A 72,089-nucleotide genomic window follows, 5' to 3' on the forward strand; every position below is an offset into this window, starting at 1 on the left:
CTGTTACTATGATGCTTTGGAGTAATTCCAACCAGCACGAGAATGGCTCGAGACAAATTATTAGCAACAGCTCTGATATAAAATCCCGAAAAATTTTCCATTTTAGTGAAGAGATCAAGCAATATTATCATGTCTGACCTCTAATTAAGCATTATAATAGCTCTGATACTATAATGTTTTGTTTTCGGTGGAAACTGATACTATAATGTTTAGCTCTGATATTTTATTATAATGTTTAGACCTAATTAAGGAATATTATACTTCCATTTTAGCTCTGATATAATGTTTGGACATATTATAATGTTTGTGGTAAAAAAAATTAAGCATCACCGTGTGGATTAAGTGATGGGCATTGTGTATGTAATTCATGAGTAACGTGATCCCTATTATATCCAACCAAACGGACCATAAAAGTAACACTAAGCTGATATCTACTAATTAGGCCTCTGCCTTCTCGGTTTGCCTGGTAACTGCTAACCGGACCTCGCCATTATTGTTTCCGTCTCCGCCAGTGGCACTTGTAATCTCATTGTTCTTGAGTTTCTTGGCCACGGATCTCCACCGGTGGTAGCTTCCGAAGAGGACCTCCATCTCCTCGAGGGTCCGGCCCCACGTCTCGGGCAGCAAAGTGTAGAAGAAGACCCAGGAGATGGCTGCGATCGACGCGAAGAGGAAGAAGGACCCGCTAATGGTTATGGCCTTATAGAGGGAGAGGAAGGTCATGGAGCAGAGGCCGCTCATGGCCCGGTTTACAGCCACACAAATGCCCGATCCCTGGGCTCGCAGCCTCAGCGGGAAGATCTCCGAGCTGTAGACCCATGCAATCGGGCCCAGACCCATCGAGAACGAACCCACAAACGTCAGCACCATGGCAATGCAGGATGATGGCCCACATTAGCTTCTCATCCGGGTGGCTATTGACCACTGCCAGCGCCGACGCCAGAGTCACCAGTGATGCAATCATGCCCGCCACGCTGGCGAGGAGAATCGGCCGCCTCCCGAGCCGGTCGAGATAGAAGGTTGACACCAGGATACAGATAGTCTTGGAGAACCCGACCGCCACAGTGGCGAGCAGTTTCTTATCGGATGATGTGATCCCGGCCTTCTCGAAGATCCGTGGACTGTACAGGACCACCGTGTCGATCCCGGACGCCTGCTGGAAGAAGTGGATGCCTACGGCAGCTATCAGCACGTGGCGAACAGCCGGCATGGGGTGGAGTAGCAGCTCCCTCCACACGCCGGATCCGCTGCTCTTCTTCTTGGGGACCTGCACAGTGTCCTCATCGCAGTCCAAGGGTATGCCGGCGGCTTCCTTGATGTCGGCAAGCCTCTGCTCGGCCTCCTCCTTGGTATCTGCAGTCTTGTGGAGGACCCGCTTGGCATCACCTAAGCGGCCCTGCAGTACGAGCCAGCGAGGAGACTCCGGCATGGTAAGGACCCCAACAGCAAGAACAGCCGATGGGATGACTCCGACCCCGAGCATAAATCGCCATCCCAGGTGCAATGGGAGCTTCGAAAAGCCGTAGTTCGATACGTACCCGAGCAACACACCGCTGTTGATGAATACCTTAAATACAAATATCTCCGTTGAAAATCTATGACTATAACAAAAAAGTGGCATATTACACTGGTGCACATCATGGTCTATTGATCTAGAGGTCTCATGTTTAATATTAATAAGACACTTATATCCATTTATTAGTTATTTATAATTTCTTTTTTATTATACTAGACTTTGAATTTCTTTTGTAACAAAAAAGAAAATCTATGATTATGTACTGATAATTTGCCAATTTTAAAAAATCAAATGTGAAAATAATTTTAACAAAAGTTTCAAAGTAATTTATTCATTTATTAGTAAAGTCAATAAATGCGCCATAGTCACTCGAATATTAGTAGCCAGTTGAAAGGACAAATGCTTCAAAAACGAATTTGCAACCACGAGATTTTAGGTAGAACTGACAAATTGCGCATTAATGTTAGTGGAATGATTTTACTTTGACACAAAGATCAGAAACCTATTTGAAATAACAAGATAAGCTAAAAGCTAAATAGGGACTAATCTTAGTCAATTAATAGATTAAGAATATCTGATCCTATAAAAATTATTATCACATAATATCATTTATTTGGAAAACATACCATAGACTTTTTTCTTAGTTCCTCTTTAGTCCTGATGATTTTAAAACTCCATAAAAACACACAAAGGTCTTTTTCTTTCTCTTTTTTTTTTTAATTCTTTTTGGTAGTAGATGTAGAACACACGAGGTGTCTGACTCTAATATTTACTCCTTTTTGAGGAAAATCTCACAATTAATGACTTCATAGCACATGCATAGTCAAATTGGTAAAAATGAAGACGTAATTAAATTAAGAGATCAAGAGAACATTTACGGACCTCGGGGAAGGAGGTGAGGAAGCCCCGTGCGGAGGCAGGAGCAACCTCGGCCGTGTAGACAGGCGCGATCATGAGGGCGTACCCCATACCAATCCCCGCCACAAAGCGTCCAAACATGATGAACGCATAGTTCATGGCGAAGCCCATGAAGAGGGCCCCGGCAAAGAAGACCCCCCCAGCTATGACTATTGTGTAGCGGCGACCGACCCAGTCGGAAGTCCGACCTGCGAGGGCGGATCCGATGAGGGAGTAGAAGTTGATGATGCCCGCGAGAATCTCAATCTGCACGTCGCTGACTTGCAAATCTTTCTTGATGTAGTCATTTGCTCCACTCATCACCCCGACATCTATTTAGTTCCAATAAATAATAATAATTAAAAATTAGAAATAAAGGAACATTTGAAGGAATTATTAAAATTCATTATATCTTACAAATTATTGCTTGATAACTTAATGGCATCTTATAATTTCCCGAATTATGTAATTTGTACTGTAACTTCATTTGCAGCATGTTACGATTATTTGTCTCTGAATTATTATCCAATATATTAAGATTATTTGTCTCTGAATTATCTAACCATTCAAGTGCTCTCAACCATCATTTCTTGACGCAATTGTTTAAAAACTAATTATTATCCTCGTTACACCAATGGCAATTTCATTTGATAGGTTAAGAATATCTTGTGTTCTCGTCTAAAATAAAAATTGATTATTGACAACGACAAAGCAACATTTCTCCAATAGTTTTTAGATGGCGACAAAAGAAAATTCGAACAATCGAGGTCAAAGAAAATCTTTATCCAAAGCTCACCAGAGCAGTCAAGAAGTTACATGTGCATGAACGAAATGAATGAGAAATTCAGCTGGTAAGACATTATCACTCAACCAAGTCCATTGACACGAATTTAATCAAACTGTATGTGTAAAATATGCAGCAGGAATTGGGATGTTAACGAGGATATTGTGGAGGTGGTTGTATAAACTAATACAAAGTTTTACCATAACCAAGTAAAATTGAATTCATCGAAGCAAGGATGCCACAAGCGAAGGCGAACTTGTTCTTCCGAGCCGATTTCTTCAGAGAGCCATCGACATCTCCGACCGCTGCAGTCCGGTTATCCTCAACCACAATCTTCTGCTCAGCCATCTTTGTCCCTCAAGGCTGAGAATGTGAGAGTGAGAGAGTGAGAGAGGGATGGAAGAAATGTGTGCTATGAGTAAAGCTGATGGTGGAGGTTTGAAAAAGTTTTCTGTGGAGGGATGTTGGAAGAAGGTTTGAGACGATACCAGCCAACATATATATAGTCGCATAAATTAGGGAGTCATGATCAAGAGAAAGTATAGCACAATGGCGCGCCTTTCGTCTGGTAACAAAGAGGTCCCATATTCGATAGTTAGTGAGACTATCCATGCCCCTTTATTAGATATTTAAGATTTTTATTTCAATGTATTAGTTCCATGGATCTCTCTTGTAATTGAGAATTAGGGAGTCATGCCGGATATATGTACATAAGTCATAGTCTGTGAACTTAATTGCTAGTATACATATAACTTGATGAACTTACTAGCATATATAAATTGATTAACGTATACTAATCTGTCTTTACAAAATTTGAGTACATTATAAATTGAGTCATGGCGGATAGATATAAATTGTTGAGAGAAGGTTTGTTGGCGAACTTACTAGTATATATAAACTGATTAACGTACTAATCTATCTTCACGACGAATTATACCTGTCCATCTTTCGTGTTGAATTTACTTGTCTATTCGTGCCAAGGTCCGCTTTTCCTCTGTCAATCATGATCGGGTTATATATGTAAAATTTTCACTTGAAACTACACGGACTTGAGCCCATCTACAACCCAAAAACTTAAGGTGATAGGTTACTGAACCCAAACCTCAAATAAGCTTACAGTTTCTCTCTCAATTTTCTGTGTGAGACAATATATCTCAACACCCGCCCTCATGTGATAGCGTACAGTCCAGCACGTGTCGCGTGCCCTTAAACACCTGTCCTCAACAACTGAACTAGACCGGACCACTGTCGGGCCTGATTAATATGTGGTGCACTCTTAACTGCCTCGAAATCGAATCTGGCATGGTGTGAGCCCACACATGCGCGTAAAAACGTAATCCGCTCTGATATCATGTAAAAGTCACACTTGAGCCTATACGGACTTGATCCCATCTGCAATCCAAAAGTTTAAACTAATAGATTGCTGGACTCAAACCTTATATAAATTTATGGTTTCTTTCTCAATTTTTTTTGCGGAGATAATGTATCTCAACAATATATCTCCCATATTTGGAAGGTTGTTGTCGAGCCTAGAACATTCAGTTGATATACATAGTTTGAAAATAAGAATATAGCATATTGACTTTGACGAAGGAAACTCCAAATAATTGCTCCGATGAAGATGACCAATGCGCTAGTAGGGAAAAATCTGGAAATTAGAATTTTGGGCCACGCTTAATTGGTTGGCCGGTTAGGGATAAGAATAGGGACGTGGATAGTCCATGTTTTGATCTAGTGCTTGAGGTATTCAAAATTTGATATTGGAATATTATAGGTAAAATGATCAAGATATCCTTATTGCAATTATTTAAATATAACTTAAATACTTTTGAATTTCTCAATGCAAAAAATAACATTTGAAAAAAAAAGACAAAACAGTCTAGAACGTAGTTGGGCAGTGATTATTCTCCCTCTCCCCTCTTTGTAGAGAGAAGTTGGAGCACGATTTTAGGGGCGGTCGAGGCCTGATGGTGGCCACCACTGCCCAATCCATATCACCGACTACAGCTGTGGTCGCCCGAGACCTCGGTGGGGCAGTGGTCGATCACCCGCGTTAGGCGACCACTGCCCTTTCTCCATTCTTCTTCCTTCATTGTAGATTTGATAAATTTGAAACAAAATGAGCGCAACAATATCATTTTGCACAAATTATCATAATCCACCCTTAACGTATCCACTAGTTGGAATTAGTTGCTTAATAAATATTTTTTCCTTATCCGAATGGCCATCTTACCGTCACCAAACATGAATTTAGAATTTTGAAGCTTTCATCCTAATCCTTTTCTAGATCAACAAACACAGTGTTAGGGTTTGTTTAAAATTGATGATACATCTAAACTGCATGAACAAGATAATTTATCTCTAGTTCGGATACCTGAAAGTAGGTGTGTAAACGTTTTGGGCCGGTTGGGTTTCGGGTCTTATTTTTGGATCTCAAATTTTTAGGTCGGGTTTGGAGAAAGGTTTTGGAGGGAAGGTTTCTCAAGAGAGAGTGGAAATTGGCCTTACCTTGGGGCGCTTGGTTCGGCATAAAGTGAGGACTTTACATTGTAAAGTTTGGACTTTATATCGTATTTTACAACATTTGATTTTAAAAGTAATAAAAGTTAACCATTGAAACTATTTTCTAGACTTAAAATTTTAGAACTGTGGTCAGTAAAGACTTTGCATCCGAAACATGTGGAATTGTTAGACTAAAATAGAGATTACGGTCGTGAGACTCACAATTATCTCTGTAAAATTAAATCATACATTATATTATCATCCACGTTTCCCAAAACTCAATATAATTTACCAAACACAACAATCACACATTTCGATTTACAATCCATTAAAAAAAAAGTTCCATAATTAAACTTTCCTCAAATCTTCATATTCCTTATAATGTAACAATTCTCGAACCAAACGTCCCCTAAGAAGAAAGCTTCCTTTTATAAAGGATTGGTGTGATTTGTCCCCAGTATTATAAGGTTTATTTGGACCAAGTCTGCCCATTGGGCCTGTGTTTTGGACCTATAGCCTTAATCCTGGGCTCAGTCTACATGAAAGAACAAACGAGGAGATCTGTATTTTTTTTCTCTACTCTAGAGAAAACGATCCATGATTTACGGAGCAATTGGTAAAGATGTTATATATGATTTTACATAATATAATCTCCACCAACGTTTCTTAATACAATTTAAATAATCTTATATTTGTATCTCTATTATGGTACTTAAGAATTAAATGACATGGAATGCATTAAAAATTATCAATCAAAATAGCAGAAACTTAAAGAGAATACGAAAATATAAAACATTTATATTAAAATAGATCTTGCTTACATAAAACTAGATTTCATCAAAATATCATCTAGATTCTTTTGGCATGTCGATGGAGTTATAAATAACTTTTTTGAAAATAAATAACATTCCGTGAAAAGTTCGATTAAAGACTTATAAGAAGAAGAAAAATAATATGGGAATTTGAGAGGGAAAAAAAAGATCTCCTTTATCGATAAACTAATGAGACATATCATGTAAAGGAAAATTCTCCCATACAACTCTCCTTTAGCTTAATTTCTTACTAGTAATTAATAGTGATGCAGATTTAAAATTTGAATTTTGTAGTCTTTTTAAATATTGCGATGTCGAGATGCATATAAATAGACCTAATATATGTAGCCAGTATTTTTGTGTGCATTGTGATGTGATATTCAAAAGCCTATAGGCCCCTGACTAATCAAATTCAAACTAGGTAATGGGTAAAACTCTTCCAATATAGATTTTCTCTATTAACAAGAATTGAATATAAGACTTTGTTTAAGGAGAATAAACGCCAAACTACTTGAGTTAATCTATGTTGGTTATGTAGTTTGTTTAATTGTCGGAACTTATGTAAGACTTAAAAAGTACAAAAAAAAAACGAATAATATCATGATAAATGGGACTTGAGGATGCAATTGAATTTGAAAAATGTGAAATAAAATATATCGGGATTTTTAACTATATAGATAAATTAATATATAATAAAATAGAAATAAAGTTTTTATTAGACTTTTCTTAATAAAAGATAGATGCTTTTTGTGAAAACTTAAATAAGCAGGGAACATAAAAAAATATAAATAAAATGGTAAAAAGGAGTTAAGAAGATTCTATGGAGTTTTGTAAGATGGAGGATGGAAAAGCTTTGTAAAATAAAACAATAACAAAAATAATTAAGAAAAAATTAATTGGGGAATATTAATTAATAGTCAATCTATATATATATATATATATAAAGTTTCATCCCTCATAATAAATAGGGTTAGAAATGTAATTTTATATATAATATAAGGTTATAAAAGTAAATGTGTAAATATAAATTAATAAATGCATATAAATCATTAAATAATTAATAGTTTTATTATACAAGCACATTCTTTGTTTTAACATATGTAATCTCAAAATTTATTTAGGAAAAAATACAATTACCTAAAATAACATATATCTATAAAAAAACTTTTCGACATAATTAGTAATTAACATAAAAATCTACTGATATACAATAAACATATTTAAATATTAGACATTTTTCAAATAATAAAAGATAAATCTATTTAAAATATTTAAAAGTAAGAATTTGCAAAAAGAAGTTATGATGATAGATGATTTGCATTTCTTTTTTTTATTATTTAAATAAATAAAAGTCATCTATTATAATTTTTTAGATTTGATATTTAAGAAAATGGAATATTTTTTCTAAGTATAATATCATTTCTTAATCCATATTTGGTATTATAATTCATTTTCAAGGGATAATAACCTGATATAACCTAACGTTTGACACAATTCTTAGTTATAACCCAAACTTGATTTTTTACCTGAGATAGCCTAGCGTTGACGTTTTGGTATAGCATCTAGCCCAACGCTAATTTTCCGTCCAAAAGTGACGGAATGACACACGTGGCACGTTAAATTCGTAACGTTGCTTACATGTGCCGGTATGTGGGCCCCCCATTTGCCACGTTTGTCTCTTCCCGCCCCATCACCTACCTTCCCACCCATTCCCGCGTTTGCCTTCTTTCTTCTGCCTTTCACTTTGCCCCTTATGTAAATTACTCTCAAATCCTTCTCTGTTTCTTTTCCACCGAAAATTAGAGAGGGCTTTTGCAATTAGGGTGTGGTTGCATTGATCGGTTCTAGATTGTGTTTGCTTGGTGTGCTGTGGAGGACGAATTTAGGAGTCGTTTTGAGGTGAGGGTTTTCCGATTTAAGTATAAGTTGCTGAGTTGGAGGTCTACTGGGAGCTCGTGGCTTTCCAGAGAGGAAGCTGACTCGGTGCTCCTCATCTGTAGCAACACAGAGCTGGTGGTCCCAAAGTGCATCAAACTGAAGGTTGGTGATTATGTTTGTCGGATTCTTCACTGTTAGGTGGACCAGAGTTTTGCCTTTTGCTTTATTACGTTGAGAGCTGCTTATTGTCTCTTTCTTTATTGCTTTGGAAGATGATAAAGTGCTTAAAAAATTGCCACTTGCACGTAGGTGCTTGTCTTGACTTTGGGCCCTTCATTCCTGTATTGAAACTGACAATGTAAGTTAGAAACTTGCTATTTATGTGCTTTACTTCATGAAGTAAACAATTTAATGAACTTTAACTGCATCATGTCACTAATTGAAACCATTGCTTGATGCATGAGCAGGGGAACCCAGTTTGGCTTAATTCTTCACCATGGAGGGTTAATGCATTTTAAACCTCATGTGAGGTATTTAGGAGGTGTAACAACCGTAATAGCTAAAGAGAAGGATAACATGTCATGGTTTCATTTGAAAGGAATGTTGGATGAGTTTGGTTACAAAGAGCCGAGAAGGATGTGGTATTTACTCCTTGATAGATGTTTGGAGACTGGTTTGCGAGAAATGAATACAGATATAGAGGTGTGGGAGATGACTGAGCCTGGGATAAAGTATGAGATGATAGCGGTGTATGTAGAAGCTGATAAGAAAGATTATGATGATGATGCTACTGATGCTATTGATGGTGTTGTTCCTAATAGTGCAGTGGCTGTAAATAGTGGTGTGGCTATGGATGGTGGTGTGCCTGGAGAGGGGGGTATTGTCGTGGATAATGAGGATAAGGATGGGGATGAGGATGATACTGAGTATTATCCACCTGAGGAAGAGGAAAGTGATGCGTACTCAAGTGCTGATGATGAATATAATAGTGACAATGACAATGAGGAGTTTCTTGAAGGTCATATATTGAGGATTACCCAGGGGAATAGACAGAGTGAGATGCAAGTAGATGAAGAGAGGGCCATATCACATCAGGGTGAGGAGAGTGATGAGCAGGCTGCATCTGATGATAATGAAGTCACCCATCATAATAGTGCTGATGAGGGTGAATGCAGTAGAAGTTCAAAAATGTTGAATGTCTTTAACCCCAAGTGTGATATGGCAAGTATAAAATTTCAAGTAGGATTGTGTTTTATAGGTCCTAAGGAGTTCATACGTGCTCTGAAGGATTATGCCATTTACCATGGCTTTTCTCTACGTTTCTTGAGGTCCGGAGAAAAGAAGGTGGAGGTTGTATGCAAGACAAATTATCCATGGAGGATATACGCTGCTTGGACACAGAAGAAGGAGGCTTTTCAAGTCAAAACATTGACTGATGTGCACTCATGTAGTAGAGATCCAAGGAACAATCAATGCACATACGATTGGATAGGGGAACATTTCTTAGAAAAGTTTCGACTGAATATGGATTACAGTGCTATAGATTTGATGAAGGAGATCAACACTAAGTTTGGGATTATGGTTTCAAAGAGCACTTGTTATAAGGCTAGGGCACATGCGAGGGAACTAATTCGAGGGAGTATAGAGGAGCACTATCACTTGCTGCCCCGTGTATGTGGATGAGTTGAATAGAGTATACAAAAACAACACATTTGATCTTGTGCTTGAGAGAGGGGCAGCTGATCAGCTTGTGAGATTCAAGAGAATGTATGTATGCTTTGATTCCTTGAAGAGGGGGTTCCTTGAGGGGAGTACACCAGTTATTTGGTGTAGATGGGTGTTTTTTGAAATCTAAAATTGGGGGGGGGGGGGGGGGGGGGGGCTTTTAAGTGCTGTAGGTAAAGATGGGAACAATCAAATGTTCCCAATTGCATGGGCAGTCGTTGAAGGAGAAAATGAGGGGTCTTGGCGATGGTTTATACAACATTTAAAGGAAGACTTGGGTATCATTGATGGACTTGGGTGGACTTTCATCTCTGATCAACAAAAGATAATCTCTTCTTTTCTCGGATTATTATGAATCTTTTTCTTATTATGAGGTTTCTTTGTTACTAACTGTGAATGTATTGTGATACTGTTGGGCCTAGAGAATGCAGTAAGATCTCTGTTACTTAATGTAGAGCACATAAATTATGCTAGACACTTGTATGCTAATTAGAAGAAAAGGTATGGAGGTCTTGCAATGAAGTCAACCTTTTGGAGAGCAGTCAAGAGCACCACTATCACAGGGTATGAGAACACAGTGGCTGAGATGAGAGCTCTAGACTCGGAGGCAGCTGATCAATTTGAGGGGATTGGAGTGATGAAGTTCTGCCGTGCTTTTATCAATGAATGGCCCAAGTGTGATGTCATTGACAACAACATATGTGAGTGTTTTAATAACTTCATCCTGCTTGCTAGGTCTAAGCTTATCATAGATATGTTGGAAGATATTAGAATTGCAATGATGTCAATGATAGTAGAGAAGAGGGATAAGTGTCTGGCATCAACTGATGAAATATGCCATAGAGTAAGAAATGTGCTTGAAGAGAATAAGCTCAGCTCTAGGTTATGTGATCCCACTCACGGTGGAGACTCAAATTTCGAGGTTGGCCACTTTGAAAATAGATTTGTAGTAGACTTAAATACCAAGACTTGCACATGTAGGAAATGGAACCTCACAGGAATCCCATGCCCCCATGCTATTAGTTGTATCCACATATTAAGGGAAAACCCTGAACAATATGTTAACGAGATGCTCAAGAAGGAAATGTACCTTCAAGCCTATGCACACACACTGAGGCCTTTGAATGGTCAAAATTTATGGGGCAAACCAAAAGGAGATCCTGTGTTCCCTTCCAAAGTGAAGAAACAACCAGGGAGGCCAAAGAAAAATAGAAACAAAGATGCAAGTGAACGATACCCCGATGCTCAAAGACTTTCTAGGAAAGGAATGGAGATGAGTTGCAACATTTGTCACTAATATGGTCACACCAAGAAGTCACGCAAAAAGAAGAACAAACAATCGACTGAAGCAGCTCTTGCAGTAAGTTTTTTTTTAAAAAAAAATTACTTATGTTTTCAACTAAACTTGAGTCAATTTTACAACTGATGCATTAACAGGCTAGAGAAAGAGACCATGCTGATAATGCGAGTCAAGTGGACCAGAGCATGAGCAGTCAAGTTACCATAGATCATACCATGGTTCAACAGACAGACCAGACCAGGGGCAACCTAGCTACCACATAACATGGTCAGTCTTCTGGATATGGAGGCAAGACTAGCACGGAGCAAGGGAAGGTTACAAAAGGCAGACAAAAACTTCAGGTTTGTGGTTTTCATTTTTTCTTGATAATCTCCATTTTCATACAAACATGCCAATATATATATGCAGATTCGAAGGAATCAACCACTTCAGCCAAATCCACAGATGGTATCCAATATGGTTTCTCTTATTCATAGAGAAATGACCCAAGCTAACAAAGGTTTCGGTGTCCTACATGGAGAAACTGGAATGACTTATATTCATGTAAGTATAATCAATTGCTCTATATATACAGTAAAACTGATTGGAGGATACTTACATGCTCGTATCTGTTATGTTAGTTGCCTAGTGAGCAGATGAGGATGTCATACATGGGCAGGCTTAGGGGGCAGTTCAGCAGTCCATCACATGTGCAAGCAGGATAGACAAGCAGTTCATCAGTTCACCAGGAACCCAAGCACCAGCAGAGAAACGACCATGAAAAGGAGCAGTCCAGGCCGAGAACAAGGTTACAAGCTCGAAAGATTATGGCTGATATTGAACCACGAAAGAGAAAGAAGTAGTTGGTTGTCATAAATTGCTCATTTTGTTAGATTGTCTCATTTTGGTTGAATTGTAGTTGGTTGTCTTGGTGGACTGGTAGTTAGGGAGTCTGGTAGATTGACAGGATGAAATTTGGTCATTTTGATGATGCTTCTTGTAAATATATCAGCCATCTTTGTACATTGTGGTGTCCAGCAGTTGTCTGTTCATAGAAGGAACAAAGTACTGTTTATACATTTTGGTAGAGTGATTGAATCAATGACAATTTGCCTTGTAAAATTCTTTCAATACTGAGTTTTGTCGAAAATCCTATTCTGAATTATTTGATGAAAAGCAATCATCATCTTTAATTTCACCATATAAATGTAAGACATACAAATTGAGTAATCAAGCAGCCCAATATGGTTTCTGCTATTACATACATTTGATGAGTAATAAGGTGGAACAATCTACTAAAGAAGCATCAGCTTGAACAACAAATTTTACTACAATTCCATCATACACTTTGTGCTTCCAGTGATCATTCTTCCAATGCAGCTACGGCACAATCACAGACCCCAATTCATAAGAATAAAGTAAATCTTCTCCTTTCTGATCACACTATCTTCGTACCAATGAAAGGATGAGCAATTGGTTGAGCAAACAAAAGGTAATCCACACAAAGACTGAAGCTTGAGTAGACGTAAGGCCTGTGAGTCCACGGTCGACGTCGAGGACAGGCCCAGCTGCAGCGATGGGAGCATCGATGGTGTCTGTGCGCGCATGTGGGTTGACCTCTGTCTCTTTCTTTCTCTCTCTCTCCGAGCTCCTCTGTCTTTGTCCGTGCCCCTCTGTCTTTGTTTGAGGTCTTGTGCCTTTGTCCGAGCTCCTCTCTCTTTCTCTCTCTAATCTATAGATACAATGCATGGAAAGCAGGGGAGAGAGCTTCCTCTGGAAAGCCACGAACTCCCAGTGGACCTTCACTCAGCAATCGGAAAACCCTCACCTCAAAACGACTCCCAAATTCGTCCTCCACAGCACACCAAGCAAACACAATCCAGAACCGATCAATGCAACCACACCCTAATTGCAAAAGCCCTCTCCAATTTTCGGTGGAAAAGAAATAAAGAAGGATTTGAGAGTCATTTATAGAAGGGGCAAAGTGAAAGGCAGAAGAAAGAAGGCAAACGCGGGAATGGACGGGAAGAAACAAACGTGGCAAATGAGGGGCCCACATACCGGCACATGTAAGCAACGTTACGAATTAAACGTGCCATGTGTGCCATTCCGTCACTTTTGGACGGAAAATTAGCGTCGGGCTAGATGTTATACCAAAACGTCAAAGTTAGGCTATCTTAGGTAAAAAATCAAGTTTGGGCTATAACTAAGAATTATGTCAAACGTTAGGCTATATCAGGTTATTATCCCCATTTTCAATTATCCTTAATTTGTTATAGTATGCACTAATATCTGTGTTGAGAATTATATTTCCATATGGAAAATATGAAAGAGCAACCATTAGTTTATATAAGATTTTGGTATCAACACTTAAAAACTCAAGCTGATAAGTGTTAGTACTAAGCCATACATTAAGCTGATGTAACACTAATATATGTTTTAGATATTAACCCTTGGGAATTATATATGTTTTATTATGGAGAATCAAACCAGTACTATTTAGGAGATTGTATTTGTGGGATCTTATATATTTAGTAGAAGCATCTTTCTCGACATGATGTATTTCAGTCTATAAATAAGAGCGCCTTCAGCACTATTTTGTGTGTTAGCTAATTCTATCAATTCTGTCTATTTTAGAAATTCTTCATGGTATTAGAGTAGAAGATCTTGATATATTCGAGACCTTCCATTGCGTATAGCATCGATGCGTTCGGCCTTGATCGGGCACGCTCGACAACCCAATTCCATTCCAGTTCTTGATTCTCCAAATCCCTTGATTATCTCCAATAATTTGAATGGTTTTAATTTAAGAATATATATATATATATATATAATAACTACTATAACCAATAATTTGTGCATTCCACATGCAAAAAAGCTAAATATTTAATATTTTAAACATATATTAAGAAGAACTATAGTGAAAATAAATGGGTGGTGATGGGATTGCACATGCGGGAGGTAGTCCTCAGGATGGTGTTGGGATATAAGAGAATGGTTTTGTCCACAATGTTGGTGTTTCCTTTGCGGTAGTGGCTAAATTATGAAAAGCTCTCATCGGTTTGAAACTTGCCTATTAGGATTTTGGACATAGGAGGATTATATTGGGAGAAGATTCCAAAATTTTATGTCGACTTAGCTAAAAGATATACCTACCTCGCAACTCTCTCATCTAGCTGTCAAGATGCTTAATCCTAAAATAGAATTAATCTGTTGAGGTTTCACTCACTTATGGGGAAGAGAACGCTTGTGCAAATTGGATGGTAAGGATGATAATTTAATTGTCACTTGGCTCGTATTTCTACTCTAGTCCTCCTAGCCGGTATCACCACGCTATTTTTTTGGGATACAATTGGTCTTCCTGACCTTGCCTTTGCTACTTCTCGTTTCCTCTGCCATATCTTTGTCCCTTTCCTTATTCTTGACTTTTTCTGTCCTTTCATTTTCATGAAGTGTTGGGTTTTTATGGGTCCTCCGCTTGCCTTTGTTTTTTTTTTTGGTTTATGACGGTCTATTATTTTTTTTATTATTTATAGAGGGATTCATTTTGCGTGAAAAAAAAAAGGACAGACTAAGAGGTGAACGTTAATCCACATGCATCATGATCTGATACATACATGAAAAATTATTAGTTTTCTCTGGACTATGCTTAAATTTATTGTTAACGTGTAAAAACATGAAAATACTTATCAGGATGGACCCTGGTACTACATCTTGGAGTAATTTGAACCAGCACGACAATGACTCGAGATAAACTGATGGGACCTAGAATGAGGCGCCTATTATAATATTATTGGGCCTCGAGAGCTCGACCCATAGAGGCCTATGATTATCTCTTCTTCAACACATATATAAATATATGGGAACATACTCTCATCCCTCTAAGTGAATAAGACATACACTATACAAGATAGTTAACATGACTGTCGGAAAGGGAAATCGGATCATGGACAGGATCTTGAAGGTTACGGACATCATCCCCAACACAAACTATTAGCAACAGCCCCGTTGCAAAATTCCAAAACACTCCATCTTAGGTAAGAGATCAAGCAATACTATAATGTCGATCTCTAATTAAGCATCACAGTGTTGTGTGGGACTAAGTAATGAACGGAAGGAACCATTATTTTCCCTGCCCGCCCCCATAGCAAGCACTACACTAAATGACACTTTACTAATTTAATTAGCCCTCTGCATTCTCGGTTTTCCCGGTAACCGCTAACCGGACCTCGCCATTATTTTTTCCATCTCCGCCAGTGGCACTTCTAATCTCATTGTTCTTGAGTTTCTTGGCCACGGATCTCCACCGGTGGTAGCTTCCGAAGAGGACTTCCATGTCCTCCAGGGTCCGACCCCGCGTCTCGGGCAGCAAAGTGAAGAAGAAGACCCAGGAGGCAGCTGCTATTGATGCGAAGAGGAAGAAGGCCCCACTGATGGATATGGCCTTATAGAGGGAGAGGAAGGTCATAGAGTTGATTCCACTCATTAAACGGTTCACAGCCACGCAAATGCCCGATCCCTGGGCTCGCAGCCTCAGCGGGAATATCTCTGAGCTGTAGACCCATGCGATCGGGCCCAGCCCCATTGAGAATGAACCCACGAAAGTCAGAACCATGGCGATGCACAGGACGATGGCCCACATCAGTTTCTCGTCCGGGTGGCTGTTGATCACTGCGAGCACGGACGCGAGGGTCACCAATGACAAGACCATGCCCCCAACGCTGGCAAGGAGAATGGGCCGCCTCCCAAGCCGGTCGAGATAGAAAGTCGAAATCAAGATGCAGACGGTCTTGGAGACTCCAACCGCCACAGTGGCGAGCAGCTTCTTGTCGGTTGACGTGATCCCGGCCTTCTCGAAGATCCGTGGGCTGTACAGGACCACTGTGTCGATCCCCGATGCCTGCTGGAAGAAGTGGATGCCTATGCCAGCAATCAGCACGTGGCGAACAGCCGGTGTTGGGTGGAGTAGCAGCTCCCTCCACACGCCGGATCCACTGCTCTTCATCTTGGGGACCTGCACAGTTTCCTCATCGCACTCCAGGGGTATGCCGGCGGCTTCCTTGATGTCGGCGAGCCTCAGCTCGGCCTCCTCCTTGGTATCCGCAGTCTTGTAGAGGACCCGCTTGGCATCACCTAAGCGGCCCTGCAGGACAAGCCAGCGAGGAGACTCCGGCATGGCAAGGACACCCACAGCTAGCAGTATCGATGGGATGGCTCCGACCCCGAGCATGAATCGCCATCCCAGGTGCAATGGAAGCTTCGAGAAGCCGTAGTTTGATACGTACCCTAGCAACACACCGGTGTTGATGAATACCTGGAAATACAAATATCACCGTTGAAAATCAATGATTATGTACAAATATTTTGTCAATTTAATCAAATCAAATGTAATAACTTAGCAAATCTATAAAGTAATTTATTCATTTAATATTAAATAAGTGCATCATCCATGGTCGGTCGAATATTAGCAGCATGTTGAAAGGACAAAAGCTTCAAAACTGATCTGATGGTGAATTAAATAATTGCAACCGCGAGATGATTAATTACGTAAAGCTAGCACATTCCGTGCCGTTAGAGGAATGATTTTTGTTTTCGGTGAATATTAGTAGAATGATATTACTTGTCATGTAAGAATTTGATTTTTTTTATCAGCATAAAAAAATTAAGAATAATAAGGTTAACTGCTATCCTAAAATCAATCTCAATCGTTCAATAAATTAAGATATACAAATTGTTCTTACCGAAGAAAGATATACATATTGTGATTTCACAACATAATTGACTGATAATATCATCTATTTGAAAAACGTGCCATAGACTTTTTCTTATTTTGTCTATTTTCCCGATACGATCTTGAACTTCTACAAGAAGATAACTCTACCAAAAAAAAAAAAACAAAAATCTTTGACACTGATGTTTAGTCCTTCCTAGAGGAAAAAACCTAATATAATGACTTCACAGCACAGGCATCATCAAATAGGTAACAGAGGAGATTGAATCAAAAAAACATTTCCGAACCTCGGGGAAGGAGGTGAGGAAGCCTCGCGATGAAGCGGGGGCAACCTCGGCCGTGTAGACGGGTGCGATCATGAGGGCGTAGCCGACGCCAATCCCCGCCACGAAGCGTCCAAACATGAGGAAAGCATAGTTCGTGGCGAAGCCCATGAATAGGGCCCCAGCAAAGAAGATCGCCCCAGCGATAACTATCGTGTAGCGGCGGCCCACCCAGTCGGAAGTCCTACCAGCCATGGCAGATCCAATGAGGGAGTACATGTTGATGATGCCCGCGAGGATCTCAATCTGCGAGTCGCTGACATGCAAGTCTTTCTCGATGTATTCATTTGCTCCACTCATCACCCCGACATCTATTTTCGTTCAAATAAAAAATATAAATAGTTACAAAAGATAGAAATAGATAACATTTAAAGGAATTATTGAAGTTCATTAGATCGTACAAATTATTAATTAGTACCTCAATGATTGCATAGAAATTTCCGATTTATGTAACATGTACGATAACTTCAGTAGTCCAATATCTTACAATTATTTTGTCTCCCAGTTTAGTTACTAACATTCAAGCTAGGGCGATCAACCTCATCATTTCTTGAGGCACTTGTTTAAAAACTAATTATTCTCGTATAATTGAAATTTCACCATCGACAATTTCATTTAATTAACTGAGAATATTCCGAGTTCCCGTCTAAAAAGAAAAATTGTTTTTGGCAAAGACAAAGCTGGGTTCTTTCCAATAACTTTTAGAAGGTGACAAAAGAACAATTCAATAATGAAGGGCAAAGAAAATCTTTCTCCAAAGCTCAGCGGAGCAGTCAAGAAACCTACATCTACATGAACGAAATGCCAGACAAGTTCAGCCCGCAGAGCAATTTTCATTTGTGCGAAGTCATCGAGATGAACGTAATTCGAGTGGCATGTGCAAAGTAAGTCGAGATATTAACAACAGTAGTGTTGAGGGTTGTATGAACTAAAAGTTTTACCATAACCAAGTAAGACTGAAGTCATGGAAGCCAGGATACCACAGGCCATGGCGTATTTGTTCCTCCGAGGTGGTTTCTTCGAAGAGCCATCAAAATCTCCGACCGCAGGAGTCTGGTGATTCTCAACCACAACCTTCTGCTCAGCCATCTTTCTCCCACAGGGCTGAGAATATGAATGTGTGTGTGTGATAGAGAGAGATGTCTTACGAGTAAACTAATGGAGATTTGCCAAGCTTTGTAGGGAAGAAGGATGGAGGAAGTATGAGACGTTTATACTGGCAACTATTATAGCCACATCATTTATATGGTGACAAGAATTAGGGAGTCGCGCCGGATTTTTATATGTCGTCGTCGGCGGACTCCTTGGTGTGCAAACTAAATTAAACGTACTAATTTATCTTTGCATCGAATTGAATCCCGCCATTTTTCCTGTTAACTTGACTTTTCTATCGTACGTACTTGCTGAGGTCTGCTTTTTCTCTATTAATCTTTGTTGGGTTATATACCCCAATGTATCGAAAGTTGTAGCCAAGCCTAGACATTCAATTGATATACTTTGAAAATAGAACAATGCTGATTGTGACCGACTTGATTAAGCTAATTACGTTTCCAGGTGTCCGATTACAATAAGTTATCTTGTTCAGATAGTTTAGATGTATGATCGTTTTTTTCATGATTTTGATTTTTCTCTACTAACGCATTGATCATCACTTCTATTATTTGGACTGTCCTCAGTCAAAGTCAATGCGCTTTTAGTTTATTCTTATGGATAGACCATCGGCCACCACTCATAGATGTACACTTCATCCATGTACTTTTTCATATATCTTCTACCCCTCATCGCAACACGTTATTCATGCACGTAAAAAATCCCCGGAGTCGTGCATTCTTGTCGCACGTTGATCTCGAAATTTATCCGATGAAACAAAATTTAGAGATAAAAATACGGGTTTATTTCTTGTTAGAAAGGATACATAAAACGATTCTGCGACGGGTAAGCACTTTCTTGTCGTGAAAGAACGGTGCCACCGTCATCCTTTGGACTCCCAAGGTCTCCCGTTGAAACTTATACATAAGATACGTATATGACTTCTGCTTTTCCCCTTAGTCGTTGCTGGCTGGTAAAATCCATGTGGAGGAGAATAGTCTTCAAATCAGTTGAAGAAATATATCTTCTTCTACCAATCTGGATTATATTCGGCACTTCTTTACTTAAATAAAATCTCGAATTAGGATCTTATAAATAAAGAATATTCATGATTGGAGAGATTTACTACTTAGTAGACCGATATAATTCTAATTGAATTAATAAGATCATACTGAATTTTCAGATATCATAATACACTGAAAAAATAAAATTCTTTTTATCTTTTTCCTAATTTCTGTCCTTTCTGATATTTTGAAATTATACACTGAATCTGTACTTATATATATATATGCTTAGAGAATGATTTGCTTCCTCGAAGAAAAAGACAAAAAAAAGGATCGAATTATTTCATAATTCTTCGCTTTAGTATTGGGGGATCTTACACGTGTTATTTTTTTTATAAGTAATCATCATATATTTTGGGGTTAATTACACCAAGCATATAAAATGATTTAGAAATGTATCTATGGGGATAAGATACGTGGAAGAGAATAAAGGTCGTGCGGTGCGATCATGTGACTATACTACGGTGTCATCATGCCCCGTGAGGGCAAAGATGAAAGCACGGCAAAAAAACTATGCACGAGTGGGGAAAGCAAATTGTTGCCCGCATGAACAGTTTTCAAAGGTAGTCCCTTTGTTCATGATTTCTCCAATGGATAATTTCCGCCGGAAAATTTTGAAAATTGTTTTGGTAAATGATTTGCTGGACTGCTCGAGTAACACTTGTCATTCCTCTGTTCATTTGTCAATTTACAAATAGGAATGGCCCTCTTTTAAAATTTTTAACGCTCATTCATATTATTTTTCGATTTCTGATAATATTATATATATTTCTCTTTAATTCCGGAAATTTTATACTTCTATTTTTCCTCCAAATGATCCCGCTCCTTAACTCATATTCTGCAGCTGATCCTTTTTGCGAGGACACCATCTTGGTGATGAGATCTCACTGCCACCAAGATGGCATGCGGAGATGCGAGGATGGCTTATTTGTCTCTTTTTCTATTTTCAGCGCGAAAGAATTGTGAACTGTGATAAGAGTACGAAATCTCGTTTGTATGAAGCTTGTATCGACTAAAGGACATGTTCTTGAACCATCAAGCGTGGCCGTCTTGGTTGACCGATACCAAAGCCTGGCTAGTATATATTTGACTTTTACCTTCAGAAAGGTCTGGTGGTCGAGAACGAAACATGGCCTTTCTTGGTTGGTGAACCAAATCAAGTTGTTCAAAGAATCTAAATTAAATGGGGGGCCAGCTCTCCAATTTGATCCGAGCTTTAACGGGCCCAATCTTACTATCCAATTCGAGATTCGGCATGTATAGTCCTACTGGTTAAGATACATGCTTCGTGCAACGTCTTAATTCGTTAATGAAGGAAAAGAAGCTATAGCGATAAACTAGTAATATAAATATGGATAACTCAAAAAGATCATCGTGACAGCTCATACAGGTTATTGTGATGAGGCCGCTCATTAACCAGTTCACCTCGACCGTGATGACTTGCACAATGGGCTCGAAGTCTTAGCGGGTATATCTCCGGGCTGTAGGCCCACGCAATAGGGCCCAGCCCCATCGACAACCAACCCCATTTTCAACCTTTTCAAACTTTGTGTCTTAAAATAATTTTTTAAACCCCATATTAAATTGTTTCTTTTTTTTATATATATATTGTACTTTACGTTTTTGAAAGGTTATATATATATATATATATATATATATATATATTCATACTATAAAATAAGGGAAATCATGAGTCTAGTAAAATGAAATAAAATTTTAATTGCGTGACTGCACTACATTTTTTTTTATTCCTTGGGTATAATTTACTCCGTAAAGCAAATCAACATAATTCACCCCAGAAAAGAAAAAAATCATTATAATGCCACGACTCACATTTAAGTATGAATGGAGAACATTTTGATTAAAAAGGACAAAAAAAAAAAAAAAGCTACTCAGTGTGTAAAAGCAAGTCTTTGGATTCAAGAAAATCATTTGTTTCGTTTGGAGAAGGGAGATGGATCAGCACACCACTGGCTTTGATTCCTCGACAAAGGGGAATGTAATGTAATATTTAGCACTGTATAATCAGCTGCGATCATTAGAGGAAATAATCAATCATCTCATCCGATCGACAAACCATAATTGACCCAGACAACAAATTGCGTAGCTTCCCCCATGTCGTGCAATCCAACCGAACATATATACAGCTCCAAAGTTCCAATACCAGCAATGCACGGATACATGCACAGAAGCTGGTGAACACACCGGACCGCTTCACAGAAACACACGAACATTTATAATAACAACATATTCTACTATCCACAATACATTTACTAATCTCGGCCTATTCCACGTGTAGTTTCCTTAATAAGCAAATAAGAAAATATTATAAATCTCGAACTCGTGTTTTTCTTCTTATAGAGGGTTAAAATTACTTACCACACGACCAATACTTATATTTTCCCTACCCCCGAATCCACCTTCCACTCTTCCTCTCAACTTCGTCCCTCCATATCTTTTCTGTGTTTTCCAGGTTTCAAACCAGACCACCTACACCCCCCTCCTCCACTCCTTCAGTCCGCCAATCTTCTTAACTATCGGGCTATCGATACTTCACTTGTCTATTCCTTGTACTTAAATATATTTATACTACTCATAAGTTTATATTTTTATTAATATTACTTATTCTAATTTTGTAATATACCGAAATATTTTGCTATTACACTTTAATGCAAACCAAGTCTACTCATCGATTTATTCAAATCAAATACACCAAAATCCAAGAACCAACATACCATTATATATATATATATATATACACATATAAACCAAACTATAACATGCGAAGCAAACTAGCCAAAACCCATAACATACAAACCGAGACAACAATCGTTCAACATATCAAACAAGGATGATAAGTCCATTAGTCCACGGGAGTATGCATAAACAAAATAATCCATAACATGTCGTAATTAATTAATGAGTCCATGTAATGTCAAAGGGCTAAGTACATATCAAACAAGGATAATAAGTCGACATAGGTCGGACCCGACTTACTCATCATCATCACCATCATCATCCTCCTTGTGCCCCTTGCCTTGGCTATGGTTAGTGCAATGCTGCTTCCCCCGAGTGAGGTCTGGCGGAATGGGTACTCCCGTCAACTTATGTAGGGCCTCTCCGATATATTGCATCCACGAGTCGTGATTATCCAATTGGGAGTGCATGATGCCTAGCAGCTCCCTGACGCGATCATTGCATGGATCGGCCGTCACCGCCGTGCCGGATGGTCCACATTCGAAAGAATTGGATGAAGAGCTGTTGGTGCTCAAGAAATTCATCCCATGTACACGGTCCTTCTTACTTCTACAATCACATCCGCCCAAATCTTGGCCTGGACCTCCAGCTAAAGGTCGTCGGAGCCATGAGACCGGGAAGCCTAAATGTACTTCTCTTGTTAAAGAGTGGAAACAAACAAAAAACAGAAAAAGATTTACGTAAGTCGATAACATTCGAAATAAAAAATATGGAGTAATCAAGTATTAATAAAAAATAAACAAGTCCTTTCAATTAATCTTAATTACAACTTGCCATGTTTTCTTGTGTATACGGGCTAACCCAAGCTCCATCTGCTTTTTTTTTTAATGGTTTTGCTCGTACATTTTCACTCGATCGACGGGTCGGCCTGTTATTTTCTCTTGCAAATTAAAGAAAAAACGACCAATGGGGTATTAACATAATAAACACATTTGACTGATATAAGACACACGTCATGACTTACCTGTCAATATGCTTTTGTAGCAAAAGATTGCGATCCTCAACAGTGGACGGATGCTCTAGCGTTGAAATCTCAATTCGCTTTAGTTGCTTTTGAATTATGAGAGTTTTCTTGCCAATGTTGCTCTAGCGCCGCCATATGAGCCTCCCCAATCCAATCAATTCGTTGCGATCCCGTCCGATGCTTGTGGAATATAACCGATAACCGCTTACTCGCCATTTTGTTGAAGTCGGTCCACATATGTTTCTCGTAAATCGGATTCCAATAACATAATTTCTGCATTTTTAATGGTTGCAAATTAATGAAGATATTTCTCAATAAAATACATAGGATATATGTATTAAAAGTCATCGCTATCACCGTCCACTCTTGAAAAATCAGCTCCTTTACTTGGTGAGGAACAAGATGCCATATATGAAGGACCACATTGGGATTGACCCAAGCATTGTTAAGTTTTTTTTTAATAACAGTCACAACTTTGGTCGTTCCCTTGTGACTAGGGATAAACCTGCTACAAATGAAATCAAATATTAGTTAATCTCCCTTGTAATAGCCAGCATATATAATAAGCTCGTAAATTTAATAAACACATAAATATAATAAGAAACGTGAACTCATGATCGTCATGGGGTAAGGGATAATATCTCTCATTATAAAACCCAGGCTCATCAAACTACTGATGGGCCGTTGACTCTGCACTATCTGACTCACAGTACCACTACTTTCCCTCCCGCTCGGTATGCGTACGTCTATGCGGTGAATATTGCTGCATGGGTGCCTCCGGGTTTTGAGTAAATTGGCTCGGTGAGGAAAACGTGTAACTATGTAGCGGGTCATCATGCGACGTTTGAGAATGGAGACCTCCCTAATGTGGGATGGAATCAGGGGGCACCGCGTGGCGGGTGTACAATCCGGATAATCACGGGTCCGCCTCGGTGTGTTGAATCAGGTTGCTTGGTGGTGTATCTACGTGTCTATAACGTTCCGACTATCACTGCAAGTCCCGTTGGATGCCGGACATGTCAGGCCTATAAAACAAATGATCCCGCTCCGACACTTGCATCGGGGTTTCCTTCCGACGGGACCCCGACGCATTACCTCTAGTTGTGCTGTTCTTCTTTAGCCCTCCTGATTGTTGAGACATCTGCATTGTAACAAATTGACAGAATAAATTAATCACAAATGGTAACAACCCGCATACAATATTATATTGCATAAAAATAAAAAACGACAAACTAACTTTAAATTACTAAATAAATATGAGTAAAAGGTAAACCAATAACGATATTTCTCTTTGTCCGAAAATGCGTTCATTGGTCATCAAGGCCACCGCCAACATCATCATCATCGCAACCCTCATCATCATCATCGTGCCCGCGCATGCCATCTTCATCCTCATGGTCAGTCCAAAGATACTTAGCATGATTATTTCTATCTATCAATGCAGGTTCACGATCATCTTCAGTTATTGAACTAACGTGGGGATGGTCTTCATTTTGATAAGCGACCTCCAATGCCTCGAGAACTTCTAGTTTGTCACTCGGTTTCGTTTCAATAACAACCCGCCATTGGGATCTATTTCTATCTCGAGTCGGGTATGGCACATAATAAACTTGTCTTACTTGCTTGGCGATAACGAATGGATCGTCATCCCTTATCCTGGCACCACGCATTACCTCGACAATGCCAGTGTTGTCAACTTTACGAGATGATGTCGGGTTGAACCATTGGCCTCGGAAAAGGACAATCGTCTTCCTTGGTAGTCTAACATAGTCTAATTCTACGATCTCTTTTAGGATGTCAAAACAATCAATCTTAACATCATCACTACAATCCTTTGTAACCCATATACCACTGTTGCATGTCGCGTTTCCCCAACAGTAATAAACTACCTGGAACTTGTATCCATTCACAAAGTATGTCGTATATTTTCTTACGCTCATAGCGGGGCCCCAAGCGAGATCTAGTAATGTTTGATCCTTAGTCCCATTAATGGGATTATGTACCTACGAGTACAAGCTTATTATAAGTCGCAATGTCCATAAGCAGGCATATAATAATGGGATTATAGTAAGTTGTACTTACGAATATCTTGAATTACCTGAGGAAGACATTTTGATTCGGAGCAACATTCGTACTATTAACGAAGTAACTGCATTTCCAATACCAACATACAAGTGATTAGCCAAGATTATCAGATGTTAAACTCACTCAATGTGGCACGAATAATTCTTTAGATGTTCGTACTCAATCAAGGGCTTGACTTCAAGGCAATTTATTAGCATGGTATAATATGCGGCCTTCTAGTTCGCATCATTCAAATATTCCTCATCGAGACACCCGGAAGCTCGACATGTTGGTTGAAGACATTATACAATAGCGGCGCACTAGTTGAAGGACCTCGATCATCGTTGCGAGGCCCCCATGTTGCACACGTTTAAACATGATTTTCAAAGTAATAGGAGCAGAAATTGATTGTCTCTTGGATTAAATAAGCCCGCATATTGAACCTTCAACTTGAGATTTGTGCTTTACGGTTCGTTTTAGTTTCCCAAGATACTTGTAAACAAATCATTACCCTCTGAAGATCTAGCAACTCAAAATCATCAACGAAAGTTGAAAAATGCTCTTAGATAGGGTTATCTTTCTAAAGGGTACATCCACATGTATTGTACGAGTCCCCTAGACGGTGCATCCTCTATCAGATACATTGGTAAGTGTTCCATACAGTTGAACGGGGGGGGAAAGGAATTCTCTTTAGTTCTCATAGGATAACGGGGATGTTATTTACATTCTAAGATATATAAATTAGAAAAACATATATGATATATCAGAACATATAGCATGAAATGAGATAATGACCATTCCTTTTTTTTTGAGAGAATGCTCATTCCATCAAAATGAATGAAAAATATGATAATGAGCATTACATTATTCCAATTCATTTCATTCCCATGTACCAAATGGGATCTAAGTTCCTTTGAACTCATCCTGTGGTTCCTAGACACTGTTTTGTCTCCTGGCTTGCTATACTCTTTTTTTTTTTTAAAGAATGGTTCTTGTTATTTACATTCTAAGATATATAAATTAGAAAAACATATATGATATATCAGAACATATAGCATGAAATGAGGTAATGACCATTCCTTTTTTTTTTTGAGAGAATGCTCATTCCATCAAAATGAAGGAAAAATATGATAATGAGCATTGCATTATACCAATTCATTTCATTCCCATGTACCAAATGGGATCTAAGTTCCTTTGAACTCATCCTGTGGTTCCTAGACACTGTTTTGTCTCCTGGCTTGCTATACTCTTTTTTTTTTTTTTAAAGAATGGTTCTTCGCTCTTGATAGGATCTTAAGATAGAGAAGGAGCATGGAAACTTCTTGTATTGTTCATGGAGAAGCTGAAGAAATTAGAGACCACATCTTGGAAAGAGACAAAAAACGCAGGGGCCTATGCTACAGATCTTGAATGAGCTATTTGAAAATTGAAAGAAATATTTGTCCAGTCTGTGGCGGCTAGGCAAGCTTGACATGCTCATATATATTTCATTTGGAGAGCCAGAAAATGACAGAGTTATTGCTCATTTGCACAATCAGTAGAGAATTTTAAGGCAAGTATTAACTTGTCTATCAAATACAGGTCAATGGGATGAAGAACTTGCAAAATACACTACGGCCATAGCACAAGAAGCTTTCTTGAAAACCGGGGGAATGCCCTTATAATGATGCTGTTGTTTTTTGCTGGTTGATTAACTCGTTATTATGTGCAATCCATTGTATCCAGTTATTTGAACGTTTCTTCTTACTTTATGTGTATATTTTACGAGCGATTCTAGTAATCATGGACGACTATAATTCATCATCCAATCAACTGTCAGGGTTTTTATTTTAATTATTTCACCCCAGTTGTTGTTCAGTCGCTCGGTAGTTTAATGTTTTTATCTGATCCTGTCAGTGTCCTTGGCTAATCGATTTGAGGCTATCCTGTTTGTGGATTATAATAAATATCTAATCTATTATATAAAGTCGAAAGTCGCCTTTTGGTGTCACTTTTATTTTCCGATTTTACCCCGAATCAAATCTCAAACAAAATTCAAAAGTCAATCAGCTGAGGATATTTAGGTAATTTTTGGAAGTCTAATTAGATCTTGACTAATCCAGTTGAATCTAGCATGAATTTTTTGCATTGACAATGATTTGAACTCGAAATTTTACTTAAACAGAACAAGCGTTAAATTACTTAAACTAATTCACATCAAAATTATTTTTTACACGCTTATCTCTATTTTCTTTTCTCGCTTTCTACTGTCATCAAAGGACAGTTGCCGCTTTGGCTTGTTCTTCTCCTCTTCTCAACCAGGTGTATTATTACAATTCGTCCTCTTCTTCTAGCTCCTTCAATCTGCCTTTCCGTCCCCCTTTCTTTTTCCCTCTTGAACATCTAGGTGCATTTGAAAAATGAAAAATGTTCAACTCTGCTCTGTTCAACTTGTTATAAGATAAAATTGATCGCAATATTTAAAGAGCAGTGGGTCCCACATGGGTGTGTTTGACTAGTCGTGACTAGTTCCGCATGGGTGTGTTTGTTGAAATAAGCTTCAACCGGATTTGACCATGCCCATGTGCTGCAGCTGGGTCCCACAGAAAGGGAAAATTCTCCCCTTCGATTGTCGGGTAGTAAACAGAGTTGAACAACTTTTATTTTCCAAACATGCCCAATAGATTATCTTCTTCACAAAATATAATTCTTCTCCCTGCATTCTATTTAAACGCGGGTGATTTTTATCATCTCCATATGTATTTGTGTTTGTCTTCTTTGCATAACCAATTTCTACTACTTTCACTTGCGCTGAAATTCGATGTCATTAATTCGAGTGTTTGTTCATGTGTGAATTGCCTTTCCATTCTGAACTATTTAGAGTATTCAAATTCTTTTCCTTCTTTTTTTTTTTTTGGCTGAAATATGAGGCCGGTTCTTTTCTTTTTTCCTTTTAAATGATATAAATTTTGAAATCATACTCGATTGCCGTCTGTGAACTCATAAGATGGAAAATATTCCCATGTTTCTAGATCAGGATCCAACTTCATTTTCAATGGTTTCAATAATCTATTTTCTTAATCTGAAAAACAGAAAAGAAATGCATTCGGTTGATCGATAGACTAGGAAGCTTTGTGAAAAGGAAAAACTTTTTTCATGTTTCGTAACATGAACCAACGGTATTTTACGATTTAAAAAATATATGCTTCAATTTCTTTGAAATTAGGCAACGAGTTCTGTTTGATTTTGGAATTGAAATTTTACTCCACTCCTTTCCAGGATAATGAGGACAAATGTAGATATTATACGTATATAATATATGAAAATTTTATTATTACAAAAATAATTATAATAATGATTAGAAAAAGTAGATGTAAGAATTTATTATTAAATGAGAAAAAAGATAAAAAAATATATTTATATATATATATGTAAAAGTATATAAGAAATTTATTATTAAAAATTGATTGTAATAATAGTTAGAAAAAGTATGTGTGAGAATTTATTATTAAATGAAAAATAATATAAATAAAATAATAATTATATTGTTGAATTGAGGGAATGATAAAGTGAAGTAGATGGAGTAGGATTACATTTCAAAACCAAACGGCACCTCCTATTTATCTTGGGAGCAACAACACCCCAAGACCGATATCGGAAATAAATTTGAGAAAACTGTCAATTTGGTATACGAGGTTCGCCCGAACTTTCGAGTCAGTACATGAAATTTTTTTACCTTTGATACATGAAGTTTCGTTCCATCTATCAAAATGACCCATCATTTGACTTCCGTGATCACGCAACTTAACGATGTTAAATAGAATCAAAACGACACCGCTTTTACACAAAAAAATCATTTCTTTTTCCAAAAAAGCTCTACCGGAGCTGCCCCCAGCTGAAGACGTCCACCCATGACGACGTTGTTGGAGGGCTCGTAGCGGGTAGAGGTCGCCGCAGCAAGGGAGCCTTACCAAAGCTCCCCTAGCTTCGTCTCTCTATTCGATAAAGCGACGGAGCTGTGGGGGAGCTCTAGTAGGGCTCCCCTCGGTGACATTTCCTTGGGGCTAGGTCACCGGAAAGATCGGACCCCTCCAGCGACCTCGTCTGAGGAGAGGTCACCGGTGGGGAAGGAGTTCCCCTTTTTTTAAAAAAAAAATAAAATCAAAGCGATATTGTTTTTTGGTTGATGACCAAAACGACGTCATTTTAATATGTTGTTGGCCTTTCACATCATTCAAAATGAGAAAGATCAAAACGACATCGTTTGATAATTTATTAAAAAAAAGGGAGCCCTATCGGAGTTCCCCTCTACTCCTTCTCTATTGCGATAGAGAAAGAGTAGAGGGGAGCTACGGTGGAGCTCCCCTACCGATGACCTCCCCTCGAGCGAGGTCACCGGAGGGGTTTGACCTCTCTAGTGGCCTAGCTTTAGGGAAATGTCACCGGAGGGGAGCCCCATCGGAGCTCCCATACAGCTCTGTCCCGCTGTCGAACAAAGAGACAGAGCTGGGGGGAGCTTTGGTGAAGCTCCCCCACCGCGACAACCTACACTTGTGATGAGGTCGCTGGAAGGGTCAGATCCCTCCGGCAACAATGTCACTAATAGAGGTTGTCGGTTGGGGGTAGCTCCGGTGAAGCGTTTTTTTGAAAAAGATTGATTTTTTTTTTGTATAAAAGCGATGCTGTTTTGATTTGATTTAACGTCATTAAGGCACGTGGCCACGGAAGTCTAACGGCATGTCATTTTGATAGACATAACAGAACTTTATGTATCAAATCGAAGGTAAAATTTTTTCATGTATCAAATCGGAGGTTCAAGCAAATCTCGTGTACCAAATTGACAGTTTTTCTCAATAAATTTCGTCTTAAGTGTATCCAATTTTTCTCAATAAATTTCGTCTTAAGTGTATCCAGTACGTGATAATACCATTAAATTTACACTTACAAATATTATCTTTGCTTAATATCTTTTCATTTCAGAAATGGCAGTGCAACACCATCGTGAAGCTCCAAAAAGCAACTTTTCCATCGGTGTAGAAAGGACAATTTATTGAGAAATATTTATTATAAATAATTTTTTGCATATATATAGTAAGGTTACTATCATTGTTATCAGAACCGAATCGGATCGGCCGGTTCGATCGGTCGGATCGGAAACTTGCACCATGTCCGGTCCTATTCACTTGAAAATTCAAATTGCAGATTTGAACCACCAGACCCATTAACCGACCGATTTTGAGCAAAATTTCATTGAATCAACCGTTTTTATGGGTTTTATATTTAGTGTAAAAATTACTTGGTTGTGTAAGGATTTGAGCTCATGACCCCTTACTTCTCATACTAGCATACTAGTAATCAAGCCACTACTACTTTCTTGTTCGTTAAACTCTACTTTTATGTACTTATTAAAATTCAATATTTATTTTGGAGTAAGAAATATTAAATATAGATCTTTTATTACACTATTGTTATATTTATTTGAAATCATCATACTTCTATCTTAATTATCATAATTTTTTTAATAATATGAATATTTATTTTATTTTAATTAAACGTGCGGTCCGACCCATCAAACTTCCAGTTGGACCCATAAACTCATGAACCCATATTTCTTCTGGTTCATCTTTCGGTCTGGTTCTGATAACACTGATTACTATTATTATTTTAGTTTAAAGTTCTTTTTCGGTGGATTATTTTACTTTAAAGTTTTTACATTGAAGAAACCTCTTCTCAGATGTACAAGTACTAATGATACAGTGAATAACTTTAAGAAATATATGCACGAGTTTGTCATTGTTGTAAATTACTTAAAATTTATTAAAGCAATATCCTCGATAATTTTAATGGTTATATTATCTAGATGTATATATTCAATACTTCAAATCCCCCTATTGCGTAATTAATTAAGTTTTATACTATTTTAAACGATTTCATATGTTATAATTATTATTATGATATAATGTTTGCATTTTCTCAAATGATTTTCGTTTTATGTTAGCGTCTGCGCTAGTATATGTTATTCAAGATCTTTTATTGTTCTCAAAACAACTCTACATTCTAATTCCTTTTTTTTTTGGCGGATTAATCGGGGCAAAAGCTCAAATGAGGAAATAAGAAAAGACAAAGAAAATTACATCAAACAAAAGCGGGGTAAGGAAGACCCAACGGTATCGCCAAAGAGTAGAGAATTAATGCTGGTCGGAGGACTAGAGAAAAAGTGGGAACCAAGTGACAATTGAGTTACCAACCGAGCAATCCAATCAGCGCACGATTCCCTTCTCTAAAAGTATGTCGAACCTCAACAAGCCAACTCTGCTGCAGTAATCCCTTGATAACCTCAACAAGGCTCGCAACCTGTGGTGCATCCCTATCGTCCGATATTATGAGCCTGCAAGCCACCTCAGAGTCCATTTCTAAGATAATTTTTCTATGCCCAAGATCCCAAACATGCCTCTAGATCAATATAAAGCCCCCCATAATTCAGCCACCACTGCCGATGAGATGCGGACATTGTGAGCGAAACCACTCAACCATCTCCCGTCGACACTATTCCGAAGCCCTTTACCTGCACCCGCTAAAACCCAGATTCCCCTTCAACAAACCCTGTACTAAGCTTCAGCCCTTCTTCTGGCGGTTTAATTCATGAGATCCACCGCCATTCTCGAGCAAGCTTGGCTAGTTGGCAGTATTACCTGCTGAGGCTTGGCTAAACGTGTTCATGATTTCCATTTTTGGATTGCATTTTGAATTTGTGGATCGAAAGTCTGGATGAAAGCTGGTCTTTAGTTTACAGAGTTCTTACATGAGGATAGGGTAAATTATACCCAAAAAAAGAAAAATACAAGTTTTTAATTCTGACATAAATATTCACTTTTAACATAAAAATTTCAACTTTTTAAATTTGTCTTAAATTTGACAAACCGTCCATCGGCCACGACGGGATTCCATCTAATTGCATAGGTACTACATAGCAGATAATGGAGTGACGTGGGACACACGGATCGAATGAAAAAGTGACATGCGTGTAATTATCTTTGGAAAAACTAAAATTGAATCTTAGATTTTTTTTTTTTCATTTTTACAGATTTGAATCTCTAGTCTCCTCAACCTATTCTCTCTCTTCTGCAACTCGCTCTCTCGCTCCCCTCCCTCCCTCTTCCTTCTCTCCCATGAGCCCTCATCCGCCGCCACCACAGCTCTATCTCCTCCTCCTCCTCCACCACCCTCTCTTCCGACCCCCCAAATTTCTAACGATACCCTCAGATGAACGACAATTTCTCCCTAGTGAAGCTCAGAGCTTTAGGATTTCGGGGCATAATGGCGAATACCTGATATGGAATTATAATTTCTCCACCAATAAAGCTTTAGACGTTGAGATTCCAAGGCAAAAAGAACATAGAATTATGAAGGGATCTAAGTGAATTTCGGTAATTCATGGGACGAACAAAGAAGTCCTTCCTTGCTCAGAGATTGCAATTCTCAAACTGTACGTGGAAAGCTAATGAAGAGACACAAGAATCGCCATAGATAGGAAAGGAAGGTAGACAGCAATCGCCCTCCTGGCGAGGAATGGAGAACACAGAACGAGGAAGAAGCCAAAGAGGAAGAAGATGCAGATGGAGTCTTGATGGAAAAAGAATGAGAAGTTGGTTTTATCAATTTAAATTTTATTATATATATGTTTTGCAGTAGAGGATTATTGTGATGATTATTCAATTGTCTTCTTCTTCCTTCTTCATCTTCTGTGGCGAAGAAACAAGTTGTAGAGATATGTAGTGTTACCACTGGGTTTGGTGTTTTCTGCGATGGAGGAGGGCAGAGGGACAGACGAAGAGGAGGGGGGAGAGAGTTGCAAAAGAGAGAGTGGGTTGAGGTTGAGGACACAAGAGAGGCAAAGTTGTACAAATGAAAAAAAATAAACAAATAAACTAGGTTCTTTTTTTACTTTTTCAAAAGATAGTTATATGATCGGTGGGTCCCATATTACGCCATTTTCTGCCACGTATGTAATTAGACAGGAATTCGTAACGATCGATAGACGATCTGTCAGATTTGAGACAAAATAGAATAGTTAGAATAATTTATGTCAAAAGTGAAAATTCATTCTAAAATAGACAAAACTTAAAAAATTTTATTTTTTCTTTTGTGTAATTTGCCGCATGAGAATATATCTAATCTTTTTTTGATTGAGGCAAAACAAATTTGAAAACGATCTGTGTAGCATACATTTTCTACACAATAATAGTAAAAGCAACATATGCAAACTTTCATCCGCAAAGGATAATAATGTATGATGTCTTGAAGACAATTGACAAAATGACAAGAGAGAGTTACAAGATTTGCCTTTGTTGTGTTGCACTTATCATTTTACACGTATAAAAAACATGTATTACTTTTATTGGACCAATCCAACGATCTCTGAAACTTAATAATATAATTAACTGTTTTATAAGATAAGATAAGATTGTGCATGAGTTGAAAAGACGTGAACGTGATGAATAGGACGAAAATACTTCCACAGGAACAAAAACATGAAGTTGGACAAGTACCTTCCATTTCAAGTAAACACCAAGAAAGTATCGAAACCATGTATAAGTCAAAGGATATGACATCCTATCAAGAAAACAAAATGGCATATGACTTTGACTTAGTTATTTATTTATTTTGGGTGACTTTAATAAACAAACATGACACCACAGGCCTTTGTTTGTTTTTTGCGAGAGACAGCAATGAGTCTTCAAATCACATGATTTTTTTTCTTACTATAAGGAAAAACTGACCTAATGTAATAGATAATAATTTTAATATCTACTTAATAAAGAGATATAAATAATTTCATCGTGACAATAAAATTTATAATATTTTGATTTACATATGAGAACATATACTACTCTATCGGTACAAGCTCTTTCTCACCGTTACGAGTCTTTAAATCATAACTTTTGACATAGCTGGGAATTCAATCATGAAGTTGTGCCTGTGTTTCAAATCTGCCCATTCTATTATTTTTGAATCTGTCACTTGCTGTTGCTTCCGTTTCCTGATTCAATCCTCGGATGGGAGAATTATGGTTGTGTTCGAGTCAGTTCGTCCTTGCTCACCGAGGAGTGCTTCTGGTTCAGTCCTTGAAGTTTCAGATCTGTCACAGAATGGTCCACAACGATTTTGGACTTTCTTCTTTTGGCCCGAGATTTCCAGGTTTCATGAGAATCATCTCCTAAATTTATCAAGTCAGCGAAAAAGGCCCGTAAGATTGCAATACTCCATTTAGAATGGGTCTTCTCTTCAAGGTCCAGTCATGTTGTAGATTCAGAGAGATTTCCGAAATTGGACTGATCGACAAGACAACATATATGCCGACGCACACTTCGATCCAACTTCTTGTTTACAATTCAAGCTTCAAAGGAGCAAAACCTACGCTTCTCAAGTCAGTGTCAACAATACAAAAAAACATTTGGTAAAGGTTAAACCATATGTCTTGGGCAAATTAGATTTAATGCATCCATATCTCCTTAGGTTCATGCCTACAGCAATCCAAGCGAACCGAGTAATTATGTGATAACCGACTCAATATAACTTGAAAATGGAACTCAATAAGCTAATTATGTTTGCAGGCGTCCGAATTATGATAAGTCATCTTGTTCAAGTTGTTTAGATATATGATCATTTTTCTGATTTTTGCCTGCTTAGGCATTGATCACTGCGGTTATTTTATTTTTTCTGTCCTTTAGTCAAAAGTCAATATTGGCCTTGGGCCACCACTCACATATGCACACTCATCGGTGTCCTTTCGATATATTCCTAACCCTCATCACACCACGCTCATTGCATGTAAATAATCCTCGGAGTTGCACATGCTTGTTGCACTGTGAGCTCAAAATTTACCCGATAAGGATAAGTTTGGATATGAAATACAAATTTGCTTCTATATAGGAACGGATACACAAAACAATTCTGCAGTGGGTAAGCACTTGCTCGTCATATTATTGAGAACAGGACCACCGTCTTCCATTGGACCACCACAGTCTCTTGGGGTTGGGGAGACAGCTGTGCGACGACTAAACACTGGCTTGTCATAAAATTAAGAATGGGACCACCGTCTTCCGTTGGACCGCCAAAGTCTCTTGCTTGGTTAGACATGTATATGATTTCTGCTCTTCCCTTACTCATTATACTGGTTAGTAAAACCATGTGGGGCGAATAGTCTCCCAATCAATTGAAGATCTTCTCAATATTTGAATTTGACCTATTTGCAATATATATATATATATATATATATATACAAAAATAATTGTTTGGGCAAAGAGTTGTCTAGTCAAATGTAACATTTTTTTTAATTATTATTATAGATATTTGCATTTCCTTGGATTACCGGGAAGAAAAGCAGGAAAGGATTTGATAATTGATAGCCCATATTGTCGCCATATTATTTGGGCAAAGTAATGGGACACAAGAGGGAGAATTTTAATGCAGTGGTACATTTTTTTTTAATCTGAAATCAAGATATTTTTTATTCGATTTTTACCGATAGAAACATTTTTCGTACTCTCAGTTTTTATTAAATTTATTTGTTATGTATTAGGGGTCTATGCGTTATGAAAGATGAATAAAAATGGATTTACCTTGAGAAAAGAGTATAAGTATAGCGGTTCAAGACATTCACTCGAAACCAAAAGGTTCTGAGATCGGTTTTTATTAATGAAAAAAATGAATTTATTTTTTGGTCAATAGATGACTCTGATAATGATATTAAAAAAAAACAAAAGATACTTTGAAATTTCAAAATGCTTTCTTTTTTAAGTCATTCGGTTACAATAATTTGCTTCCCATCACCAAAAAAAAAAAAGAAAAAAGAAATTGAATTGTTTCATAATTCTTCTCTTAGTATTTGGGGATCATACGTGTTGCGTACGAATGTAAACGCAAAAATATCTTGTTCCTTAACAGAAAGGGAAAATTTCCGTTAAAACCTATTAAGAATTACAATACTCGAAGCATTAGATTGAATTTCTTAATGCAAAACTTTTTGAAACGCGTTGAAAATAAATTTTTTGCGCTCTATACTATCTAATTTTTAACGCATGATTCTTCAAAATGGTTAAGAAATTATTTTCTATTGGGGAAATTTTTACATAAAGTTAAGGGAAACATTTGGCTTCAGTGCAATGTTTAATATTTCAGTTTAAATGTTTAGTACTTTATACTATTCATCACTAAATAGTAGAGTATTAAATACTTGAACCAAAGTTCTGAACATTTGGACTGAAGTATGTGCTTTTTCGTCATCGAATAGTAGAAGTACTGAACACTTGTACTGAAATACTAAACTCTTCAACTTCAAAGTACTAAATGTGGTAAAAAAAAACTTGAAAGTACTAAACACTTGAACATTATCATACTAGAGGGGCTTTTTCTATGTAACAGAAATTATGTTCTTTAAACTTTTTTTTTTTTGGGGACTTCTGCGGAGAAGTTCCGTCTACAAATGGAGCCTATGGGTGATAAGATATGTTAAGAGAACAAAGGGCGTGCAACGTGATCGTGCGACTATATTCCTCATGAGGGCAAAATGTAAGCACTGAAAAACAATATACGAGGGAGGAAAGGTAAGTGTTATCCCCCGCATGAACAATTTTCAAAGGTAGTCTGCCTTTCCATGATTCCCGAATGGATATGCCTGCCGGAAATTTTTGGAAAACTTCTATTTTACATTTTTCTACCAAACGTTGCTTTCGGAAAATTATTATGGAAAATGAATTGCTGGACTGTTTTTCCTTAAATGTATATTGTTTGAAGAGTATATTGCCATTGATCTTCTGTTAATTCGCCATTTTTGCAGAGTCCTCCCACCAAAATGGTATGTCTCCATCGATGTGGGGATGGTTAATCCTTTTTCTTAATTTTGAAATGAAAGAGTATTTAGTGACTAGATATGAAGTTTCATTCGTATAAGTTTATCCTTCGACATAAACTCAGCCAAGTTTCAGATATTACGATGGAAAAGTTAGCTAGCTAGCTAGCCAATGTTTACACTCCGAAATTTCATTGATGTCGTGCACTCTTTACCACGAAGTTTATGTCAACCAAGGCAAGGTCCCAATGTAAGCTAAACCAACACATGCTCCCATCTTAGTCGATCAACACTAAACCCTAGACCTTTTGCCGGATTTGTCTATAATACATTCACTTAAAATATGATAATGTATTCAAGTAAATTACTTGGATTTTTTCCAGGTAACTTATTTCACTTCAAGTCATTTACTAACTTTTCTACATAATTGACTTGAATTTCCACTAAATTACTTGGAGAATTTTCAAAAGAAAAAGGTACCGTAGAAGTCCTGTAAGCGAGAGATCAAACTATGTATATCTTGTTGACATCTCTCAACCACGCTCTCGCATGGTGACAAAAAGTTTCAAATTCGATATTCAAGTGTGACTATATGTGCCCTTAATTAAATTTAGAATTTATGTTTCATTTTACTCCTTTCATGATCCTTCTTTATAATTTAAAAAGGAAAAGAAAAGAAAGCTATTGGAAACAATAATTACTATATTAGCTAGGCAATTAATTAGGGCTAGAAGGAGTAAACAAGTCCTGCGCTGGCCCTACCACAAGGTTTACTATGGCTAATAGGACTAATTAGGCAGTCTCCTGTCCCTTCTCCGGTGGCCCCGCTGTGCTAATGTTGTTGTTACTGCAGGGGACATTGGCATTGGGAGCCTCGCTCCGCTTGTTCTCGAGTTTCTTGGCTACGGACCTCCACCGGTGGTAGCTCCCGAACAGGACTTCCATATCTTCGAGGGTCCGCCCACGCGTCTCGGGCAGCAGCAGGTAGAAGAACACCCAGGAGGCGGCTGCTACTGATGCGAAGAGGTAGAAGGCACTGCTCATGGTGATGGCCTTGTAAAGAGTGATGAATGTCATAGAGTTGATGTCGCTCGTGAACCGGTTCACCACCACGCCGATGGCTGCGCCCTGGGCTCGAAGCCTTAGCGGGAATATCTCTGAGCTGTAGACCCAGGCGATGGGGCCCAGCCCCATCGAGAACGACCCGACGAAGCACAGCACAATGGCGATGCACATGACGAGGGCCCACGTCATCTGCCCATCTGGGTGCTGGTTCACCACCTCCAGCACACTCGCGAGGGCCACCAATGATAAGACCATGCCACCCACGCTTGCTAGGAGAATTGGGCGCCGCCCGATCCGGTCGAGATAGAAGGTCGAAATCAAGATGCAGACGGTCTTGGAGAATCCGACTGCCACTGTGGCGAGCAGCTTCTTGTCCTTTGATTTGAGCCCGGCCTTGTCAAAGATACGTGGGCTATATAGGACTATTGTGTCTATCCCTGATGCCTGCTGGAAGAACTGGATGCCAACAGCCGAGATCAAAATGTGGCGAACAGCCGGAGTCGGGTGGAGCAGCTCCCTCCACACGCCCGAACCGCTGCTCCGCTTCTTCACTACCTGCACCACGTCATCATTACGTTCAGGGGGTATTCCCGCAGCTTCCTTGATGTCGGCGAGCCTTTCCTTGGCCTCCTGGTTCGAGTCTGAAGTCCTGTAGAGTACCTTCCGGGCCTCACCCAAGCGGCCCTGCATGACTAGCCAACGGGGAGATTCAGGCATGGCCAGGACGCCAACTGCCAGGACGACTGAAGGGATGGCCCCCAGCCCAAGCATGAATCGCCAGCCCAGGTGCGATGGGAGCTTTGAGAAGCCGTAGTTCGATATGTACGCGAGTAACACACCGCTGTTGATGAATACCTGGAAGTACAAAAATCACCATTGATGAATCAGCATGTATAAACATATTACTATCCAACAATTAAGATGTGAAGAAAGAAATTTCAATTATAGAAATTTTCAGGAAAAAATGAAACCAAGAAATGTCATGCTCTCGTAGATCTCATGAATGATTAAGAATAATGATCTATGTAATATATAATTTTTACCTACCGAAAAAATATATATATAGCCCACGAAAGGAGAATTAGCCAAAAAAAAAATAACCATGAAATCTTAATTTTTTTATCTCGATGAAAATATTAATTGATTGTGGAACATTCCTATGGAACCGAGATTGTATAATAGTTCCATGTTTTATTGGTCGAGGCTAACGAATTCATTAGTATATCACAATCGTCTATATCTTTTTTCAAATATTTATAATACCTTGTCAATCTAATTAAATCTTTCATAAAAAAATCTAATTAAATCGTTATAGAACATGATTCTTTGTATAAAAATAATTTGGTTGCTAAGGTTGTTAAATTAAAAAATTATGACCCCTCCAAATTTTATATACCGAAAAATTCATGTGATAGAGTAGACGTCTTTATATTTGACATCGGATTTCTCTTATTATTATTACATCGTACTTGAAAAGAATTGGATTTTTTTTGGTCTCAACCCCAGTATCCAAAAGGCTAATTGGGCCCGACTAATTCAGTTAAGTCGGGTCTGTCCACTAAATGGTAAAATTCTCCCAACGTGAATTTCTATATTCACGAGAACTCGAACTCAAGAGATTACTTAAACGGAACAAGCGCTGAACCGCTTAGACAAACTCATGTTAATTAGATTCTCTCTTTCTCTTTTTTTTTCCATATTATTATGGCCAATCTTCATAAGATTTGTCCTTACATAATATCTTGGTCCACCCCAATGAAAAATGTACCGTGTGAAGCATAAAAAAAATCACAAAAATAGAAATTTTTAAGTGCTTTGTAATTTTGTCACGTAGATTTCGTTATATATAACTGTTATACGCAATACTTTCTCCTAAGTGTGATGAATGATTGAATAGGAAACTTAAATGCAGTTGAAAATTCAACAAAAAAAAAACCTCTGGGAAGGAGGTGAGGAAGCCACGAGCCGAAGCAGGGGCGACTTCGGCAGTGTAGACAGGGGCGATCATGAAGGCATACCCAGTACCGATTCCCGCCACAATCCGGCCGAACAGGAGGAAGGCAAAATTGGTGGCGAAAGCCATGAGGAAGGCACCCGCGGAGAAGATTGCACCAGCAATGACTATGGTGTAGCGGCGGCCTACATAGTCAGAGGTCCTACCTGCCATGGAGGCGCCGAGGAGCGACATGCTGTTGACCATGCCGTTGATAATCTCTAACTCGACGTCGCTCATATGCAAGTCTTTCTGGATGTAGTCACCCACGCCACTCATCACGCCCCCATCTATACCACAAAAATAGAACCAAGAAAAATTAATCAAACCAAAACCTTAAACCAATATATACGTGTACATTCTTGAACACGCAAATCGAAATATATCGTGACGATTCTCACTGAAGTAAACGTGTTGAAAAGAGATGATTACTTAGTATATTCAAGATTCGAATATCATTCTCTATAAATGAATCTCGATTTATTCTAGATTCACATACCAATTAGCATTTTTTCATGCCAGAAGAAAGAAGTACACGTGAGTATCATCATGGTCCACATAGATCAAGTGGAAAACATTTCCTCCAAAGTTCAGAGGAGATAGTTGCTTGATGTCATTTCCTCGTCGACTAGGGACGGCAAACATTTCCTCTGGAGCCGACCTCATATGGTGCCGCGGGTTGAAAATTTTTCTTTAATTTTTGATTCGTCATAATGATTTGTATAATAATTAATATAGTATACAATTAAACCTAATAATAAAACTACTTATTTGTAAAAATTATAAACTTGCTATTAATAGTAAATAATTTATTTTTTTCTAAAAAATGGTATCATGTTATCGTATATAATATCTTTTTTTTTCATGGAGTGCATTTTGCATTTGTTAAATGGGTTGATTCTTGAATATAAAACTTATAGTTTTGTTCTTAAGTAGAAAGATATGGATAAGATTTGAAAATATTAATTAGTAAAGGAAGACATGATGCACTTTACGAAAATGAAAATGTTTGCATTTTATAAATTTATGAAAGTAAATTAACAACCGATATAGTTAGGTCTTTTCATATGGATAAAGGGAGAAAAAGTATTGTTTGTAATTCAAAAAGTATGAGTTTAATTCGTATAATTTCTTAGAAAGATACAATAAAAATGAAGAAAGTTTGTGCCTATGAATGAATATTTATAAAGAAAAAAAGTATAAGATATATGTGTAACTCTTCAGGAAAAATTTAAAATATATAGATTGAATAGAGGAAAATGCATGGTCTCAAATCTTAGGAAAAAAATAAGAAAAACTTATATACGTTATGGTCAACCATAACAATGGGATCATTTGACCTGGTAGATCAATTAGGTGACACCACAACTTTGCCAAGCCAAGATTAAAAATATTGGGCAAAGGAAGGCAAAAAAGAAAAAAAGAAAAAAGAGGGAGATGGAAAACGTTCCGCACACACAAACTGAAATTTAAAAAAGAATATGACATATATCGTATTTGCATATCTAATACTTTTAGTATGCAATTTCTTCTAATTTTTTAAATAAAAGTAGGGTTAAAGTATTTTTTGAAAATAGTTTGACTATACCGATCGAATCATTGGTATAATGCATCGATATATGGTATCTTATTCGGGTCAGATTTGAAAAAAATTAAAAAGAGCATAACTTTTGGACCAAATGATAAAATCATTTGGCATAACGAGTTTTGAATTATGTGAAACTTTATTGTGGTCAGATACTAAAATGCTAGCTGGGCATAACACGTCGACCTTATGATCAGATCTCCTGACATAACGTGATTGGATTACATGGAATCTCATTCGGATCGGCTTCGAAAAAGCTAAAAAAAGGTGGGAAATTTTAAAAAACAAAAGTTACAAAAAATGAAAAAAATTGCAATTGGATTGTTCGGTGTAACACGTCCATCGGATTATGTGGTACCTTATTCGATTTAAATTAAAACACTAACAGGAAGTAACATTTCGACTTAACGATCGGATTATTTGGCATAACGCGTCGACTGAATTACGTGAAATTTTATTGGAATCGGATATAAAATAACTAAAAAGGCATATATGTGTCGATCATACGATTAAATCTTTTGGCATAATGCATCAATTGAATTACACGATACTTTTTCTGATTGAAATTGAATAGCAAAACAAAAAAGGGTGAAATTTTAAAAATAAAAATTATAATTTTTTTTAAGAAAAGGGAGAGTGTGCGAGTGGGAGAAATAGCCCAACTCGCCACCTCAGCTACATGGACCTGCTTTGATCTATTAGAGCGGGATAGAGAAGAGATAGAGAGAGATTAGAGATCAGAGAAGACCAAGGGAAGAGAAGAGCAGAGAAGAATAGAGAGAAAAGATAGAGGTGTGATGTGATGTTAATTTAATTTTATTCCTTCCCATTTTAACTGCCCCTAATAAAAGAGGGTCTTAGTCGAGTAACGGTATTTTATGCAATACACATGTTATCGGTCGAAATTATGATTTTTCAGGTTTCATGATTAGTGATATTTTTGTACCCTTTTATTTGGTGTTATTATTTTTATTTTTGTATTATGTCATAAACATTTCTTATATAACGCAAAAAAAAAAAAAATCTTAGTCCGCGATTCTCATGAATCACCCAAATTTAAGTTCTAATCCTAACAGACAATAAAAAAAATATAAAAGAGGTTTGTTTTCTTCAATTTTGAAGGAGAGAGAAATGAATGAGAAAAAAAAAATATGAAACCACAGAAGTAAACTCACTCACCATAGCCAATTAAGATGGAAGTCATGGAGGCAAGGATGGTGCAAGCGATGGCATACGTGTTCCTCTTTGGCGGCTTGCCCGATACTTTGCCGCCATAGGGCCCCGCCATCGACAACGGTGCCGGGGGATCCTCGACCACGGACTTATGCTCTGCCATCTTCCAATTCCAACTGCTACTTTTGGAAGAAAAGATTATATGTCTTCTTGATTATGTTCTTTCTTGTTCAGAGGCAATACATATATATATACAGAGCTCAAGACGAACTAACGCAATAAATGTTGAATCGATGAATGAACTTTCTTCGAACTGATGCCTTAGACCAATGCTCAATTAGCCCGATTATGACATGTTCATATTATAGAGAACTCAGTATAATAAACATATAGATATGGATATTTGTAATGCTCTTCATCACACTGGAGCGTGAGTATCACGAACAACTTCTGACATAGACAGGGAATCTGTGCCTTCCAAGAGCCTTCCTGAAAATATACGTGATGTGGAAAAGGAATCCGGGTCAAATCTTCATCCCACCACGAAAAAATAGGCTGAGACACACCCCGTCAAAGTTTGAGCTGTCATGGTGCCGAATGGGCCCTTGGGCCTGAGCCCGTTGCGGGCCGCAATGTTGAGTTGGGCTGAAGCCTGCTAAATCTAGCATCCTTGTCGAACCGTTCGACTCCGCTGTAGGGACTGAGCTGTTCGAAACCCTTGAGGGTGGTTGGACCATATGATTGAGCCATCATGGTACCGTATGGGCCCTTAAGCCAGAGCTCGTTGCGGGCCGGTGATGTTGAGTTGGGCAGAAGCCTGTTAAATCGAATATCTATGCTTGACGCGAACCGACTCAGGTCCGTGTGATTCATGCAAAGGACTAATTGAGAACCGAAGTAACAGAAATTCAATGGAGAATCTGATGAGAGGTCAAACAGCCCGATCCACGTTGAGGGGTTGAGTGGCCTGACCCTTCCTAGGGTCGAGTGATCGGAACCCCGTGCAGAGGGGTCTATAGATATCAAATCTCAAGGTATGTGGAAGATGTCTGATTTTCTCCTCTTACACTGTCTCTCTATCTACCTCTCCTTCACATGCCTCACTTGAGCGTCGGAGGAGTTCTCGAGAGCATCTCCCAAGACCCCTACTGACCCCGTGTTCTGTGGTTCAGGAGGATGAGGAAAGCTCTTACAAGATCGGATCAACTAGCTCGAAAGTTAAGGAAGATTCTTCATGGTGAGAGGAAGGTTCGACGGCCCAGATTCTTTTTTGACATCAATCTACAAGTTGCAACTTTGTTGGATTAAGGTGCTTGATGCGGTAGAAGAAGCAGCAAGTCGGTACCTGGAGAAAAACAGGTTTCGACGACTTTATGTCAAAGGAAATGGCCTCGGGAGTAAAACTCACCGCTTTGCTGTGAAATTTCAATATTTAAGGCAAATTTCATCCTTTAAGGTCTCAAACAGGAAATTTTATGTTATTTGGGGTTTTTTTTACTATTTTAGGAAATAGTTTATTTTTTTAAGAATATTTATATATTTTTTCAATATCTTTTCGTTTTTTCTATTTAAACGATGCAAACCCTAGGGCTAAGATAGTTTTTCGGATTATCAATAAAGTCTTGGAGCGACCGTGCTCTTTCGCTCAATCTCGGATTTGATTCGAGTTTGATGCCTATTTCTTGGTATTCGTAGAATCGACAGGTTGTAGAAGGTTGTGGTATGGTATTTGTGCGCGAATCAACAGATCGCAATTAGTTTCGCTGCGTCAGTGCTGGTCGTTTGGTTCGATGTAAAGATTGGATTTTACATTATAAAATTTGAACTTTACGTCGTATTTTACAATGTCTGGTTTTAAAGGCTGTAAAAGTTAACCATTGTAATTATTTTCTCGAGTTAGAACTTTACAGCCGTTGTTGGCAAAGACTTTGTATCCGAAACAGGTAAAATTGTTAGATTACAATGGAAATTACAGTTGTGAGATTTATAATCATCTCTGTAAAAATAAATCATATATCATATTATCACCCATATTTCCCTTAATTCTATACAATTTACCAAAAGTAACAATTCCACATTTCGACTTACCATTCAGGAAAAAAAATTATCGTTAAACTTTCCGTCCAATTTTCATATTCCGTATAATCTAATAATATTGCAACCATACGCCCCACTTGTGTTCACAAAGTTCAGAGTCAACGCACGTGGAATTGCCCCATTGCCATAATGATTCCTTTTACCTTGCTTAACCTCCACCTTTTTTGCTTTATTTTCGATATTTTTCGTCGCTAGAATTGTATTTGTCTCCTCGCTTCACTTTGCTCGGTTTGCTTCGCTTTGCTCTATGGGCTTTGCTTCACTCAATTGGCTTTGCTTCATTGAATTGCTTCGTTTAATTGATATGCTTTGCCTGATCATCGAGCGTCGCTTAATCTGATATGCTTCACCTAATCATCGAGCATCGCTTAATCTCTTGGTTTTTAGTTTTTCCTGTCGCTTAACTTGCATTTGTCACCTCGCTTTATTCTTTATTTTTCGCATTGCTCTTTTTAGTCGATTCACTCTCGCTTGATTAATTCTTATACTTGGTGGAGACTATAGTCTTCGCATTAGGTCACGGTCTATGCTTGCATCGCGTAGGTAGTTGGCTTCTCTTCACCTGGCTTTACTTGCGCTTATTAATTAGCTTTTGTTTTTTTTATCATTTGTTATTTTCATTAGGTGTCCAAGTCATGCGTTCACCTCGGCGTAGGGTGCCCTGATGGACCACCTTGGCCACCTCAGGCTTAGCTTTAATTAGGCAAGTTTATAAATTGCCTCAAAGTAATCGCATGTGTTCCCTCGTGACACGGTAGTCCTACAAGTCACCTCTCAATAAATCCCATGGCCTCGACTTCAAACAAGGTCATGGGGTTAGTAATTGCAGTAGAGGGTGATTCTTATGGTGCCACCTCCGGTGAAATCACTGCACCCGGTCCCTGAAGAAATAATAACTAATAAAGCATATAAGTACTTCGTACATTGATAACCAAAGAAGACGGTCATGTATACTTCATAAAGTAGACGATACTATACAAAAGTAGACAACAATGTGTGACTATCACTATCCGTCACTCTCCCATCGTGTTGCCGTCGACTTCGTTGCGTGACAGAAACGAACACCGAGAACGTAGACCTGAATTATTTCCCATCGCTTTTTCCATCAACTTCATTGCGTGACAGAAACAAACACAGAGGCCTGAATTATTTTGATTATGATGTAAAACCTCGGGCACAAGATTAGGCTGCGAGGGGATGTAGCCAGCCAGATGGTCTTAATTCCTGCCTTCCTTTTAGAGCCGGTATTGATCGTTAACTCGTTCAACAGATGATAACTCATTGACGGCATTCGCCATTTCAATATCCATATCTGTTTCTTCAACATGCACGTTAAAATTGTGCAAGAACTTGACGATTATCGTTGGGTGCACAAATGGCTCCATCCAATTATCGTGGATGTGGACTCTAAGATCGTTGGTGCAAGCGGTAGACTCTGTGAGGAGCAGTATGCTCTGCTTAGAGTTGATGAGGAGTTCTGTCTCTTCGGAGGTGATCATATGCTCCTCATCCGAATAGTATCTCCTTCGCACATTCGAGTCCAAAACGTCTGACCCCCAAGCAACAAGAAGATTAAAGCTGGATATTTATAGGGCTTCCCCTCATAGAATAATTGACACATGAATAAAAGAAAAGTGAGCATATAAATGTTTCACATAATATTATAAGGAATTCACTAAGTCGCCATATGCAAATTTGACCATATTTATGCAACATCTCACAATTTTCGACAGAACAAATATTCCACATGGTTATCACTATGAGTAACTCAGGAAGCATCTGTTTGATATGAACTCAAGGAAACGGGGGTATGATTGTTTATGATTCTCTCTTATTCGGATCCCATATATTCTTCATTTATGGACCACCTCAATAAATGAGAAAGCTCTGAGATCTGAACCAGAGAGAATCATAAACAATCCTCCCCCACTTCCTTGAGTTCACATCACTGTTGATCTCCTAACTTTTCAATTAAGTCATCTGCCAGAATTTCCATATATGTATATGTATTCTTTTTTTTTTCGGTAGAAATATGTATTCTAACTTAGCCAATGTTCATGCATAAATTATCTAATAATAGAAAGGTCCATGCTTCAAGTCACCAAAAAAAAAAAAGATTAAATATTTGTCCTTCAAATAAATTTCTCGGCTGTGCCCATTAAGAGAAGGGTTTCTAGTCGGCCAGACATAAGCACACACAAACAATATGATGGATTCACGCAATTGATGGTTTCTAGCTAGATAAATGTCCAATGATGATAGGACACTAAAAGAAAGTTTAATTAATTAATTAATTAAATGACTTAAAAGCAAGTTTTTTATTTAAAAAATTAAATAAATCATGTAACTTTATGTTAACAAAGATAGGACACTAAAAGAAACAATTAATTTTTATTTATGTAATTTTCAAAAAAGATAAAGATTATCACAAGTGACTAATTTAGTGGAATTAAGGTAATTTGAAAAGTTAAAATTTATCAAAAATTCTATAAGCTTATGATTCATTAAAAAAAACTAACATTTGAAAATTAGGATCTCGCAAAATAATATTTTTTAGAGAAAAGTATATATTTGACTTAGAAAAAATATGAACTGAATATCCGTGATAAATCAATATATTGATCATTAATCTATATATAATTCATATTGTATAAGAAAATTAATTACAAACTTTTATTTAATCATTTATATTTTGTCTAATATTATTGAAGATTATTGTTTTGAGTTTCAAATTAATCATTTATTTTTACTAATAAGAAAAGTTATTGTTAAAAATAAGAATAATTCTTGTAAAAAATATTAATAGGTATACAATAATGAATCCGTGCAATGTACGGGATAAAATATTAGTATCCAAGTAATATTGAAGTCATGGAAGCAAGGATCGCACAAGCGAAGGTGTATTTGCTCTTCCTAGGCGGTTATGCTACTTGCAATAATACTTAAAACAATTCATAAAGAATATGTAACGACCAGGCATTTCTGAGATGCTTTAGTTATATATAAAGTGTTCACCCTTGAAAGCCGTCCGTCTCTCTCATAGTCAAGACCGGGATGCGAATTTTGTAATGTCATCCATAAAACCTACAGAAGGGATTTGAGCGGTTAAAAGAGCCGGAAAAGCAACATAAAAGACAGGAGATGTGCCTAAGAATATTAAGATCAAGAACATTAGGCCATTACTTTCGTCAGCGGGTACTTGGGAAACGGAGCATGGCCCTGAGCGAGTTCTATAGTGTTCTTAATGGACCAGATGTAGGATCTTTTTGCGAGACATGAAAATTGAACATGAATCTGACTGGTTAGAGCCTTCAAGTTTTTGTAGACTAATCAGTTCATGAATAGTGGGCGAGAAAGAGAGATAAAGAGAAGCCAAGACGATCTCATTGATGCCATACTTTGATCATGGTGCCCCTCACTCCAGAATTGTGGTCCTCCATGTCTGCATACAAAAAGATAAAACAGGCCAGTTCGACAATTTGTGCTGATAATCAATTTTTTAGTAGGAAAGTACATCAGAAGAGAAACCTCGAACTGCAGCATCCTAGGGGTCCGGCGAAACTTCTCGATCAGCTCTTCTGCTTTGTCAAGGGTGGCCATTTTCATTACCATGCTAACCTGCATCCTAATTTTTATATGACCGACTGTACATATTGATGCGGTAGGAGAATTGGCAAATCGGTACCTCGAGAAAAATAAGTTTTGATAGGTCTGTCTCAAGGGAAAAGACGAGATTTAAGCCCAATTAATTCATTTAGGGCCTTAAACAAGTAATTTTATGTAATTTGGATGTTTTTATAATTTTAGGAATAGTTTATTTTAGAGAATATTTTTATTTTTTTCATTATAATTTCGTTTTTTTTATTTAAGCGATTTAAGCCCTAGGACTAAAGACTATTTTTTTTGGATTATCAATAAAGTTTTAGAGCTACCGTGCTCTGTCGCCCATTCTCGGATTCGATTCGAGTTTGATGTCGATTTCCTAGGAATTCGAAGAATCAATAGGAGATTGAAGGTCGTAGTTCCGATATTCTGCGGAATCAACGGATCTATGATAGTTGCTCGCGTGTACATTGCGTCGCATATGAAATGGATTCGCAATCAACATTCAATAAAATTTCAATAAGAGAACAGAAGGAAAAATAAAAAAAAATAATAAGGAAAAAACTCTTCTACACTCAAAAGCAGGTGTATGTACCACTTTAAATTCTAAACAGCTTCCCAGTGATTGACTTTCCTGAGGACATTTGCATAATCTCGGGCAATCCATGCCACCATGTAGGGCTCGATCCTTCAACAGCAGAACTCGTTGCAAGGTCGCGACAAAAATGCGATAATTAAACTGATCACCATTGGAAGAGAACAAAAGTGTATGAGCATTTGCGTGAGTAGCATGGAGGCGTATCAATAAGAATGAAACGCAAAAGATAGAGAAAGAGGTAAGGCACTTTCTGAACAAATGCGATTTGGGGGTTGTCATTGGTAAGGCACCTAACAGTAGCGGGGGCTGTGGCTGCTCAGGACGTCATAGATAGAGCAAAGGGGCCGTTATAGGCGGTGATGATGTACGAGAGGACAAGCACAAGTGGAGAAGAACGCACGCGCTTTGCAGAGGGCCGGGAGAAAAGGAAGGCCCAGCGGCAAGAATGGGGTCTAGCAGAAGGCATAGGGGGGACGGTGGGGAGGGGAGTTGCGCTGGAGTGTTGGGCAAGCGGATGGACGCAACAGTAGTGCTAGGCGGAAGGCAACGCCGGCCGTTTCCGAGGCGGGAGACCATTTTTGGTGAAGTAAAGGATACAAGGAGTATTTTAGAAATGTCAGACTGATGTCAGACTGAGGTTGCAATTTTTGATTGTAGAGTGACAGTGATTTCTACCCCTCATTACAAGACGTTCATTGCACGTAAATAATCCCTAGAGTTGCAGAAGTGTGTCGCACTTTCAGCTCGAAATAGACCCGATAAGGATATAGATATCTTTAGAGATGAAATACATGTCTACTTCTACATAGAAATGGATACACCAAACGATTCTGGGACGAGTAGGCACTTGCTTGTCATAAGATCAAGAATGGGGCCACCGCGTCGTCCATTGGACCACCAAAGTCTCCCCGGGGAGACTTATATTTATATGACAGGTATATGATTTCGGCTTTTTCTGATAGCTTATTTGTCTTCAAGTGTTTTACTAATTTTCTACATAGTTTACTTGAATTACAACTGAATTACTTTGGAGAATTTTCAAAAAAGAAAAAAAAGGTACCGTAGAAATCCTGTAAGCGAGAGATCAAAACAATGTATATCTTGTTAACATCTCTCCACTTAAGGCTACCGAAAACAGTTACAATATTGGCTAGGCAATTAATTAGGGCTAGAAATTAATTAGCCCATCCCACAAGGTTTGCTATAGCTAATATGATTAATTAGGCAGTCTCCGGTGGCCCCATGGTGCTACTGTTGTCGTTGTTGTTACTGCTGGGCACATTGGAATTGGGAGATTCGCTCCGGTTGTTCTCGAGCTTCTTGGCCACGGACCTCCACTGGTGGTAGCTTCCGAACAGCACTTCCATATCCTCGAGGGTCCGACCACGTGTCTCGGGCAGCATCACGTAGAAGAACACCCAGGAGGTGGCAGCTACTGATGCGTATAGGTAGAATGCACCGCTCATGGTGATGGCCTTGTAAAGAGAGATGAATGTTGTAGAGTTGACGTCGCTCATGAACCGGTTCACCACCACGCCAATGGCTGCTCCCTGGGCTCGAAGCCTTAGCGGGAATATCTCTGAGTTGTAGACCCAGGCGATGGGGCCCAACCCCATCGAGAACGAGCCGACGAAGCACATCACCGTGGCGATGCACACAATGAGGGCCCATGTCACCTCCCCGTCTGGGTGGCGGTTGGCCACCTCCAGCACACTCCCGAGGGTCACCAATGATAAGGCCATGCCACCCACGCTTGCGAGGAGAATTGGGCGCCTCCCGACCCGGTCGAGATAGAAGGTCGAAATCAAGATGCAAAAGGTCTTGGAGAATCCGACTGCCACTGTGGCAAGCAGCTTCTTGTCGGTTGATTTGAGCCCGGCCTTGGCAAATATACGTGGGCTGTACAGGACCACAGTGTCGATTCCTGATGCCTGCTGGAAGAACTGGATGCCGACACCCGCGATCAAAATGTGCCGAACAGCCGGAGTCGGGTGGAGGAGCAGCTCCCTCCACACGCCCGAACCGCTGCTCCGCTTCTTCACTACCTGCACGACGTCCTCATTATGTTCAGGGGGTATCCCTGCGGCTGCCTTGATGTCAGCGAGCCTTTCCTCAGCCTCCTGGTTCGAGTCTGAAATCCTGTTGAGTACCTTCCTGGCCTCACCCAAGCGGCCTTGCATGACTAGCCAACGGGGAGATTCAGGCAGGGCCAAGACTCCAACGGCCAGCATGACCGAAGGGATGGCCCCGAGCCCGAGCATGAATCGCCAGCCCAGGTGCGGTGGGAGCTTCGAGAAGCCATAGTTCGATATGTACCCGAGGAGCACACCGCTGTTAATGAATACCTGGAAGAACAAAAATCACCATTGATGAATCAGCATGTATGAACATATCACGTATCCTAACAACTAAGATGTGAAAAAAGAAATTTTACTTTTTTCTACGTGAACCATGATATTCGAAAGCTAAATTGGACCTCGACTAATTCAGTCGAGTCGAGTCAGCCCACTAAAGGGTAAAGCTCTTCCAGCATGAATTTTCTGCATTCATAAGAACTCAAACCTAAGACCTTATTTAAGCAAAACAAACGCCGACTAACTTGAACTAATTCACATTGGTAAAGAAATTTCACTTGATACCAACAAAAGTGTTGGTTGAGTGGTAAGCAGCTCACTCCCGTAAGGAGGAGAACACAAGTTCGAACCCCGACAAGCACGTTTGTTGGGAGGGAGAATAACCTTTAATGCTCGATCTCCCGATTGGATTAGTCAAATCCCATTGGGCTCTGGATATGAGAGTACACACCGAAAAAAAAAAGAAATTTCACTTTATTAGTTGTTGTACTAATTATTGGAATAATTGTTGGAGACTCAAATGGTGGATATGCGAGCATGATAACTGATATGCTGTTCTATATCTCCATGAATCTAGGCTAAAAAATAGGTAAAAAGATCTTTCTTTTATGAGAATTCTTTGTTGTTTGTTGAACAATGGATAGAATCCACGAAAAGGTTAAGTGACTTTATTAACTATTTAAGATTTCACTTTCATTGTCCTAGACCTTAAGTCTTTTTTATAATAAAAAAAAGAAATTTCAACTACAAAAATTTTTAGGAAGAAAAGAAGATATAAAGAAATGTCAAATTCTCGTAAATCTGATAGTAAAATAGAATTGGAGCATTTAATGTGTACTCATAACAATAAAAATCTATTATCTAGTGTAACATATAAAACATGAAAAGCGCTTATAAGGCGTTGCCAACTGCAAACTCTTAGCTCGAGGTTAATTGCCTCTTCGGCTACTCGAAATGTTATATTTCTAATAAAAAGATTCAAGTAACCAAATATATTAATGTATCTATTAATTTAAGTTAAACAAATTTAGAAAATTTTATATATATCAGTTTAGCGAATTGAAGATATTTATCTATATTATTTATACTTAGGGATATAATTGAACATTCTTTTTCATAAAATTGAAATTCTCTTGGTAATTTAAAAACTTTTCTCGAAACATGAAATGTATTTCTAAATTTAACGTACTCTATGTCTTGTAAATAGAGCATAGAAAAAGCTCATTTTCGATATTATTTTTCTTTCTACTCTTTTTTTCTATTTGCACCTTACCTTGAGCTATTTGTATATGCTCTTGCAAATTTTATATTTGACTCTAAAATATTACATTTTTAATTCACATCGTGTATATAATATATTTCTATAATATAAAAAATGTCAAATTCTCGTAAATCTGATAGTAAAATAGAATTGGAGCATTTAATGTGTACTCATAACAATAAAAATCTATTATCTAGTGTAACATATAAAACATGAAAAGCGCTTATAAGGCGTTGTCATCTGCAAACCCTTAGCTCGAGGTTAATTGCCTCTTCGGCTACTCGAAATGTTATATTTCTAATAAAAAGATTCAAGTAACCAAATATATTAATGTATCTATTAATTTAAGTTAAACAAATTTGGAAAATTTTATATATATCGGTTCAGCAAATTGAAAATATTTACCTATATTATTTATACTTAGGGATATAATTGAACATTCTTTTTCATAAAATTGAAATTCTCTTGGTAATTTAAAAACTTTTCTCGAAACATGACATGTATTTCTAAATTTAACATACTCTATGTCTTGTAAATAGAGCATAGAAAAAGCTCATTTTCGATATTATTTTTCTTTCTACTCTTTTTTCTATTTGCACCTTACCTTGAGCCATTTGTATATGCTCTTACAAATTTTATATTTGACTCTAAAATATTACATTGTTAATTCACGTGTATATAATATATTTCTATAATATAATTTTTTTAATGTTTTATCGGCAATGATGATCTTATACTAATCAAATTATTTCTTCTTCCCATCAATGCAATTCTTTTCTTATTTTTATTCGTAACTTTTCCTTCCATAATAAAGCAATATTATGTATATTTTTTACAATACCATTATTTGTATGATTTGATTGTTACAACTACGTTTTTCATTCTATATTACTCAACTTATTATCTGGGGAAAAAGCAAAAATCCCCCTTGAGGTTTGTTGAAATGACGCTTAACCCTATTTATTTAAAAAATATGCACTTCACCCCAATTGACTGGTTTGACCAAATATTTACTTTTTGCAAAAATAACAATTAGGTCATAATATTTTGGTTTCTTCTTCTTAAGGTTAATACGCAAAATTAGTCTATTTTAAACACATGCGAAAATTATTTAAAAGAAATACTATGCAATACGCACATCTCTATTGTTATAATTCTCAATTAATGTTTTATTTTTTTATTATTTTATCTTCAATAAAATTGTAACATTTAAAAATGACAAATCAACACCATAAATTTTAAAATAAAATGTTAAAACAATTCATGAATGTATTAAAAGTTCTCCAAAATGTAATTTAAAAGGTACATTAATTAAATAATTTGTCAAACTCGTGCGGCGCATGGGTCTGAACCTAGTGTAAACTAATTTGGTTACGTAGATAAACATATATGAAAGTTTACAATTCATATGTATGAATTCCACCTATAAGTTATAATGATTATTATTAATACCAAGGAATAAGCTGCAGCTTAACCTCAGGGTATGAGGGCGACTCCGCCCATGGGTTGGACCACAGAGTTGTTTAAGTTTTGTTTGCTAGATGCAGTATTTTATTTAAAACTATAATAATTAATATAATGAGCTAATAAAAATTGTCACAAATCGACTTACTCAAACAATAACTACTATATAATGAAGTAAAAATTACATGAATGGACTAACATAAGACTTATAATTAATATTGTGTAGTTGTATGTTTTATCTTTATTGTGGTCATTGGTGGGTAAAACCTAAAGTTAGTACTCATGGTATGCAGTTACATCTAGTATATTATAATCATATATATATTAACAATAAAAACAAAAGGAGAATTGACAAAAAAAAATATAACCATCAAATCTTAATTTTTTTTTATCTTTGCTGAAATATTAATTGCTTGTGGAATATTCTTATCGACACCAAGATGGTATAATAATTCCATGTTTTACTGGTCGAGGATAACAAACTCATTAATATATCACAAACCTTTAATCTTTTCAAATATTTGTAATGGTTCGTCAATCTAATTAAATCTTTCATTAAAAAAATCTAACTAAATCAAGACACATATCATAGAACATGATTCTTTGTATAAAAATAATTTTTTTCGGTACGATTGTATAAAAATAATTTGGTTGCTAAAAGTTTGTTATATTAAAAAATAATAACCCCTCCAAATTTCATGCACCGAAAAATTCATGTGATTGATTAAATGTCTTTATATTTGACATCGGATTTTCTCTTAATACTATTGTTATTACATCATACCTGCAATGAATTGGATTCCCTTATTTTGTCCATATTATTATGGCCAATCATCCCTAAAGATAAGAGGATCAATTCCTTACATAATATCTTGGTCCATCCCAATAAAAATCATACCATGCGAATGAATTATGTTATATATATATATATATACACCATGTGAGACGTCTTAATCTAAGCATCATGAATGACTGAATAGGAAACTTAAAGGAGGTTGAAAATTCAACCAAAAAAAAAGGAGACAAAAACAAACCTCTGGGAAGGATGTGAAGAAGCCACGGGCAGAAGCGGGGGCGACTTCGGTGGTGTAGACTGGGGCGATCATGAAGGCATATCCCGTACCAATCCCTGCCACAATACGACCGACCAGGAGGAAGGCAAAGTTGGTGGCAAAAGCCACGAGGAAGGCTCCTACGAAGAAGATCGCACCAGCAATCACTATGGTGTAGCGGCGGCCCACATAGTCGGAGGTCCTACCGGCCATGAAGGCACCGAGGAGCGACATGCTGTTGATCATGCCGTTGACAATCTCTATCTCTACGTCGCTCAAATTCAAGTCATTCTGGATGTAATCCGCCACGCCACTCATCACACCCCCATCTATATCACAAAAATAGAACCAAGAGAAACTTAATTAAATCAAAACCTAAACCAATATATATACTAATATATTCTCGAACACGCAAATCGAAATATATCGTGACAAATCTCATTCATTAAAGTGAATGTGTTGAAAAGAAATGATTACTTATTAGTATATCCAAGATTTGAATATTATCATTTATAAATTGAATCTCGACTTATTCGAAATTCACATACCAATTAGCATTTTTTCATGCCAGAAGAAAGTACACGTGAGTATTGTCAAGGTCCTAATAGACCAAGTGGAACACATTTCCTCCAAAATTCAAGGATATAGTGGTTTGATGTCATTTCCTTTTAGACTATTACTGTAAAATTAGGAGTGATCCCGCAGGTGCTGCGGTTGAAAGTTTTTCTTCAATTTTTTGATTCATCATAGTTATTTGTATAATAGTCAATATAATGTATACCTGAAATTAATATAAAACTACTTATTTGTAAAAATTATTAACTCATTACTAATAGTAAATAATCTTTTTTTTTCAAAAGATCGTATTATGTTACCTTATATAATATTATTTTTCTTTTTATTTCATGGAGAGTGTTTTGCATGTGTTAAATGGGTTAATTCTAGAACATAAAACTTATAGTTTTTGCTTAAAAAGAAATGTACAAATAAGATTTGAAAATAAATTTAAGTAAAGCAAGATATGATGGACTTTAATAAATGACAATGTTTGTATTTTTTAAATTTATGAAAGTAAAATAACAACAATATTAAATTTCATCGTTGGGTCTTCCCATTTGGATAAAGAGAGGAAAAAAAGTATTAACATTAATTCAAAATGTATGTGTTTAATAAGTATAATTTCTTAAGGAAGATACAATATAGATGAAAAAGTTATGTATCGATGAATGAATATTTATAAAAAAAAATAAAATATAAGATATATGTATAACTCTTCAGAAAATGTGAACTAGATAGAGAGAATAAAGGAAAATGTATGTTGTCAAATCTTGCAGTGATTGGGAAAAAAGTATGAAAAATTTGTACACTATATGGCGTAAAACACGTAATTATATTTTTTAAGGAATAATTGGTCAACCATAATGATGGGACCATTTGACTCGATGGATCAATTAGGTTACACCACAACCTTGTCGAGCCAAGGTTAAAAATATTGGGTAAAAGAAGGCAAATTTGGAAAAGAAAAAAAGAAGAAGAAGGAACAAGGTTAAGAACTCACAAATTGAAATTTTAAAAAGAATATTACATATATTATAATTTGTATATCTAGTACTTCTAGAACATAATTTTTTCTAATTTTTCTGAATAAAATTTGAAGTAAAAGTATTTTTTGAAAATAGTCCGACTATAATGATCAAATCATTTGGCATAATGTAGCGACCAGATTAAGTAGTATCTTATTTTGGTATGTGAAAACGCTAAAATATTATAACTTTTTGACCTAACAATTGGATCATTTGGCATAACATGTCTTAAATTGTGTGGAACTTTATTGTGGTAGAATTTGAAAACGCAAAAAAACGTGTAACGCATCGACCTTACAATCAGGTCTTTTGACATAATGTGATCGGACTACGAGATACTTCATTCTCATTGGATTCGAAAACGCTATGAAAAGGGATATTTTAAAAATACAAATTAAAAAATGAAAATAAAAGATATTATCGGATCATTTGGCGTAACACGACGACCATATTAAGTAGTACCTTATTTAGATTAAATTTGAAAACACTAAAAATACACGATGTTTTGATCTAACGATCGGATCATTTGGTGTAATGCGTCGACCGAATTACATGGAACTTCATTAGGTTGGATTTGAAATCACTGAAAAGGCATGATGTGTCTACTTTATGATCGGGTCTTTTGAAATAACGTGTCTATTGAATTACATGTTGTCTTTTTCGAATTGGATTTGAATCGCAAAAGAAATGGAGGAAATTTAGAAACTAAATATTACAAAAATTAGAAAGGAAAAGGGAGAGTGTGCAAGTGGGAGAAATCTCCCATGTCGCCATCTCAGTTGGATGGACCAGTTTTAATTTATTAGAAGATGCGAGGGGATGTGGTGTAATGTAATATAATGTGATGTGATTTCATTTTGTTTCTTCCCATTTCATCGTAATACCCCTAATAAAAGAGTTTCTTATTCCTGAATCACCCAAATTTTAGTTTTAATCCTAACAGGCAAAAAAATTAAAGGAGGGAGAAATTATTGAGAAAAAAAAACTGCAAAAAAAAAAACTCGCTCACCATAGCCAATTAAGATCGAAGTCGTGGAGGCAAGGATGGTGCAAGCAATGGCATACGTGTTCCTCTTCTTCGGCTTGCTCGACGCTTTGCTGTCATAGGTCTCCACGGTCGAAAACGGTCCCTGGGGATCTTCGACCATGAATTTATGCTCCGCCATCTTCCAGTTCCGACTATTACTTTGGAAGAAAAGTTTATCTTTCTTCTTCATTCTTTCTAGTACAGAGGCAAGACATATATATATATATATATATATATACAGAGCTCAAGACAAACTACTGCAGTAAATGTTGAGCCGATAAATGAACTTTCTTCGAACTATATATGACTGCTTTTTTTCTACCAAAATAAGAAGAAAGAACCTTCTTCGAACTAGTGCCTAAGACTATCTGTAATTAACCGATTAAGACATATTCTGGACATATTCTATAGAATTCATTATATGTATACAGATATTTGTAATACTTTCCATCAAATTGGAGCGTGAATATCACGAAAGCCCAACTTGTGAAGAAGAAAGGCAAACTATGTCTTTCCAAGAGCCTTCGTGAATATATCTGCCAAGTTGCAACTTTGCTGGATTAAGTGTTCACAAAGGTTTAGAGCATGGCTGTCGAGCTCGCGAGTTGACTCGTAAACTCAGACGAGTTTAAGAGGTTAGGGCATGGCATTGAGTGAACTCGGCATAGAATTGGAAATTGTCATAAACTCGACGAGCTCTAGAGTTGAACTTTCTTCGAACTATTTATGACTGCTTTTTTCTACCAAAAAAAGAAGAAAGAACTTTCCCCGAGTTAATGCCTAAGACTATCAGTAACTAACCGATTAAGACATATTCTGGACATACTCTCTATAATTCATTATACGTATACAGATATTTGTAATACTTTCCATCAAGTTTGAGCGTGAATATCACGAAAGCCCAACTCGTGAAGAAGAAAGGCAAACTCTGTCTTTCCAAGAGCCTTCGCGAATACATCTGCAAAGTTGCAAATTTGCTGGATTAAGTGTTCACAAAGGTTTAGGGCATGGTTGTCAAGCTCGCAAGTTCACTTGTAAACTCGGATGAGTTTAAGAGGTTAGGGCATGGCATTGAGTGAACTCGGCATAGAATCGGAAATTGTCATAAACTCGACGAGCTCTAGAGTTGACTCCGTAAACTTGGAGCAAACTCAGCGAGTCCACCAAGTCGACCCAATTTTGTTTGTTTTGCTAATTTCCGAAAGAAAATGCCTGGCCATCCCGAGTCCATTCTCCAGCACAACCCACTTTAAGTTTAATTGGATACATTTTTCATAAAATGTTTCATTCTTTGTTAAAAATGTATATAGTATTAACGTTTGCAATTTTTATTATTCTAATTGACTTATACAGTGGCAAAAAAAAACTCGAGTTTAGATAAAATTTATTAGATAAACATAAGGAAAAGAAAGATTATCCTCCAAAAAAATGACCATTTCATCATGCTAATTGGATTTTAATAAAATCTTCTCGAGAACTTTACAGGAATAGGAAATAAAAAAAGTATCCGCCGACGAATTTGAACGTTGTTGATCAGGAGAAATTTTTTTTATCTTTAAATAAAAAACATGTTTCATTCATGGAATAAGCAAATATTTATCATAGATTAATATCTGATGTTATAAATGATGAATTTGTCGTTATAGAGGTGAAAAAAAATTATAAATTCGACGTTAATAAGAGTGTGTAGTAATCAAATTCTAATAAAATCTTTTCTAAAGTTAATGGGGAAAGGAAAGGATAAGAAATGTGTCCGGAACAAATTAAAGGTTGTTGATGTTGGGGCAAAAAAATTTATCTTTTAATAAAAGTATATGTTTCAATTATTACAAAATAATATCATCGCCCATAGATATTTGAGATGAAAGAGAAAATGATAACATTTTTTTTTTTGTTTCAGATTGACAAATTTTTATTAAAAAAATAAGTAGTCAATAATAGTAAAAGTCACCAAGTCGTTTTAAAAAAAAAGTTAAAGTCTGACTTGAAGCAAATGATTCAAACTGCGCTTGTGAGCTTAGCTAATAGGATTCCACCACGCCAACTAACTCTTGTTTTGTTTCATGTCATTCTTTTAAAATTTATATATATATATATATATATATATATACACACACGAAAGCAATGCATGAGTCACGCCCTCACATCATCAAAAATAAGAAATAGAGCTCTCTCACTTTGGCATGTCATTACTTATATATTAAGAAAATTTTTATCATTAATTATACAATAGAATATATATTATTTTCATATAACACAATAAATATATACAAGAGATTAAAATATGCAGAGGAATACTATATATATTAGCTTCTATTCACAAATTTTTTATATTATAGCAATCGAATTGCTATTCATATATATTATAGTAAAATATAGAGTTGGAAATCAATATTAACGAGGATTTATAATATTTATGATGTTTCCCTTTGCATTATGGGCAAACATATTCTTATAATTAAATTGTAGTTTATATAATATTATTTGTTTATAATATTGTAAAGGGAGAAGCAGCAAGTGCGCCAGCCAAGAGGCAGGCAAAGGCAAAAATCATTTTCTTTGAACTTGCACTCGCCTAATAAAAACTTTTTATATTTTATTTTTCGAATTAAAGAAATCATTCTTTCATACTAAAATCATGTTCATGGGTGACATACTTGAATTTTTTTATTTTCATTTACTTATCTTTTTAATGTATAATATTGCAAATTTTGAGGCACTACGGTAGCTTATCATATGATAAAAGAATTAAGCCCTAAACTCTGAGAAAGACACGTTGGAGCGAGATTAATAAAGTAGTGGGATGCCATGAATACAAGGACTAATGAAGTCATTAGTCTTGACATGATTTTCCTTGATAAAGAGGTATGTTTTGGTATTTTTGATTAATTATAATATTTTTGAAATGCAAAACTTGATTAATTATTTAATGATGATTGTTTCCAATGAAATGATGGTTCTTTAATGTACACAAGTATAAGAAAGTCTCGGATAGATTTGTTAAAAATCATTACGTCGTGAAGAAGGTTTATGCACCGTCAAGAATTTCAAGATAGCTACATGCAAGGAGATAATCTACTTGATATTAATTATCATCATCATCATCATCTTTTTTAAGGATTATTTTTTCATGGTAAGTCAAAAAGACAATTGTTTTAGATATATACTAAAATATTGTTAAAATTATTAGTTTTATTTATAGTTGAGTTCTAATATCATGTTCAAAAGTCTTATACATGAATCTTTTGTTGTTTCTATTATCATTAATTATGCAGCAGAATATATACATTATAGGTATATCGCCCAAGAGAATATATCCAAAGGAACAAAATCTACAATAGACTATATATATAAATTACGCAATAGATAGATTATCTGCAAGCTAATAAAGTTAAATATAAAATAGATAACATATATTATATAATAATTTGTTTCCATTTACATTCAACTTAAATATATTATACAATAGATAAAATAGATAACATATGCATATATATATATATATATATCAATATGTGCATATATACAGTTTTCTTATTTAATAAAAATAAATATATCCCTAATAACATATATATACATATATACTTGAACATATACATACAATCTGCACTTTAGAGATAATATATATTTGCAGCATATATCGTACATTGAGACTTAGACTACTGTTACGATTATATATATGTTGTATATATCGTATAGTAGAAATTAGATTATTATTCCCTGAGATAAAAGATTTCATTATATTGAATTCTTTATATTCGATAGAAAATTTTCTTCTTAATATGTATGACCTTTACACTATATATACATATTGTACATGTTTATTTGATATAATGACACCAATATCTTACACCAATTTGGTCAATTCGCAAGATTTCACCAGTATTTCACTAAACTTCATCAGGTTCTCTCGAAATTCATTATCGTCAAATTCATGTATTTTTTTTATAAAAATAATTCGTTTAGGATGTTATCTTTTTTAAAGGATGTTAATTTGTTTAGTGCGTTTATCATTTGCTTAGCATTATCATATTTGCATGAAAAATTTTTTATATCATTTATTTTTTAATCTATACCTTAATAGATTTTGAGATAGTACAATCGTTTACTATAAACTAAAAGAATTGGGACCAAAAAAGTAGTGAAATTATCAATTTTGATATGATTTTCATTGATAAAGAGGTAAACTTTGCGTGTATGACTAAGTATATTATTTTTAGTAAAAATAAATTATTACTAATTTATTGTTTATAATGAAATAGAATCTAGTGATGCATGTAAGTATAAGAAAGTCTCAGACTGATTTGTTTCGGCCCTTATTTTGAGAAGAATGTTATGCAGAATTAACAATTTCAAGATAATTACACTCTCATCGAAGTATTATCCAGTTAATGTTGAAGTAAAGATATCGTTTTTGCTTAATCGATGTGAATGATTTTTGATAATTTATTGATATTATTAAGATAATTCATTCAGTTTTAACTACATTTTATTTATGTATAACGTGTAAAATTATTTAGATAAGTTGCAACAAAAAATTAGCAATTGTGCACGCCCAACACACAGGTCATCAACTAGTTATTTGTAAATTAAAGGAGGAAGAAGTGATAGGTGTCAACATGTCATCAACACGGATCTATTTTAATTATATATAAAATTAGGAAGTAAATCTGCGCTTCGCAAAACGGCAAGTAGATCGTTGTTATAAATATGACCATTATTTTGTATTTTTCAAATTTCATTTATATTTTATCCTTTGAGTGAAAATGGATTTCTTCATACTATTGGCTCAAAACTATTTTGTATATGTCTTATTATTTCAAGTTTCATTACTCATAAACTTGTATAATCCATGTATATTTGGAAGCATGGGCATGACAGAAAATTGACCAGTTTTCACTAAATATCTATAATGAACTGAACACTTTAGAATTAACGTAGCCAAATTTATTCATTTAAAACTTGAACTGAAATTTTAGCATACTTATAGAGCTTGCAATACAATTATCCATGAGTCACATGTCCTGAATACCCACATAATATTGGAATGCTTTTTACTATTATTAAAAAAATTAATAATAGTAATAATAATAGTAGTAGTAGTAGTAATAATAATAGTAGTAATAATAATAATAAGTTTGTTATTTCATGCCCCTTTTGATTAACCAGCAATAATATTATAAGCACTATATTAATTTTATACAAATCAGATTTTCTAGTTAAGATAATATACTCGTGAAAATCATGAATTCCCAATTTGCAATAGGTTTTTAGATTTTATATAAATATTATAAGATGACACTCAAGCCATTATTTCTTCCTTTATTTAGTTTTTGTAATTTTACAGTTGTTTACATTATAAATTCAATTATAAACCGTATGGTATCTTCTTACTCAACACCTTTCATCATTCCTTTTGCATCCATACTTTTAAATAAATAAAAAATAAAATTAAGCTTTGATATGATTATAATTATAATTATTTATTTATGTCTGGTATCAAATTTTCCCTTTATCTACTTTATACGCAATATAGAACTTTGGTGTCCTATATTACACTTCATATCAACTCAAAAAATAAAGTTATTAAGATCATAGTACCATACATTCATAATATATAATATATAATATAATTTCAAGTTAAATTGGTGCATTTATTATGCATTAAAAGAAGATTAAACAATTTTAGTTTTATTCTCTAAGAAATGATTTAAACAAAAAAAAACCTTGGAATTTTTATTTAAAAAAATTGATGCACTAAAATATTATAAAGAAATACGTTCCATGTAGATTTTCTTTTTCTTATTGATGTTAAAGGAAGTTAAATATAGTTCTTACATATGTAAAGTAATAATAAAGGAATTTATATGTACTATAGTTTATTTTGTCCTTAAGTTTAGAAAATTTTAAAAATTAGTAATTCATAAGCAAATTTACATATGGTAAGGAATATTATATGAATATCGACTATAAATTTTCATTGTAATTTTTGGTAAGATCTTTAAAAACTAAAGGGCAAATTACATAAAAAAACCCAAATTTTGTAAAATGTCTCAGTTTTGTTCTAAATTTTGTTTTGTAACAGAAAAAACTATAAGTTTTCTAAAATGTCTCAAAAATGACATCCGTTATAAATTCCGTCAATTTTTGCTTACATGTGACCTACATGGACTGTTAAGGGACCCACAAAGTTTAGGCAAAAATTGACGAAATTTATAACGGATGTCATTTTTTAGACAATTTAGAAAACTTATGATTTTTTCTGTTACAAAACAAAATTTATGACAAAAATGAGACTTTTTACAAAATTTGGGTTTTTTTTTTGTAATTTTCCCAAAACCAAAACCCTTGCATCGCACAAGTAGTAGACTAGGCATATTATTTAATAAGAAATTGAAATTCTTATAATGTTAGGTGTATTTATTAAGTGGAATTCTCAGAGAAAAGAATAGGGCAAATTGCAAAAAAAAAATCTAAATTTTGTAAAACATCTCAGTTTTGTCATAAATTTTATTTTGTAATAGAAAAATCATAAGTTTTTTAAATTGTCTTAAAATGACCTCCGTTATAAATTCCGTCAATTTTTTCATACGTGGATTGTTAACTTCAGACTCATTTTTTACAAATCAACATCTCTCACCCTCTCCCCCTTATGTCACGCCTCTCCATCTCAGAGAACAACTTCCCCCAAATTGGAAAACCCAAACTCCCCCTTTGATTCGTGAAGTTCTTTCGATCAACTTACTTCTGAGACTGTTCGACGAGCTAAGATCTTTGTCGCCTGGGGGAGGTAGGGTTCGCGAGATATTGAAATTGTTGAGTGGCATTACACCGGTGACATTTTAAACGTTCATAAATAACACTCATAAACCTTCATTAATAAACAAATAAGATAGGTTAAATAAAAGAACTCAAATTTTCAAAAAAGTCTCAATTTCATCATAAATTTAGTATGTAATGAAAAAATCATATGTTTTATAAATTATATTGGAAATATCCTCTCTCCTCATTTGGGTCTCCTTGTAGTGCTCCTAAAGTTGGCCTCGACTAGCATCTCCTCTCATGGACTATTTCTGAGAAATTTTTAAAATATGCATTTTTTAAACTACAAATCAAAATTTGGAACAAAATTGAAACTTTTTTGAAAATTTAGGTTATTTTTGTAAACAAAAGAGAAGATGATTAGATAACGTGTAAACTTTGTGGGTCCCGTAAAGTCCACATAGGCAAATAGACGAAAAACTTAATAAAATAGTGACGGGAGGTCAAATCTGAGATGATTCTAAAAAAATGTAGATTTTTTTATTACAAAACAAAATTTAGGATAAAATTGGTACGTTTTACAGAATTTAGATTTTTTTGGTAATTTTCCCGAAAAGAGTAGGTTTAATTTATGTAGTTAATTTAAGTATATGTGTAAAAAGAAAAATAAAAGAAAAAGGTATAAAAAAAATAGAGAAACCAAAAAGGTGAAATGGGGTTTCATAAAGTGCAAGAATGGGATCTATTTTAATTGTATAAGACTCATAATAGAACTTTATTTAATCAAATAAATCTAATTCAAACTTGTGGCATGGACATGCATAAAAAAGAAAAGAAATGAAATAAAGTTAGAGAAAATGAAGGGTTAACATGTGGCAATGATGTATAAGAGTTTTAGATAGATGAAGAGTTTATTTAAAGAATAGGGAACGTGCCCCGCTTCGCAACGGGAACAAAAGGTCTCTCGAATAATTTTTTAAATAAATGTAATATTAAGAAATTATTATTTCGTATACTCATTTATCTATATATGATCATATCTTAAAACAATAGATTGAAATATTTATGAGTCTTTTCGTATAGATAAAGGAAAAAAAATGTACTTGTAATTCAAAACGTATGTGTATAGTTAGTATGCTTCTTTAAGAAAGATGCAATATAGAGGAAGAAGTTTGTGTCTACGAATGAAAATTTGTTTAAAAAAGTGTGTATTGGATATACATATAATTCCTCAGAAAAAGATAAAACAGATAGAGAGAGTAAAGTAAAATTCATGGTGTTATATCCTATAGTTCTTTAAAAAAATAGAAAAAAAAGTATAACCATATGGGCGAAAAACGTGACATTATATCTACTTGTGAACTCTAAAGGTTCGCTTCCATGGGTGACATTATTTTTATGTGACAACGGAATAATGCCTTTGGCAATGCAATTTAATTGTATTGGCTGAGGGAGATGCATATGGCGACACAATATGTGTCGGAAAAGGACACCTTTTATGGACGTCGGCAACTTACGTGGGATGAGACAATGCAATACAGTGTGTCTGTCAATGTGCAACTCTATGCTAACATAAATTGTGTCGGGATAGGTTAGGCTGGAAAATGAAATTAAAAATTAGAATTTTCCGCTCAATCCAATTTTGAAAATTTAAGGAACATAACTTTTAAATCTTTCCTCTCCATTTCACTTTTCCACCATCTCCAATACTTCTCAATCATTCTCTCCTAACAGCATCGTATCTCTCTTCTCTCTCTCTCTCTGTCTCAGCATGAGCAGTGGCAGCAGCAAAGAGCTGCAGGATGACGAAGCCAGCGAGCAACAAAAATAATTGAGCGGCAACATAGAAGGTTGCGGAATAGCAAAGGTCGAGGAGCAGCGGTGGTCGAGCAACATAGGCTTCGAGCAGCAATGTAGCATTTGTGGAGAAGAAGGAAGTAGACCAGCAACAGAGCATAAGTGGAGAGGAGGAGGTGGACCAGCAGTGTAGCAGAAGTGAGGAGGAGGGAGGTAGAGTAGAGCAGAAGCATAACAGTAGTGAAGAGGAAGGGGAGGGGGGCCAGCAGCGCCAAGGCAATGCAAAGCCTTAACTATCGGGCTGTGACGTACCTGTGATGCCAAGGCAACTCCACCAAACCTTAACTAACGGGTTGTCAGACCTCGGTGGTAATAAACATAATTATTTTAAGTCCCATTTTATATATAATAACGATGTAATAATTATATTATATTTTATAAGAGAAAGCATAGATTTAGTCATGTAATTTTGAGTCTTTTTTTTCTACTTCCATCCTTTACGTTTAGGTGCTTTTCTGTTTTAACACTTCCGTTAAAAAAAAAAATTAGATGTAGCTGACTTGGAGCCACATTAGCTGCACGTGTAATGATCATTACACGTCAATATAAATTAAAAAAAAAAAGACTAGTCAATAGACAGAAATTTAATTGGTTTTTCCGATCGAAGAGAAAAATTGATTGTCTTCTTGAACTCTGCAAATACTTGAGGCCAAACACCAGCCTCAACAGCAGGGTCTTCTTTTTCTTCTTCGTATCTGACATGTCTGACTCCAAGAATTTTGGTTCCCCTTCTGATGTTGATTCGGCAAAAGCTCCAACGGGGCGGAGTGAGTGCATGTCGTTGCATGTTTAGGATCTGAGAGAGGTGGAGGGTTGGGTCTTGTGCAATTTCAAATTTAGGAGTGAGCCTTCATTGATTCGAGTCCCTCGCTTCTGTCTCCCTGCTCATTCTCATCGACATCTAACAATCGGAATCACAGCTCAAGCTCTTGCGTTTGTGCAGCTGCTCTCTCTTTGATTGGCCATTTGATTGTTATGTTTCTCATCTCACCTCAAAGGATCATAAAGAAGGAGCTCCAGTATCAGCGCTTTCGGTCCTTGGACATCTCTGCCATTCATCTTCCTCGCATTTTACTTTCCTTGCATTTTTTTATTTTTTACTTATTTTTGGCTCGAACATGGCAATGGCCCAAGAAGTATCAAAATCCTTGTGGGAACCAGTGACAAGAAGAAGACAACTCTGCCTCAGATGTTGATGAGGTGAAGAAGCCCAATAGTGTGGCTGACGTAGCGTACAACGCGAGTAACTGTCACAGACTCGTTGATTCGCGCACGAATACTGGAACTACAACCTTCTATACCTGTTGATTCTACGAATACTAGGAAATAGACATCAAACTTGAATCGATCCGAGATTGGACAAAACACGAAAACTCTGAATTTTATTGATAATCCAAAAGACGACTTCTTCAGCTCTAGGGCTTACACAAAACTAAAATATGATTTAAGAAAACCTAAATTGCATAAAAAGAACTAAACTTTTCTAAAATTGCAAAAATACCGTAATAAATATAAATTGCTCGTTTGAGGCCCTAAACGATGGAATTTACCTTAAATATCGAACAATCACGACAAAGCGGTGAGTTTTGTTCCGGAGACCATTTCCTTCAAAATAAGGTCGTTAGAACATAATTTTCTCCGGGTACCGACTTGCCAGATCTTCTACCGCATCAGTGGTTGAGGTGAAAAAGTCGCCAATTCATTTTTCTTGGGTGGTGGCTTTCCCATTTTCTACTGTTGACGTGGAATGAGCATCGCACCTGGTAGCTAAAGTGACCTCAAGTCAGCTACATCTAATAGTTTTTTTTAACAAGTATTAAAACAGAAAATCACCTAAACGTAAAGGATGAAAATAGAAAAAAAAATATAAAAAAGGCTCAAAACTACAGAGCTAAATTTATACTTTTCTCTATAAAATATAATACAATTATTACATCGTTATTTTATATAAAATGAGACTCAAAATAATTGTCTTTATTACCATCAAGGTCCGACGACCCGTTAGTTAAGGCTTGGTGGAGTTGCCTTGGCGTCACAAGTTCGATTTTTCTCCCGTGCAATTGCGGTTCTCCTAAGGCAAGAGTCTCGTACATTATCAGAAATATCTATTGGGGGCCGGTTGGCTCATGGGAGTCCAAGCAAGTTCCGCTTTGCTTACCACTAACACCGGTGGGGGCTGTACCCTGTGAGGGTTGCTATTCTGATCAACAGCACTGGAGTCTAGGGGAGAGGTGTGACTGCCCACTATACCAAGCCTCCTATTTTTCTTCATTAAAAAAAAGTATTTGAAAAGAATTGGATTCCGTTATTTTGTCCAGATTATTATGGCCAATCGTCACTAAAGATAAGATTACTTCTCACGTAATATCTTGGTCCCCCAATAAAAAACAAACCACGTGAGACGTCTTAATCTATTATCATGAATGATTGAATAAGGAAACTTAAAGAGGCTGAAAATTCAACCAAAAAACAAAAAGAAAGAAAACCGAACCTCTGGGAAGGAGGTGAGGAAGCCACGGGCGGAAGCGGGGGCGACTTCGGCTGTGTACAGGGGCGAAGTTAGGATTTCCATTAAGGGGGGTAAACTCATACTTTTGGGGTAAAATTTAAAAAATTTAAATTTTAAAGGGGACAAAATACTAATTTTACATAAAAAAATTCATAATTTTGAGGTAAAATTGAGAAAAAATAAAGTTCAGGGGGCAATTGCCCCTCCCCTTGCCATAACATTGGCTCCACCACTGGCTGTGTAGACAGGGGGCAATCATGAAGGCATACCCGGTACCAGTCCCTGCCACAATCCGGCCAACGGGGAGGAAGGCAAAGTTGGTGGCGCAATCCATGAGGAAGGTGCTCACAAAGAAGACCATCCTGGCAATCAATATGTTGTAGCGACGGCCAGCATAGTTGGAGGTCCTACAAGCCATGAAGGAGCCGACGAGCGACATGCTGTTGATCATGCCATTGATGATCTCTATCTCTATGTCGCTCAAATTCAAGCCTTTCTGGGTGTAATCCGCTACGCCACCCATCACACCCCCATCTATACCACAAACATAAAACAAAAAAAAAAAAAAGAGAGAGACAAAAACGTGTTGAAAAGAAATGATTACTTAGTATATTCAAGATTCGCATATTATCCTCTATAAATTGAACTTCGATTTATTCGAAATTCACATACCAATTAGCTTTTTTTCATGCCATAAGAAAGAAACGCATGAGTATCATCATGGTCCTCATGAGACCAAGTGGAAAAAATTTCCCCCAAAGTTCAAGGAGATAGTCGCTTGATGTCATTCCCTTATCGACTATTAATATAAAACTAAGGGCGGCCTTGCGTGGTGCCGCGAGTCAAAAAAATTTCTTCAATTTTTTATTCATTATAATGGTTGTGTAATTATTAATATAATGTATATCTGAAACTAATAATAAAACTATTCACTTATAAAAATTATGAACTTGCTATTAATAATAAAAAATCTATTTTTATAAGTGGTATCATACTATCATATATGATATCATTTTTTTATTTCATGAAGTGTGTTTTGCATGTGTTAAATGGGTTGATTTTTGAACATAAAACTTATAGTTTTGCTCTTAGAAAGAGAGGTACAGTATAATATTTGAAAATAATATTAAATAAAGAAAGACACAGCGGACTTTAAGAAAATAAAAACGTTTCCATTTTATAAATTTATGAAAGCAAATTTACAACAATATTAATTTTCATAATTATGACTTCCCATATGGATAAATGGAGATAAATTATTACATCTAATTAAAAAAGTATGTGTTCAATTAGTATAAGTTCTTAAGAAAGATACGATATAGGCAAAGAAAATCTATGCATGTAATGAATATTTATAAAGAAAAATAAAGTATGGGATATATGTATAACTCTTCAAAAAAATGTAAAATAGATAGAGAGAATATAGGAAAATACATGGCGTCAAATCTTATAGTGATTGAGAAAAGTTAAGAAAAACTTCTACACGATATGGACGTAAAATATAATATTATATTTTTGGATGAATTATGTTCCCCTCCTTTAAGATATTGCTAAATGATACTCTACCCTATTTTTGACAAAAGAATGATACTCCACCATATTCTTTGCAAGAAATTGACACTCCACCCCATTGGCTATGTTGACTTAATATAAAAAAAAATTATTTTGACCCTCATTCTTTAATCCTTTTTTTCAATTTTATTATATTTCATTCTTTTGTTCAATATTGTCTTCAACATGTCACGGTTAGTCTATCTTGGTTATTCTATTTGAGATTCCATTAAATCTATTAATGTGAAAATTATTTGCAAACGAAAAATAATTTTAAAATTAAAGAAAATTAAAAATATAAAAACAACTTCAGGTATTTTGAATAAGGTCTATGACGACTATTAAGCCCTTTAATTATTTGGGGCGAGGTATAGCTTTGGTTGGCCCCTCTCTTAACATCGATATCCAAAAGTAGGACCTCTAAAATATTTCTTAAGGATAAAAGTCTCTCGTAGCCACACTACCACCCAAGGTTATTATTTCTAAAGTATCGCATACAACTTTCACGAGGTGATGGTGGCTTCTTGGTAGGGGTGTAAGAAAATATCTGGAAAATCGAAAACCCGAAAAACCCGACCCTACACGACCCTAAAGTTTAGGTTTTTTTCTCCCCTTAAATGGTTTTTGGGTGGTTTTTTAAGCCATTAAAAACCAAACCGAAAATAACTGTACCCAGCCAAAACAACTGGGTGGTACCCGAAGTCTTTGTCATCATATATATTCTTAGTTTCTTAAAATTTGTATGTCATATTTATTTGTTTTTTACTTGTTATCGACAATGGTTAGAATGCTTAATCCTTAATTAGATTATTGAATTTTTTATTTCCTTTGATTGTTTTGAACTTATATTTTTGTTTTAAGTACTATATTTATGTTCGTTAATAATATTTAGATAATTATACTTAAATGTGTATTTTTTTATTGTATCCGGGGACCAAGAAAACGGCCCGAAAAGACTAGAATGTGAATGGTCGGTTTTTCTTATTGCCAAATGGGTTTTGGGTGGTTTTTTACCCTAAAAAAGCCTGTCCCAAAAAAGAACGGGGGGATTGAAAGTTTACTCAAAAAACCGAACATACCCACCCATTTTTACCCTTACTTCTTGGAACCACAATTTTTCTATATAATTTGTTAATATGGAATTTTTTCTAGATTAATAATATAAGTTTTAAAAATTAATAAATAAAAAAGCAATGAATGACAACAAGGAGCAAAGAAGGGGATGGTGCAGGCCACCACCTCGCCAAAATAGCAGGAAAACACAGCTGGCAATGATAACTTAGAACGGGAATGCGAAGGGGTATGAGCATTCACCGGTTGAATTGCCTCATATCCACATC

The 72,089-nt window shown here is 36.3% G+C and overlaps 3 protein-coding genes, 1 non-coding gene and 1 pseudogene across 4 annotated transcripts; all 5 read right to left on the bottom strand.

Moving 5' to 3' along the window:
• Nucleotides 1–364: 364 nt before the first annotated feature.
• LOC116194524 lies at nucleotides 365–12,234 on the bottom strand (annotated as a pseudogene).
• Nucleotides 12,235–15,251: 3,017 nt separating this feature from the next.
• On the bottom strand, nucleotides 15,252–18,737 carry LOC116198167 (putative polyol transporter 1). Its single transcript, XM_031528517.1, has 3 exons — nucleotides 18,389–18,737; nucleotides 17,412–17,758; nucleotides 15,252–16,707 (listed from the first exon to the last, which is right to left on the bottom strand). Exons 1-3 carry the CDS (start codon nucleotides 18,534–18,536, stop codon nucleotides 15,577–15,579), a joined length of 1,626 nt encoding a protein of 541 aa, XP_031384377.1. The 5' UTR covers nucleotides 18,537–18,737; the 3' UTR covers nucleotides 15,252–15,576.
• Nucleotides 18,738–21,557: 2,820 nt separating this feature from the next.
• On the bottom strand, nucleotides 21,558–21,665 carry LOC116198315. Its single transcript, XR_004155253.1, has one exon. It is a non-coding gene; the product is annotated as a small nucleolar RNA Z103 (small nucleolar RNA).
• Nucleotides 21,666–37,899: 16,234 nt separating this feature from the next.
• On the bottom strand, nucleotides 37,900–43,447 carry LOC116197875 (putative polyol transporter 1). Its single transcript, XM_031528142.1, has 3 exons — nucleotides 43,038–43,447; nucleotides 40,217–40,563; nucleotides 37,900–39,135 (listed from the first exon to the last, which is right to left on the bottom strand). The coding sequence occupies exons 1-3, from the start codon at nucleotides 43,192–43,194 to the stop codon at nucleotides 38,008–38,010; spliced, it is 1,632 nt and encodes a 543-aa protein (XP_031384002.1). The 5' UTR covers nucleotides 43,195–43,447; the 3' UTR covers nucleotides 37,900–38,007.
• Nucleotides 43,448–50,411: 6,964 nt separating this feature from the next.
• On the bottom strand, nucleotides 50,412–58,317 carry LOC116197874 (putative polyol transporter 1). Its single transcript, XM_031528141.1, has 3 exons — nucleotides 58,053–58,317; nucleotides 55,443–55,789; nucleotides 50,412–51,674 (listed from the first exon to the last, which is right to left on the bottom strand). The coding sequence occupies exons 1-3, from the start codon at nucleotides 58,258–58,260 to the stop codon at nucleotides 50,550–50,552; spliced, it is 1,680 nt and encodes a 559-aa protein (XP_031384001.1). The 5' UTR covers nucleotides 58,261–58,317; the 3' UTR covers nucleotides 50,412–50,549.
• Nucleotides 58,318–72,089: the final 13,772 nt, after the last annotated feature.

Source organism: Punica granatum, chromosome 2, assembly GCF_007655135.1.
Source record: "Punica granatum isolate Tunisia-2019 chromosome 2, ASM765513v2, whole genome shotgun sequence".
In the NCBI taxonomy this organism is placed as follows: Eukaryota; Viridiplantae; Streptophyta; class Magnoliopsida; order Myrtales; family Lythraceae; genus Punica; species Punica granatum.

Bases quoted from the DNA above. Each gene is read 5' to 3' on its own strand.
- LOC116197874 (XM_031528141.1), bottom strand. From the start codon at position 58,260: ATGAAGAAGAAAGATAAACTTTTCTTCCAAAGTAATAGTCGGAACTGG. The intron at 55,790-58,052 runs GTGAGCGAGTTT...TTTGTGATATAG, and splicing joins TTCGATCTTAATTGGCTATG to ATGGGGGTGTGATGAGTGGC. The intron at 51,675-55,442 runs GTTTGTTTTTGT...TTGTTCTTCCAG, and splicing joins TCTTCACATCCTTCCCAGAG to GTATTCATTAACAGCGGTGT.
- LOC116197875 (XM_031528142.1), bottom strand. From the start codon at position 43,194: ATGGCAGAGCATAAGTCCGTGGTCGAGGATCCCCCGGCACCGTTGTCG. The intron at 40,564-43,037 runs GTGAGTGAGTTT...TTTGTGGTATAG, and splicing joins TTCCATCTTAATTGGCTATG to ATGGGGGCGTGATGAGTGGC. The intron at 39,136-40,216 runs GTTTTTTTTTTG...TTGTACTTCCAG, and splicing joins TCCTCACCTCCTTCCCAGAG to GTATTCATCAACAGCGGTGT.
- LOC116198167 (XM_031528517.1), bottom strand. From the start codon at position 18,536: ATGGCTGAGCAGAAGGTTGTGGTTGAGAATCACCAGACTCCTGCGGTC. The intron at 17,759-18,388 runs GTAAAACTTTTA...GAACGAAAATAG, and splicing joins TTCAGTCTTACTTGGTTATG to ATGTCGGGGTGATGAGTGGA. The intron at 16,708-17,411 runs GTTCGGAAATGT...TTGTATTTCCAG, and splicing joins TCCTCACCTCCTTCCCCGAG to GTATTCATCAACACCGGTGT.